General features: G+C 47.9%; 1 protein-coding gene and 1 long non-coding RNA gene across 2 annotated transcripts in view; one reads left to right on the forward strand and one right to left on the reverse strand.

Moving 5' to 3' along the window:
- LOC125955365 (basic proline-rich protein-like) overlaps nucleotides 1-9,350 on the reverse strand; it is a gene marked incomplete at its 3' end in the record, with an annotated part of 10,783 nt that extends 1,433 nt beyond the window's left edge. The window contains exons 1-2 of the mRNA XM_049686499.1: nucleotides 8,846-9,350; nucleotides 8,116-8,769 (exon numbers count right to left, since the gene is read on the reverse strand). Coding sequence (XP_049542456.1) covers nucleotides 8,116-8,769; nucleotides 8,846-9,350 — 1,159 coding nt within the window. The remainder of the gene's footprint in view (nucleotides 1-8,115; nucleotides 8,770-8,845) is intronic.
- An 11,041-nt stretch (nucleotides 9,351-20,391) lies between these two features.
- On the forward strand, nucleotides 20,392-45,583 carry LOC125954367 (uncharacterized). The gene is made up of 3 exons (XR_007469031.1): nucleotides 20,392-20,647; nucleotides 21,835-22,370; nucleotides 45,422-45,583. It is a non-coding gene; the product is annotated as an uncharacterized LOC125954367 (long non-coding RNA).
- Nucleotides 45,584-52,500: the final 6,917 nt, after the last annotated feature.

Below are 52,500 nucleotides of genomic sequence, written 5' to 3' on the forward strand. Positions count from 1 at the left end.
AATTATCGACGAACCTCAAAAAATCGTTGAACGCGACTGAGGCGTCAAGTAACGCCTGACGGGAATAGGCACCTCAATCTCATCAGTTGTTGACAGCAAAGAGTATATTCAATCGTTTGGCCAGGCTAGGGAAGCTCGTAATGGTTCCATAATTCCTTTCCAATTCCACCAAACACAGAGCATAATCTTTTTCGGAATCAATCCTGATTTTGGCCATGATCTTTTTCGCACATTATTGTCGTATTCAATCCACTTTTCGACTCCTGTTACCATTTGCTGCATGAATGGTTCGATTTCGTTTCGTTTCAGTGAAAAATTGCAGAGGTTAATTCGAACCAATAAAATTTTCGCAGACAATTCATGTGATATCCATACATCGAACTTCTTTTTGTACTCAGCCATTTATTAACGGCCCAAAGCTGGTTGATGATGAATGTTTAGTTTCTTAGCTATGTCATGGCCGCTTATGTGACGTTCCTGGTCAATCTTCTCTAAAATTTCATCAACTTTTGCAACGATAGGTCGACCAGATCGGAGTGCATGTTTCACATCGAAATTTCCAGAGCCAAGACGAGTGAACTATTGTTGTGCTTTACGAACTGATTGCTATACTATAATGGTATATAACGGTATAATGGTATGGATTGCTATACTATAATTGGTGGCTTGCGGGACATTCTTCTCTTTTTTATAAAAGAATTTTAAAAATGTAGCGGATTTCTTCATTGCTTTTATACATTTTTTAACAGCTATAACATTTCTCCAACTTTGGAGAAGTTGTTAATTAAGTTTTGTTTTGACTAAATGACACTTAAAACGTCATATGAGATAATGTGATAAACAGCGGTGGAGGTAGATGACTTCATAGACACCTATTGCCAAAATATGAAAAGACTTTTCGACCACCCAAAATTAGGTTCTTGAATTAATTCCTGCGATTGCGGTATCAGGTACTGTGGCGTATATGAATAGTAATGCAACCGTATGTGTGAGTTGGGTAGTGAGAGCTCAGTAAATTGATGAAAATAGACGAGCACGGTTGTGCTCGAGAGCAGAACACTACGGATTTGTTATTATAGTGAAGCATCAGGATATCAACAGGTACCTGTTTTTTTTTTATTTTCCAAACCAAAAGAATAATTGCATTAATATATCTTTTAGCAGAATCACAAGAACTAATTCAAGTACCTAATATAAAGACGAGTGATGATGATGATAATGTTCGTCGATGTCGATGTTATTCGATCACGCATTGTTATCCGGTTTGTTATCGATCGAGCATGAAGGGGTGTATCGCTTCAGCATTCGGGTGCACCGATGAAGATTGAAACGATTATAACTGCACATAACAACATGAAAGTTTTGGGATGAATTAGGAAAAAATCGCCTAATACCCCTGCGATTCTCCAAATGAAATCGAGACTCTACGTACGGCTTACAGTTCAACGGAGCTATTCCGGTGCTTTCGCAAGTATGACCGCGTACCGGTTGCCGTGTGACGGTAGGACAGGCAGCGCACAATGGCCAGTAGTGGCCGTGATGTGCCAGATTGAGATATTGGGTGGCCGAATGATGTACCTGTTTTGATTTCTCCATTGCAATGACGTTCTGGTATGTGATTAGTTCTTCTTCGAACCTACCTCGAATGAAAATTGGAGCACCATCAGTGGCTGTACCTGTGTGCTACCAATCTACACGATGGCTGCCACGATACTTTATCACGGATCACAGTAGATCATCTCCTTGCAAATTTCAATCTAGAGCGTCGAATCAACATAGTCGGTTGCATCTGTTCCGCAGACCACTTTCGATGATCTGTATGAGCCTATGACTAACTACACTATCAAGAGTACTAACTCAAGAGACTAACAACACTATTATGTTGCATCTTGCTCTAAACATATTTCCCGGTAACGAACAACGATCAAATGCTGATTCCTTTTCCAAGGTTTCACTTGGCATGATGATCTTTAACCCTTGTACCACCGGATGGGTCTGGCCATACCTTTTTCATTGTCATTTGTTAACTACAAATGGTGTTATTATTTGTAGAGGTTTGGCCTTTCAGGTAGCTTCTAAAATTTCATTGGCTTTCAATCGACAGCTCTATTGTTTAAAAACATGTCCTTGGAATACGTGAAAACATGCTCCCGCGCACGCGCTGCAGGGCACAAGTAGAATCTAGTATCGCACGCGCGGTGCACACAGAAATCATGCAATAAACATCTACAGCGAGAAAGTCCACACCACTTCTCCATCACGAATTAAAAAGAGAAACCTCTCAACATCCGAACGGTTTCTACACAGTTAAACTGATCTTTCAGCTGCTTTATATATTTTCCAGTATAGCAACCAAAGTGAACTAAGATTCAACAATGATATACAACACTACTCACGAGGCTTCCGTACAGCACGACCGTATCTGGTATAGTATGTGTCTCCTTCTTGATGTTCAACACGAGTATTTTCTAGTGGAGGTGTATAAAAAAGCTCCCCCTCAGTAGACACAATTCCAGTTGCCTGCTCATCCTCAATGAAATCCATCAGATATTTTATAAGTTGATGGCTCCTTCGCTTAATAATAACCAACTCAGTATTACACTCGTACAACACTATTTCTAAACGTTTCATTATCGTGGCTTTCATCCATGCTGTCGTGTTAGGATTTCGATAATCTCTCGCAAAAACTACTTCGCCAGCTTCGAAAACCAAACTGTGTTCCTGGGATTGATTGTTTAAAACTTGCAATCGCTTAGGACCTGTTTTAAGGGTGTCAAATCTAATTACAATTTCCGTTTTGAACATTAGTTTGAACTGGCTTTCATTTGTTGTCGCATGTCTTGAAGATACATTTCCGGAAAATTCCATAAATTAAGATGAACGCTTTTTCCTTGATTAGCTGGATCCATAGCTGATTTCGACAATGCCGTTTTGACTGTTTATACAGTATTTTCTGCAGCACCATTTGAAAACGGACTATATAGCGCTGTTGTTAAATGCTTAAGTCCTCTTTCGACACAAACACTTTAGAACTCCTCCGAAGTAAACGCAGTACCGTCGGAAACGAATGTCGAAATAAATCCAAACCAATAATTCTTGGCAGTAATACACCTTGGCCTAATGTCCTTTTTTTCGCAAATTTTGCAAACGTAATTTTTATATTGGCATTTTCGAAAATCGTGGTTTCCTTTTCCATAACTAACACGTTTTAGTTCTTCTTTCTATGGCCTTTCGATCTTGAAAATTTCGTTTGAATTCGAAAACCTGCACCACGTTGCAAAAGAGTTGCTTCCTTTTTCATTGCCAATTTCACCAATTGGTCGTAGATTGCTGTGATTTCTTCTTCCAAATTCGATCAAAAACTGGACCACCGGCGTAATCCCACTACGAACAATCATGTCATTTAAATGGCCCTCAAGCTCACAACTGCTCGACAGCTTTTTCAATCGAGTAGTCCATTCCACGATAGTTTCGGTGTCGCCTTGACGCGCTTCAAAGAAAATTGAGCGTTCCCGAAAAACAATCACTGTTGGCATAAAGCGTTGCCGTAAAACACCACAGACTTCATCAAACGTTTTTTTCTTCCGGTTTACTCGGAAAACACAGGTCACGCACGATTTGGTATACTTCGACCGAAACCGAAGTATAACGGCCAGGAATCTTCAATGTTGAATTCTGGTGGCTTAATATTCATTTTTCGCTCGTTCCCAATGTAACGTATTGGTTTATTCTCAACAATAAAGTTAAACTGATCTTTTCAGCTGGTTGCTCTGTTTTATACATTTCCCAGCATAGCAACCAAAGTGAACTGAGATTCAACAACGATATACACCACTGGGATTTCAGGAAGGAAATCACAGAAAGGAAAAGACACAACGTAGATAGTGTTAGAATAGTATGGAAGAGCATGTGTGTTTGTTAGGTGAAAAAATAATAATAATAATTTGGCTTTCGCGCGTAGCCCTGTAACCGCGCGGCTTAGCTAGTATCAGTACAAACAATAGCTCACATCTCACAGTTGAATCGATGTTTTACTTACATATTCGTGTCGTGGCAGTTTCTGGTGGCACTTCACATTTTTTATTGATAAACACCAACTGTATGGTAGTGTTTGTGCAATAATCGTAGGCCAATGGGCAGGTTACAGCAAGTGCTGAGCCATCGTTATTGCACACGTAGAAGTTCTGCGGCGCAAGTCCTGTATTGTCAAATACACTCTGACAACAGCGACATTTGTCGACAAATTGAATACACGGTGGTTGCCGGTAGCAGAGTTTGAAGTCCGATTGACAGATATTCGACGACAGATCAAAGTACAAATTATGGGGACATTGGAACTCGATGGCTTTTCCATCGACGCACTTGTAGTATCGCGTGCAGTAACACTCGTGTTCTAGATAAACTTCCAAAAGCGAATTTGATGGACACTTATAGTCTGGAGGACCAGTAATACAAGCACACCGCTCGGTTTTGTGCTCGGAATTGACAGTATACTGGATCGAAATGGCCAGGATGCACAGCAATAAGCCATGCTTAACCTGCTGCATCGTGACTCAAAGAGTTGCTGTCGGGCAGCTCTTCAACTGACAACTGTCTGGAAAAGCGTACATTCGACGGGGTTTATAAAGCGGAAGAATAACTGCCGTTTTTCGTCTAAGCTCCTATATTACTGTAGCAGCAATCAAACACCTTCGTATCTAGAGAACTTCGTCAAAGCATGTGCTTCTAGCAAGGCGAATGTAAATTTATCATAGAACGTGCTCATTTATAATATGATAAATGCATTCAAGACACTGGCAACACCAGTCTGGAACACACCTTTCAGTTCAGTTTTTGTGGCATCGTTGCTATTATTTTAAACCAGCTGAATTGCCTGTTTGATGTTAACTATCATTAGTTTCTTTTCATTAGTACGCCTTTCTTATCGTTTTTTTTAGCAAGGATGGTAAAAAACCAAAAATCTGTAATCTATATATTTAAAAATGGATTTATGTACGTCCGGATGTCCCTTATAGACTCCGAAACTAACGGTCCATTAGTTTACTCTAAATTTTATATGGGAGAGTTTTAGGGGCCGGTAGGAGCTATAGGCTTGGTTGGAAACCCCCCGCTCCCTTCTTTTCTTCCCATCCCTAAGTTATGATCTGAATTTCATAGAAACTTGCGCAATTGTTGATCGTCACCTGAGAAACCATATGACAAATGTTGGCTCTTATCGAACCAAAGGAAGGTAATGGGTGGGGGGGGGGGGGGGGGGGGTGGCTTCTAAGAACCCTTATCCTTTCCTGTTTCCTAGATTTTGATGGTCGATCCAAATCGATTGGATTCTCTTAAAATCCTCTTCCTTGCTTCTTCCGTTTATTATCGCCCGCCATTCTATCCAACTTGAAGTAGTATCATAGGGGTGGGGCAACTGCATAAAATTGCGTTTAATTTTTGAAAAATTACTTCAAACAATAATAAAAACATATTCGGTTATTAAGTATTTGTATTGATTAAGCATCGTATCAATTTGATCTATCGATGATAGATTTACGTTCCTCTTAGTAGGTTAGTAATAATGCAAGTAATAATGCTGCACCGAGTCATCGATCGGCTCCACAAACGTCGTCGTCGTCATGTGGCCTAATTGTTCGTATTCATTTATGAACTGAGTGTACGCTTCTCTCATTTCAGGATAACCTTTCAAACGACGTTCCACTGTTAGTAGCCCGCTGTCCGCGGTCTGTTTGAAAGCTCCTCAAACGACACACGAATGTGTGATACATAGCGCAGCAGCAACTTTTGCCGTTCGAGATTCTTCATTTCGCCCGGAATCTGGAATGAGGCTTCCTCACTAAAAGCGTCATTACACTGTTATAACACCTTCAAGTTCTCCAAAGAAATTCAAATCCTTTTCATTGAGCGACCTTCACTTTAAGAAACACGTGTACTGACGCATGACCGAGTTAGTGGTCCGAGTTTCACTTGTTCGCGACAAAGCACCATTTCGGTTCCGGTTTACTTGTCAACAAAACTTTTACCAGTACTGATTGATAACTTAAATCTACCTTTTAAAACCCCACCACCTTTTGAAATTCTCACAATAGATAGCGCATAGTATTTAGGTATTGCTCGTTGGATATATTAAAATAACGATGGATCCGTTATACTTGAAGTCGTTAGAATGATTAGCACACCTTTCGCCATGTATCTCTGCTATGGCATCGTACCCGTACTGTAGCTCGAGCTGCCCAGCGATCCAGGAAGCCAAATGTCACGTTTTCCGTCTGCGATGATAGTGCACCTGGGGTTCTATCTATTTTGGACGCATATCCAAAAGCATATCCAAATTCACAAACAGTTCCGGTCAGAACCGTTGAGTACGTGCCGCCAGAGAAAGGTACCATGGAATGCAGTGATACACGTGCCACGCACTGCGCAGTGTTGCTACATGTACTTATGGTCATCATGACGTCTAGCATAGTTCCTTAACTGATTAATCCAGTTTGCTAACTGCTCTGAGTGTTTTGTTGTATGGCATCCCACTACTTATGTAGACGTTGGGGAAGGAAGACGGAAGCGCCTCATTAGATTGGAAAATATTTTGCCGGCAAGTTTTAGGCCTATTCCAGTGGCAGGCCATCGTCGTGACCTTGAAGAAGGTGGGCTTTTAAAAAGAAATGTACTGCATCCAACTTATCTGTGGTACTACTTGTTAACAATCAAGTCAAGTCAAGTAAAACGATGTTGCTATTGTGCTTCTCAATAAATCCCTTAGGGACAAGATAACGGCCTTGCTTTATTTTGATTTGTATGCTCTAGCCCATGTAACAAATCCCAAATGAAGGGTTTACCAACTCTGAGGGAGCGATGTTCTAGAAGCCAAGTAAAAGTTAGTGACTGCAAACTTGTAAGAAAAAGAATGTTACAAATCATTGACACATAAAATAATGATGCAACAAACTAAGCAACCAGCATTTTCACAGTTCTGTTCAAAACGGCTCCGCATCAAAACTTTGCATCAAAAATTTTGTTCAGCATAATCTTAAAATCCTTCCCTTAGGTGGGTATAGTGCGTAAAACGTCATCTACACGATGACGAATGTTGGAGAACTTCTCGACGAGAACCTAAATTAAACGTCATCCCATACAAATCCGTCGAGAAGTTATCGCGATAACTGAAATGCACGTGTAGCGAGCGAGCAAGTGAAAACGAGCTTGCCACCCCTTTTGGAGCTTTCAAATCGTATGTAAACAGTAGGGCGAGAAAGTTATCGCGATAACTTTGTTGCTCGTCTGGACGAAGTTTAACACATAAATAGTATCATAAGAAATATGAATAATGTACAATATTTGTATACACAATCATAAAATTCGTTTTGTTATTAAGTTGCAGCTTGACTACCAGGACGTGGATTTGCACCAGGGTTTTGACTGGAACTAGATTGACTAGCCGTGGCCACACGGGGCGAAAACTCTAGCGCAAACGAAAAAATTAATGCCAAAACGGTTTCGCTTAACCCTTACACGCTGTCAAACTTTTATACGTCCGCGGACTTTTTCGCTGAACCCTTGACGCTATCGAACGCTTTATTTACGAAAATGTAGGTTCTTTTCGTATTGTTTTTGCATTTTTAATATAAATATAACAGCAACAGCAACAAAATCGTTAAAAACTGCAAAATTTATTCGGAAATCAACTTCAGCGGCCAAAACACAGATGAAAACAATACGTTTGACATTTCGGCATAAATTTTCGGGTTTTTACCCCACACGAAGCGAAAACATTTTGGCATTAATGTGCAAATTTGCGCGCAAATTTTCGCCCCGTGTGGCCACGGCTACTAGGTTAACTTGGTAGACCTCCCAGTTTATCTCCTCCAAGTTTATCTCCTCCAAGTTTATCTCCTACCAGTTTATCTCCTGGTTTATCTCCTGATTGATCTCCCAGTTTATCTCCTCCCAGTTTATCTCCTCCTGGTTTATCTCCTCCTGGTTTATCTCCTCCCGGTTTACCTCCTCCTGGTTGATCTCCTCCCGGTTTACCTCCTCCTGGTTGACCTCCTCCCGGTTTATCTCCTCCTGGTTGATCTCCTGGTTTATCTCCTCCCGGTTTATCTTCTCCCGGTTGGCCAGGTGGACCTGGTGGAGCAGGTGGCGGTGGCGGTGGCGGTGGCGGTGGCGGTGGCGGTGGTGGCGGTGGCGGAGGAGGTGGTGGTGGAGGAGGTGGTGGTGGTGGCGGCGGTGGTGGTGGAGGAGGTGGTGGTGGTGGCGGTGGTGGCGGTGGTGGCGGTGGTGGAGGACTAGGAAGAGATGGACCTGGCGGACCAGGTGGACCAGGTGGACCAGGTGGTCCTGATGGACATGATTGTGGACATGGCGGTGGCGGTGGCGGTGGCGGTGGTGGCGGTGGCGGAGGAGGTGGTGGTGGAGGAGGTGGTGGCGGTGGCGGTGGTGGTGGTGGTGGAGGAGGTGGAGGAGGTGGTGGTGGTGGCGGTGGTGGCGGTGGTGGCGGTGGTGGCGGTGGTGGAGGACTAGGAAGAGATGGACCTGGCGGACCAGGTGGACCAGGTGGACCAGGTGGTCCTGATGGACATGATTGTGGACATGGCGGTGGCGGTGGTGGCGGCGGCGGTGGTGGCGGCGGCAGTGGTGGCGGTGGTGGAGGAGGTGGTGGTGGTGGTGGTGGAGAAGGTGTAGGAGGTGGAGGAGGTGGAGGAGGTGGAGGCGCTATCCATCTGCCATGTTCATCCACATCGTATCCAGACGAGATCTTCAGATCGTGATCTGTTGGAAAAGAAAAGACACAATATCAGTACAAACAGTAGCTCACATCTCACAGTTGAATCGATGTTTTACTTACATATTGATGCCGTGGCTTCTGGTGGCACTTCACATTTTTGATTGATAAACACCAACTGTATGGTAGTGTTTGTGCAACGATCATAGGCCAATGGGCAGGTTACAGCAAGTGCTGAGCCATCGTTATTGCACACGTAGAAGTTCTGCGGCGCAAGTCCTGTATTGTCAAATACACTCTGACAACAGCGACATTTGTCGACAAATTGAATACACGGTGGTTGCCGGTAGCAGAGTTTGAAGTCCGTTTGACAGATTTTCGACGACAGATCAAAGTACAAATTATGGGAACATTGGAACTCGATGGCTTTTCCATCGACGCACTTGTAGTATCGCGTGCAGTAACACTCGTGTTCTAGATAAACTTCCAAAAGCGAATTTGATGGGCACTTATAGTCTGGAGGACCAGTAATACAAGCACACCGCTCGGTTTTGTACTCGGTATTGACAGTATACTGGAACGAAATGGCCAGGATGCACAGCAATAAGCCATGCTTAACCTGCTGCATCCTGGCTCAAAGAGTTGGTGTCGGGCAGCTCTTCAACTGACAACTGTCTGGAAAAGCGTACATTCGACGGGGTTTATAAAGCGGAAGAATAACTGCCTTTTTTCGTCTAAGCTCCTGTATTACTGTAGCAGCACTCAAAGACCTTCGTATCTAGAGTACTTCGCCACAACATGTGCTTCTAGCAAGGCGAATGTAAATTTATCATAGTACGTGCTCATTTATAATGTGATAAATGCATTCAAGACAATGGCAACACCAGTCTGGAACACACCTTTCAGCTCAGTTTTTGTGGCATCGTTGCTTTTATTTTAAATTGCAGAACAGTTCCGTCTTCCTGTTAACAAGGCACGAGCTTTGGATGAGTGAAATGCTTTCTTACATTGAGCCTAAACACACTAAACATTTGCACTAAAAGCCGAATGCATGCGGAACAGATAAATAGATAAACGCTTCTTTTATCGTGTTTGTTTAGTCGAATATCCTATAAAAACACTGGAATTCCAAATTTGAGCAGAACGGTTGCAGTATTTCTTTTATTTAAGCTACTTAATGCTTTAGGTAACCTTATATAAGCTCTTAAATATATTTTATCGGATAGCGGACATCTTGAGTGATTATAGTTTGCTTTTGAATCCAAATATAAGAAAATGGTCCACGCCTGAGGTTGGTCAGAATTGTCCACGCCTGAGGTTGGTTTATTAAATCCTCCAATATTAATAATTAGTATAGTCTTTTAGTATAGTACTCGACTCTCAGAGCGATTAAAAAATCTCCAACTGCCTTGGTCGCGGGCCAGTTGAGAACTCCCTAATCGCTCTGCTCTATCCTGCCGGTCAGCAAGTTCATGAGATAATTTATGGCACCGGTGGAGGGGTACCTTCTATAAATCCCACAGTATCAGTTTACACTAGTTGAGCTAGTTTTCGACCGCTTCGGTGATACTGCTTGGTGGAAGCAACAATGAAAGAATTAAGCGCTGCAAGGTATGCAATGTGCGAATTAGTACAATTAGTGTGTGATTAGTACAGAGCCAGAGCGCTTAATTAGCAGTTCTGGGTTCAAAACGTCGAAGGACGGAGACAGGTTGAAGTTAGTTAAGGCTTGAAAAATAATATACAAATAAAAGAGATCACGAGTCCTGCGCAGAACCTTTTTATGCTAAGCTTTTAGCGTGTGTGAAGATGGTATTAAGTTACACGTGAACCAGAAACTTCGTCTTTTCTATTCGCCTAATTGTTTTATTTCGTCCGCTATACTCGTCAGAGTTCTTTGACAAACTTAGTTGTGTTAGTGGTTCCAGCTGCTAGTGTATTCAGCCATCTTGGCAAGAGGTTTGAGTGTAGATGAGTGAGAATTACTACTGTGTCCAAAAAATTAGGTAACATTAGATATATTTTTAAAATGCCTTAATTTTTCTTCCAAAACAATTTTTTTGCATCAAAGTAATCCCTCCCAGACACAATGCACTTATGCCGACGAATTTTCCAGTTTTCGAGACACGTGAAAAAGTCATCTTTAGGAATGGCCTTCGGTACCTTTTTCGCAGTGGCTTGGATCTGCTCTATCTTGTCAAAAAAGTGTCCCCGGAACGAAACTTAAGGCTTGTCTAATAGCCAGAAGCCAAATGTAACCAAATCAGGCGCATATGGTTTTATTGGAACGATATGAGTGAAAATGTTGGCAAAAAAGTCACAGAAAACCAACGAAGTGTGAGATGGTGCATTATCGTCATCGACGCTAACGCGCTGGGGATGAAAAGCATCCTTCCAAATGTAATTAACGGATATGTTTGATATGCCAATATCATCAGCAAAGTCTCTTATTGTTGATCGGCGGTTTTCCAACACCAAATCTTTAAATTTTTGGACGTGAACTGCATCGATTGTCATTGGTGGTCGTCTAGAGCGTTCTTCCTCTTCAAAACGTTCCCGACCCTCCTGGAAGCCTTTGCACCACTTGTAAAATTTTTTTTTATATAGTATTGTCATCAAAGACTTTCTGTACCATTGAGATTGGTGAATTCGCAGCAGAAAAAATATTTTTAATGCAAATTCTTTGCTAAAAAATTTGCGACATGGCGAAAAACGAAGAATGCACTTTTAGCAGTTCACAAAATAATTCGCATCTCAAACACTAGTGAATATTTTGACGTGAAACTTGTCATGGTTATCAATAACAGTGCTGACAACCTACCAAAATTACAAAATTAAAGAAATCCATTTACGCGGGCAATTTGACGGCCGTGTCACCTTACTTTTTGGACACAGTAGTAAATTATCCTTTACGATTTGTTTGCGGTAATCTCAAATCTCAATTGGTTGACACACGATTGCGTTGGGGCTTTCAGGTATATGCAATCATCGCGAAAATCACCTAATAAGTTGTGAATTAACAAAATGAGCACAGATTGTAAAAAAAAATATATTGACTTAATTTAGTTTTCGTGAACAAAATCCATGCTATGAGTATTTACGTCCTAAAAGTTAACAAATGATTTAGTAAATATAAAAAGAAGGAACTAACCCCATACATGAATGAGCCATCATACATGAGTGAGTAAACTAAATTATTCGTTTAAATAAATGTTCCGCATACAAAAAAAGGAATAATTCAATGCTGTACCGCCGCTCCTCTTACTAAACCTTGGGCCGACTCTTCCGCCCTGGATGATTTGACCGAACATGGACGAGGAATGTTCCGAGGGAAGAAAGGATCCTATAGTAAGTGTGAATCACCATTAATCATACCTTTAGCTTTGGTCTCCGCTACGCAACGTTACGTATACAAATACAACGATACTGTTCGTTGCATTACTGTATTCGTTTCGACCCGACGAAATACTGAGCAAAACGGGAGATACGAACAAGATTAACATGCACCACGGATCCGAATTTCATTTGATGCATATTCAGACCAATGGCCGCAATTACCAGCGACACGCATCGACCGCTCCTTGGACGATCAGGTACGCGAGGGCCCATCTAACTGACACAACCGAATGCATTTGATTATGTCGAGTCTAACCGTCTAACCTACCCTTCGCTTCAGCGATGACAAGAAGCGACCAATTTTCAACCCACACCCACACACATCGTGCGTCAGGCGACCCCAAGTCGTCTCACCAATCCAAACGCCGTTGCCTAGAAAGTGCAGCGCATAATTATCGTTGATTAGCGTGTTGAAATGTGATTATTATTGTGTTTCATAATCGTTCACCCTCTCTGAAGGCACAATTCCAATTTTCATTTGCTTTTCTTTCCAGAATCAATTAATGCAGTGTGTTGCTGCTGCTGCTGCTTCTTACGGTGCGATTAGCTTAGCCATACCATGCAGACATGACTAGAGGGATCGAGACCTACCAACCGGTGTGAACGTTGACAGGTGCAGGATCCAGCATTCTTCCAAGTCTGAACTGCATCTCATTAACATATGAAAATGCACGTTTGGCAGTATTGGTAGTAGGTATAATTGTTGAAATTCATAGTAAATCATATGTTCTTACATTGCCTTTCTCACGATATTGTCAATTCATCGGGATGCCACCGAATCGAACACATGACACAGAATATTCTACTCACAATCGGGTGGTGTAAGAGTGACTAACCGAAACGAATGTAAGCAGTAATCAATTTACGTAATTTTGCGAAAGTTTTGGCTCATCACAAACCGGAATTGCGCTGACGACCGTGCATTACCCCGCTCTAGAATGATAAATAATTGCATCAAAACAAAGAAAAAAAACAAACCAGGGGGGAAAATCATTATTGTGGTGCAGTTTTAATTTCGCTACCGCTTTTGATTCCGGAATGCGTTTCTGGGACGATGATTTATAACGAACTACGTTTCGCGCGGGCCACGAAGATGAATGTTTTTCGCTGGATCGTTTCCAAATTTTTCGTTTCGCAATTGTACGCTCGTTGCATTTAGTGCTGGGGAGGTAAGTGATTTTCGTGTCCGCGCTGAGAATCATACTAAAACGTTGAGTATTTAGATTTTGTTTGACGCCACCGAGAAAATCCTTCGCGCTTGCTTCGTGGCAAGAAGCGATCAATCACCTTTTATGATCATTGTGGATTGAATTATATCAAACAAACCACAAGCATTCTCAACGCAAGTTTTGTTTATTTTCTTTTCGAAACGATCGACAGCAGAAAACGACTGTTCCAATACCCTCCACCAGGGCCACAGTGGATTCAAATAAACAAAACCATTAATAGACGAAAAAAATAAGGTTTAAAAAATGGTGGGCTCGAACGTCATACGGTAGCCCTTATCGTGTACAACTGACAGCCAGTAGAGAAATCATATCGTAACACACAACACAAATAAACCATTCCGTTTTATGATCTCTTGACGTGTAGTCCAACCGTACCCTCTCACTTGGCACATGGCCGGAACCCGGAAGCGAACAATGATGCTCCGGATCGTAGCCTCGTAGCCGCGCAGAGAAGCCGATCGCTGCTCATCCATCTCATCACACACTGTCTAGCGGCAGCTGACAGCAATCAATCCACCGTCCCATATGAGAGGTTGATCTGTTCTGTTGTCTTTCCCGTTGTAGGAGGAATGGATATTAAAAAAAAAACAACGCTAAGGGATCTCTACAAGATTCTGCGGGCTGTCGGAGTCACTTGCACAACCCGGACAATTAGCGCATCACGAACACACCGACAGCGGTCGGATGGCCAGCATCTGGCCACTGCGTGTGCCTTTGCAGGAACGGGGAAATGGAGGAAGGACGTAGCTAAAAAAATGCTGATAAAATGTGCGGATCCCGCATGCATCGATCAGTGTGTGTCTGGGTGAATCCCCCGACAGTGTGTATCATATCGCCTGCATTTAACCGATGCCGCTGGTTTGGCTTTTGATTAACGCGATGATCTGGGCACGATATCCCGGCCCCCGGGAACCGCGTCCTTTGTTCGCCAAAGAGCCAAATCGTAGTCCCTGATCGGTCGCTATTTGCTTTCTACTTCCATATTCCAAAACCCCCGGTGTTTGCTGGCGCAGAGAGCTGTGGTATTAGTCGGTTTTACAGCGGTGATGAACGCCAGTGCGAGGGACATAGGGAACGGGAAAGCCCAAAAAGAGGAAATGGATTTAAGGAATGGGAGGAAGACGACGAAAACAAAAAAAAGACACGACGAAAAAGGACCGCCAACCGGCAAGCGTAAACCCCGTGGATCCGCGTGCAAGTGTTTTAATGCAGCCGCAGAAGCAGGAGCAGGAGCAGCAGCAGGGTCCACACAACCCGGTCGTCTCTTAATGCACCCTTAATCGGCACCCCGTAAAGCCCACAACCACCAGCACGGACTTGTTAACGATAATCGGCCGAACCCCGCCGCCGAGAGGGATTTCCTTTCGGGGAAGAGAATTATGATTGGAATCCATGGCGTCAGTGCCGCTGTCGCAGTCGCCGCCGTGACAGGGGTCCTTTCCGTTAGGCGGCCGGAATGTACACGCACGATAGGGTACGCTGGCGGGATTTTCCACCTTTTTCCCTGTGTCTGTGTGTGTTTTGTTATCATTACTTTTTGGTTGCGGAATTAAACCACGGGACGTCCCCTCTTTGGTAGTGTCACGCTTTGCACTGCTGATGATGCTAGTGGCAGTAGCGGCAGTGTTTTGGTTTTATTGTCGAAGGAGAAATCGTGTTTAAAAAACGGAACGGTAAATAGAAAACAGAAATGGTAGATTCGAATTTTCTAAACGATTGTCATGTTTCATTCACGGATAAAAGGAAAAACAATATACATATTATACAATATATAGAATACGTAAAAATGTAAAAACAAACAAAGAATGAGAAGTGGTTAAAGATGCAGAGAAGAATAAAGTAAACAATGTTTTACGAGCATGCGAGAAGTTGTACAACTTAAGAGAAAGTTACTGAATACACAAAGGACTGGAGAATCAATTTTCGAAAAACGGAATAAACCCGATATCATTCCAACACCATTGTTTAGCTCGTAAATTTATCACATTTCTTATCCAGATCCAGAAACCATTAAAGGCAGCCGACAGCACAGCTGCCATGAATCATCTCTCTCTCTATCTCTCTCTCCCTCTCTTTCTTCCATTCTCTTGCTGCTCCGTGTGTTTATTGTTTTCTTCTGCGAAGGCCGCACGTTCTGCTGCATTGCATCATTTATGGGCACACCCCTGTCCATAGCCCCGTTTCCCGATAACCCAACGCCACCGCCAAAGCCCATGTCAACGTCCTCATATGACGCCGTATGACGTCACGGTGCTCGCACTTCCAGTGGAGGGACGCGCGACGCAACCTTCAAGGGACCCAGTTTTGGGCGGAAGTGCCGATTGCAATCTCGCCGTCCTGCTGGCTAGAGAAAGAGAGAGAGAGAAAAGGAGAGAGGTAAATTATGATTTTCAATCAAACGTTAAAAAGGGCTCTTAGCCCTGTCGAAAGAGCTCCGTATGCTGATTGAGTAAGTAAATGCGTGCGAGACCCTTTGGAGAGGGGGGAGAGGAGGAAGGGGCAAACATCTTCGGAGGGTGGCTGACGGTGTGTTCGAGTTTTACATGTTCACTTTCGCTTCCGGCCGCAACGGCGCACCGGACGTCTTAAGCAGCAACCGTCCAGCCGTTTATTGGCTGATGAGGTACGTAGGGCATTATGCGGCTCTAGCGGGCATGCCCTGGAGGACCCTAGTGTGTGTAAAAAACGGAGGAGAAAAAGGATTCACGATTCGAAGTACACACACACTTGGTGCTCTTTAGGTTTTAGGGGGGAATATTCCTGCAAAAGGGACATTCCTCGACGACCATTTGCCGAGGGGTTTCAGGGATTAAGAGGTTTTCCTTCCTTCATTCGGTCAGCAATCCCGGTACCTCAATCAACAGTTATTTTGGGTTTTCGAGTTGCACGTGGCTTTGCGTGCATCGCGCGCGAATTGCTCGACCATTTCAGGGACCGGTTTTGAAAGACATTTTCACCGAAGACGTAAATAAAGTCACTCTCCGTAATGATGAAACATTGCCCATAAGTAACAGTCCAATCATTGACAATCAGCCTAGTGTGTAATGAGAGGTTGGGTAAGTTGGGTAAAGGATATCGGTTGTCGGTCCCGCGATCGCGTCCCCACGAATCGCCATTTCCGCCAATTTGTTGACCCAACGCACCGATGCCCAACGGATGTAGTCTAAAGACTAGTGCTGTAGAGCAACCAAATTCCCACTAGCTTGTCTGTATGTGTGTTTTTGCTTCTCTTCTACTCCCCCAGAAACCCTTCTAAGTAGAACCGATCTGCTTTTGCGTAGTCTGCACGCCTCTCCGTCTACGCCTTAACCACAATGAAAGAAGAACTTTTTCTCCCGAAAAAACATAATTTCACTCCGGCCCGGTGTCCGATGGTTTGACTAGCAAAGAATGAGATAATTACATTGCGTTTGTCGTTGTTGTTCTCTGCTCTGGTTGCCCAGCTGGTTGTTGCTCCAACTGCTGGGCCACGCGTACGGAATACGAAAGCAAGTCACTCAGGCTGGGAGTTGGAGCTGAACAAAAACGGGGCGCGATAGATTTGAAGCGGCAAAGTTCCGGGACGTCCGGGACAAACTGGAATCTGCGCTGCGCTAATTATTCATCCGCGAAAGAGCGAGCTGTTTGCTGTTCGCTCCGAGGTCTAGTTGTAGCCGATTGTTTTTGGTGTTGTTGTTGCGATTTCCTGTGTTTCCATTTCGTTTGCTTTGTTGAAGATGGCGGTTTGATGGTCCCAAGGATTGGTCTGGTCTTTTTGTTGGAACAGAAGAAACATCTAAGCCAAGATACCGACGGACTAGCGAGGAATCGATCAACAACTTTGCCATCCTCCAGATGGTCGCTAAGCTGCTCGATGATATCGTTCCTTATCAAAGCCGGCTATGAACGATGCGTCACGCAACGCGGCTTCGCCACTGGACCGCAACCAAGTCGAACACACGCCAGAAGGGGGAATCATCCGCTGGGGGCAAGGACCGAATGGCCGCGGCAGGACGGCGGCCATTTTCCCGGGTCCCGGATACAGTCATGCATAATTTGCGGCGATTGGATTCGATTCCGTTGCGGATTCGGTTGAGTTATGTTGCCGATTTTTATGATTGTCAGCAAACACCGGCGGCCACAGGACCCGTATGCTGCGTGTTTCCATTTCAATCATCAATTCCGGCCGGCGGTCCGGCCGGCTGGGTGTTATTGTTTGAGACCGAACCGGCATCACGGAGCGAACGGAACGCCACTGTGGACGGTGCAGAGCCAAGGCCAGTCCAGACCAGGAACCGGAACATCCCAGGCCCCGGTTTGTTTGTGTTATGCTGCGGTATAGCGTTGCGTTGAGAATTCGGACACGTGTTCCCTCGGTTCCGTTGCAGTGCAAACAAACAAATAAATGTCATCAGTGGGCGTATACGGTTGGCGTACGGTTTGGCGTGCAACCTTAGCAGCCGTTGCAGAAGATGCGCCTAACGAATGTCTGTGTGTGCGTGTGTGTGTGTGGGCTACCTTTTTGGAGCCTGGAGAGTAACCTTCATCCCATGGGATCGGACAAAGAAATGCGGGAATGCATTCCCCGACCCACAAGGCCCGTCGTCGATTTACATCGTCATTCGTCGGCCCATCATTAGAGAGGAATGGACGGAATGTTAACTAGTTGAGCAGGTAGGGTAGTGTTTTTTTGGGGCTTGTGAGGCGCCCCACAACAGTTGCAGTGGCTGACTAAATTAAAACAAACATCAAGAGCGCGAGTAGCTACTGGGAGCTTTGTCCCCGGGGGGGCCCAGGAAAAGTGTGATTCTTTCGTGACTTTCGTGATGCGTCCAGCAGCGTCCCGGGGTATACATTATTCAGAGCGAACGGCAGAAGGAGATTGTGTATGCAGCCGGCCTGGGTTTTGGTATTAAGCTGCCTAGAGACTTTAGAATTTTCTATTTTCTATTCATGAAAGAAAAGTGAATTTAACGCTCACTTGAATTGTAAATAAACTATTTGGGTGTTTCTACGAGAAAACTTATTAAAAACGAAACGAAAAGAATAACGAGGTATGTAGTAACTGCAATGCAATCCAATGCATGATAATGAGTTCGTGCTAGGTAATCAGCTGTTTTGGGTAATTTTATACAGTATTACCATTGTATTTATCAGGTGCTGTAGCTAACGAGCGATCTTTGCTTAACGAGAAGAAGATAGCTGCTATCCTTTGTGGTTTTAGAGAGTCTAGCGAGTCGTGTCCATTTGAATAGAGTTTCGTCGTTTTTCGGATGCAGTGTTGCTCTCAGAGGCGTATGTGAGCATTGCTTATGTTTCCAGATTCTCCTCAGATCAATGTGCAATTTCTTTATCATTTCTTATCCGATTGGGCTACTTTTGATAGGATTATAAGCAACAATTAAAACGCAACTAATAAGCTGAAAACGGTTCAATTTAAGCCTTTGGGCCTTTGGGCATACCATAAACCGTATGCACTAATTTTTTAAATTAAAAATCGACAGATTAAGTTGATACAGTATACTGTTGAAATGTCACACAATATTAAAAAATATATGCAGTTAAATTAACAGGACAGTTTTTGTTAAAATTGTATTTTACTTTAGTGAAACCTATTAAGACGCACTCTGTGTATAAAATTTCCAGTGTCTTTGATCCTTTTGCAACTTATTAACATAAAAGTGTACACATAAGGGAAGTTAAGGTATTTAATTTTGTTTATTCATATTTTTCAGCAATTTTTCGTGTATGCTGATCCTTTCAAGAGTATTGTGTGAAATTTTTGCATAGATCAAAGAACAGACAACGATATTGATTTTTGGAAAACCGCATTCCATACATGGTTCAATGCATCTCGCTACATTGCAGCAGTTTTCCCAAAACTTACGTTACATCATTGCATAAAAACTTCTGAACCGATACGTTTTGACATTTTGAACACTTAATCTGTACACTATTTGCCTGGTAACCCCGTCTAGTTTTTATAAAAATTGTTGATACTAATTTTTTAAACGTGAAAACTTGGATTTTACACGAAATCGTTAAAAGCATGTGTTTCTCAAATTCCGCAAGCTACCAAAAAATTGAAAATTTCACGAAAACTCGCCGAAGCTTCCCGGATAAACTTATAATCTAACAGAAGAATGTTCATTTGTATAATTCAGATGACCCGGTACGTTGCTACGGTGGGCACCGAAAAAAGTACATTTTTGCAGACTTTCTTTTCTAGATTGGATGCCATGAACGTAGTTATTTACAAATCTTGCAACAAAATACAACCAAATATTCTTGAAAAGTTGTAGTTCAATATAAAAATTTGAATAAAAAATAACGTTCAATGATTTCTTCGCATAACATCTTTAAAAATCGACCTTTCTGAGCCCCTTATTAATCTTAGCGAGTAAAATAAATTGTTCTCTGCCTTTTGGACCCGGTATCCGATGATTTCCAGTTAGATATTGCTCAACCTTCTGCACTCTAATCGAAGAGTCACTGACCCTTCCTGATCCTTACTTTCGTGCATTTTGAGGACTTTTCCTTCCCCAGGAGGTGACCGGATCGGTTCGAGTAGTTCCCCTTTTCGCTGGTGGCATTATAAGTTGCTCCCGCGAAGGAGAGTTTGAAATGCTTCTCGTGTGAATTTTTCCCCCTGCAAAAAAAGGGGAAATAATCGGCAGGAAAATTTCGTTAAGTTTTCCCTGTTCGTGCTCCATTCACTCGCCTCGCGCTCGCGTGGCCTTCCGTCGCGAGTCAACATCATCTCATTACGGCAACGACCAGAGGTGAGAGACAAATGGAATGAACACGCCGCTCTCCTCCGATGACGGTTCGATTCGATGCTGTTGGTTGTTCGCAATCGCCGAGCGCATCCTCGTCGTCACGTTCCATTCAAAACGTACCATACCTCTGGCCGTTCATTTCTCTCGATCGAAAACCGGCTTCGGCGTCGGTGGCCTCACCGATGAATGAATGGAGCGTGCGTGCGTGAAACCGTTCCCGAGAATCGCTCCCCTTGCTCACGCTCACTGCGTTCTCTCTCTCGCCAGTTTTCAAGCGATCATCATCGAGGACGGAGGTCCGTCGTGTGTCTCCCGTTTGTTTGTTCCGCTGCTGGTTATTCTCCGGCAAAGGCGCGCGCGCGCGTGTGTTACGACGAAACCGTGTTTCGAAAGGGCGTCCGGAGGTGTTGTGTTTTGTTTTGGGACAGCAGCGAAGGTTGCGAAGGTGCGAAAAACGCAAGGGGAGGAATCGCAAGGCACCAAAAAACCAGCCGCATGTGCACCCCATAATTTTGCATAAGTAGGTTCGTCGCCAGAAGAAGGTACAAGAAGTCGCAAGTTATGAAAAACAAAAAAAAAACAAAGCCGAGTGTGTTTTTCATTCAAACGGTACGTTACAAGTTCCGCAGTGTTCTCGTTTGTGTGTGTGTGTGTAGTGGTGCCGGTGGACAGCGCAAAAAGGTCCAGCCGGTCTTGACGACAAGTCGTCCACAAGTGATTGCAGCAACCATCCCCTACCCCGCCAAACCCCACAGCTTTTGTTTTGATTTTGCTTGCTTGGTGTTTATCATTTCGTTTCCGATAACCAAATACGAACGTAGTAGTAGTAGTGGTAGTAGCCATCGCCAACAGGAGCGAGTGCAAAACAAAACAAAAAACCGCTGCTGGTGGAAACTGACAACCGACGATCGATCGCAGTAAACATATACTACGTTGTTGCTCGTCCATTCATCGGTTTCGGTGCAGCTCTTGTCTGCCTGCGCCCGCTCGTTGCCATGACCACTCGTATATTACGCGAAATTAATCCATTGTTTCAAATATCGTCCAAACGTGCCATCGGTCATGTGCCAAGTGCTTAGCGGCGCCCGGAACTGTGGTAGTGGTGGTGATGGTGATGGTGCCGCTTTGAGGTCTGGTCTGGAGAAAACAATTATCGGTGGCCATAAATCGAATGTTGCTGGCAAAGGCAAGGTGGCGCTTCTGGCGCACACACACACGACCGCACACACACACACACAGAGGGCGCGTGGAACGAAAGTGAATGTGCAAAACACCACCGGCCACGATGCCAATGCTAATGGCGATCGTCATTGTTGTCCCTTCCTTCCGTTTGACAGCAGAAATCTCGGTAGCGTTTCCATCCGGCGCGTTTGTGGTCGGTGTATGTGCGTGTGTGTGTGTGTGTGTGTGTGTGTGATTGGGGGAGGTCGTGCGTGTCACAGGCCGGTTACCCGATTTGGGAGCAGAACAACACGCGCCCGCAACCGGCCTGTACCCGATTGATTGATCGTTCGAGCGCGCGTGTCTTCATCTGAAGACCGAGAGGTCGCTCCTCCTCCAATCCAACCAGCCACCCACCCAACCACCCAACCACCCTGGCAGCCAGCGACCAGATCAAAGATTGGGAGCTCGAAGAAAAATCGTCTCCTGTCGATTTGCCGGCGAAGAATTGGCGATTGCGAAGGAATTCATCTTTCCTTTCTCACTCTCTCTCTGTCTCTCCATCCAGCATGCTGTGAAAATTGTGTATTCGTACGTGCGCATGTGTGTGCAAGTGTGTGTGTGTGTATACACGGTGAAAATGCCGGGCTTTTCCGTTGCGTGAAAAAGTGAAAGTGTAATGCTCGTGTAGCGAGAAAGAGAGTGAGGTAAAAGAAGGCAGAAAGGTCGGAAGCAACAACGGAAATACATATCCTTCCGCATTTAAGGATACCGCCCGCCGGTGCCCGGTGTGCCAAGTGGTTGATCGTCACCACTCGAGAGCAATTCGTTTCCAGTGAATTTGTGTACGTAAAATTCTGACGAGAAAATCGTACGTGCGCGTGTGTGTGTGTGTGTGTGTGTTTGTGCACCGTGTAGAAGGCAGAAGTGAAAATTGAATAGAAAAAGAAGGAAATCTTTGATTGGCTAAACCCAAAATTGGATACAGCTCGCGGTGATAGTCAGCTGGCGGCAGTTCGAACGCAACGACGTCGAGACGACTCACAGTGAGTGTCTGTGTGTGTGTATGTGTGTGTGCCTCGAGCAATTGACCCCGCATTTAAGGTATGTGTAGAACCTAGGAGTAAATCACATTTCACACACCTTTTTTTAAAGCCTAGTATTGCTCTAAGGTTGGGTTTAAAGCGTTCTTGGGGAGGGTTCGTTTTGAGGGACCTCCATATTGACGTTCCATATTGTCCATCCCTCTTCCGTGTCCATGGCCTGCTGCGTTCTACGTGTTGCTGCTGTTCTGTATGCCAAAAAAAAACCGAACACCACAGAACAGCAGCGGCAGTATCCAGTATCTCGACATCTAAAGTTCTAAAGCAGTAGCCTTTGGAAGCAGGTCTACTTGGATCTGCTGCTGACACCGACACCGACGGTGGAGACGTTCGGGGTAGTGTTTGTTTGGCAAGTATCCCACGATTTTACTTCTCGAGTTCGTGTGCGGGTGTAGAAGTTAATCGTTTCGGTTAGCATTCGACCGGACACACCAGTTTGGCCAGTGCCAGATCCTCATCAACCACTTTGTGCTCAGCCACACACACACACACACACTGTCACGGGCTTCGGACCACCGGTTGGGTTGGGCTGTTTTTGTGGGCAGATTGAATTTCGACTCTCGGTCGATCGCTGTGGGCGTTTAGGAAGGTAGTCGATAAAATATGATGTCCAATTTATTTGGACATCGCCAAAGCACAGGTGGTAGGCAGGTGATGCGGGAGAGGCGTTGATCCGCCTGTTGACGAATGACCTCTGCCCTGAACGGGGGCCACTACTAGTCCGTTTGTCTTTGAATTGATTTAGAAATTATACGTTCGATTGATCTCGACTGGGGTTAAGGGGATAGCAGTTATAGTTGATGTGCCTCGTTTATCCAGATCCAGTACCAGATATGGAGGAGTGTCCATTTCTGCCCCATAAATGCTTGAAGCGGTCATCGAAAGGCATGAAGCTCGTAGCACAGTTTAAAGCTTATTTTCCATCCACTGCACGAGAATAGCGCCAGTGGTCTCTATGTACCAGAACTTTGGAACATGACAGTTCAAAGGCACCCTGACACTGACACTAGGCGGGACAAGGGGGCAACGAAGCCCGATCCGATGGACGACGCTCCAGCATCGTCTATACCACACGTTGATTAGTTTTCTCGGTGGTTGTGGGAATGTTGCTCCGGCTCCGGCTGTTGCTCCTAGATAGTAGTACTCCAGAGCTCCTCGTAGACTATTCGTCTATTCCCCTCCCAAAAGGAGCTAATTGGCAACGAAGTGGCCCGGGGGGGAGTGGTGCCTGTGCGACTGTCAGAAGAAGAAGTTTTGCGTCCGAAGATACGGGTGCTCGCCGAATGTGTCGGTTTCGATGGAGTGTGCAACCTTTAAGAGGTTAGCTGGCGGACCCGGACGTTGCGTGTGGCCAGTAGTACCGTAAACTTTTCCCCCGGGGGGGCTTCCGGGTACAGACTACTAAGTATATGCATGGATATCCTGTCCTGTCAGACGTTAGGCCGCCGCCGCCGCTTTCAAAGCGATTCGACCATCGCCCGAGTGCATCATGGCGAAACGACTTCCGGAGGTTGCATTTCGATCGGTTGCCCGTTCGATGTCAACCGTGTTGTCGCCACGATTAACCTGTCGATTCCGAGATGTCGGTCGCGCGCCGTACGGGTTTGGCCTGAACCTTCGAAGTAACGTGACTCTACGGTCGTACCCTTTCGCCAGTTCCCAGTTCGTGGCGTTCTGTGGTTTCTTTGGAAAGTAAAACCGACAAACACCAACCGCTCATCCGCTGGTCATGCTCATGCTGCTGCTGCTGCTGCAGCTGCTGTTCGTTGTGTGTGGTTTTGCATTCAACATGCGCCTGGCCGGGGCTCGGGCTGTCCGCTAGCCACTCCGGAAGCTGCTTCTACCTCGTTGGTGAACGTTAATTCGATCCGATTGTAATGTGAGATCGTTCCACGGGATCCCCGGGGGTCAGCAGGAGGGGAACCTGTCAGCGAACAGGGCTAAGTAATAGTTGTGCCACGATAACATACAGAGGTCCGACCTCCTCCTCCGGGGAGCGATTGGAACAGTCAGAGCAAAAAACAAAAACCAAACGGGAATGTAAAAACGGGAGAGAAGCAGCAGAAACTCACGATAGCGACGATAGTATTAAACGAGGAGTTGACAGATGAAATTTGTAGTCGCTCTCGGTCAGAGAGAAAGAAATAGAGGAAGAGGAGCGAGTATAAGTTGATAAGGATGCACCTCTGGCAATCCCGCCCAAGGGGGCGCTCCAGCGCGCTTTACGTAAGTGCAATCGTAAACAAACCGTTTTCAAGTCCCAACCGTTTCGTTGCTCCATGGGGTTACCATTTTTTGTTGTTGTCTTGTGGCAAGATGTTTCATATTCCCGAGGCAGAAAAAAACAACGGGGGAAACAGATGGGTTAAAGTGAAGGAAAAAACACTATCCGAAGGGAATGTTTCAGACAGGCCCCCGGGCCACAGTAGTGGCCGACGTAACAAATGGTATATCGGGCTTAATTACTGCCGTGGCCGCTCACCCAGGGGAGAAGAAGAAGAAGAAGGGCGACGCGCACTGTAGCACGGAGCGTCGCTCGAGCGCGTCTTCAACGCCCGGCGCCCTTCGGCGTCCTCAAGAAGTCCTATCTGTTTTAAAGATTTTTAATGACCTTTTACCCCGACAATTGGGTGAAGCATCGCAGGAGCCGCACTGGCTGGTGCTGGTGCTGGTGCTGGTGTGGTGGCGGCCTATCGGCTTATCACACGTTCAACGTGTGTCTTCCTTCTGCTGCTGTTGAGTTCAATTCTGTCTCATCTCGTGGCTCCGGTCCGTTCCTTCTTTGCACGATTCTCTGGCGCTCACCAAGGGGATGATGATGATGATGATGATGGTGTCGATCGCGATGATGGTGATACGACGCCACAAGGAGTCAATTTCTTTAAAAGGTCGCATCTGTTTAGCTCGGCGCTCGGCGGTTTTTTGTGGTGACGCGGGTTCCGAGGCGCGCTTCGGCTCATTTCTTGCTCTGTGGCCGCGGTCGTTCCTCGTCCCCGTGGTTGTCTCCGTCTTCGTCATCTGCTGCTGCTGCTGCCGCTTCGTCGCCTTATGTCACTCGCGGTTTGCTCACATTCCACGTTCGTTCAAGGGGATGTAGATGATTGAAAAAGAAAAATGTGAGTTTTTTTTTTTTGCGCTCACTGACTGACTGGCTTGCTGGCTGCCGCTTTCTTAATCATCGCGGACCACGGATCCGTGGATGGTGGGGCTGGCGCAGCTTATAGCTGTCTTGTTGCGGTGGAAGATTTATTTGAGAATTTCATCTTCTTATCGCACTCGCGGGCGCGCGCTCGGTGTACTCGGTGCGGTGCACTGGTCCCGGCCGTGGCGACTTTATTGGCCATAAAGTTGCGCTCGGGAGTGACAGCAGCGGGGAGCATCAGGCCTGGTCACAGCGGTGCTTCGTACGTGCTGCGGTCTATCGACCGGCTTGAACATTTCATTACCAACTGTGTCATCTGAGCGCCGCGCGTTGTCCCGTCAAATAATTGCTCGCAGCTTCCGCCTTCCGAGGGTCACTCGAGGGGCCTCGGGGCCAGTTTTTACAATATTCACGAGTCTGCGTGGAAGAGCACGATAGGGCGGGGGGGAGTCACTTAACAAGATAAGTGAAGGACGTTATCCATGTAACCACAAAACTTTAAACGATGAACCGATCCCGGGCTTCATGTGAAAGTCGATTGTAGAGATAATGAAATTTATGCAACTCCCCGGTCCCATCAAACGGGGGCGGTTGGTCTGACAGATGGCTACGTACAGGCGGCAGTAGGTGTATTTATGTTGCATAAAAATTCAATCGATCCAAATCGACCGACCCTTGGGCAACAACCTATTCCTGTGCAAGTGATTCCAGGCCTTCAGACCTGGCAGAGGAAAGGGGTTTTTTTGTTGAAAAAACCACTCCCTACCTAGAACGACAGAAGCACAACCCAGAACACGCTCATGCATAGGAGCACACGGAGGTATTGAAGGAAAACACAGGGAGAAAGGTTAATTATTCATCAGTTTACGGGCGTTACGTAACCCTAACGTCAAGGCAGCTCCTTCGGTCCTATGCTCTTGGCAGAGGCAAGCGACTACAGTGCTACTGGCATAACCGGGCAAGCGAGCAAGGAAGGATGCGTATATCCCCTTCTACGAGTCTCGACTTCTAGAGGCCTGGAACCATTTGCTGCCCGGTGGCCAATCTCAAACGGATTGGCCCCTTTGCTGGTTGGTGCGTTTGGTTTTTGGTTTGCTTTGCTTTGGATTGTAGACCGGTAGAGCCCGAAGCGTAGTTGGTCTAGGTTCGGCGAGGAGCGCTCCTTAGGAGCCTGAAATGGCCGGGAGCTGGGGTTTAGCTCTGGTAAATATTTGAAATCACCCGACTGCCTGCTGCCCGGTGGCCATTGACTTACCACGGAGGCGAGCATAGACGGGGGTAGGACTCCTCATCCCGACACACCTCGCTATTCCCCAGGAGAAACGCTGTCCTATTGATTATTACATGCATCGTGATTAAAGCCCTGGGCTCCTCAGCAGCTCCTCCAGGCAAGCGTGACTAAACCTAAGACCCAGCATTGGTTACGCAACACACAAAGACTATCATCCGGTTCCGGTGCTGATGCACTTTTGGCAATGATTGTCTACCTGGTTGCGCCCACCAGGAACGTCCGAGTTGGTCCACTGCTGCCCAAGGGAAATCATACCGCTCCACACATTCGTTCCGCTCAGCTTTCGGTGAGATTATGGATTGATTCTTCTTGAACTCCAAGCGTGTTATCTAACGAAGTACAGAATGTAGACTTGGAAAGGAACAAAAAAAAACTCAACAACAAGAAACATTTAAGTACTCCCTGGTGTTCCCTGTTTGCAACCTGCCTTGCTCGGGAGAGTCCACTTACCGGAGGATTTTACTTGGCCTATTATTGAATGCACTTAGCAGATCTTGTAATAGCTGATGATTACGAGATAAGCTCTCGGAGGAGTTGTACCACGTTGTCGGAGCTTATACCCTATCGGTGGGGCGAAGGTACAGTCGGTACGTACTGCTGCACCCTTTGGGCAGCATGCCAATCGTTGCTCCCGTAATCGATATCCTGGAGCTTCTGTCGGGACGTTCAGTTACGTTTTTGGACGATGATTTGGATTCGATTTTCAGTAAGTCTTAGTCTTGGAGTAGTTGGAACTGGATAATCTAGCGTAATGGTAGGGCACAAGAAGCGGCCAGCTTTTATTTACCCAAAAAAGTCCAATCAGTTCTCTATGATTCCTTCTTATCCCTTTCTGTTCACCAAGTCGGACCTCAGTTGGCTCGTCAATGTCTTGACGACAGTTTTTAAAATGCAAACAAACAAAACAGGATCAAACATTGATCTAGATAAAGTCGATATAGCGAACGCTTACAAACTGGAATTAATAGGAGGGCACAACGACGTACAGGTTCCCTGCTCCGGGGAGTCTCACGCGGTGTAACTGGATAGGTTTGTTGACAGATTCGGTTGCGTGAAGACAGACCGTGGCCTGTCTTCATTGCCTTCCTATTTGATTTGAGACCGCCAAGTCCGGCGAGTCCACCAACTCTAACCCGGGCAGCTTCCGGAGAGATCTGTAAAGAAGTGATCCAATACCAACCCCCTGACTTCAAGTCCATTCGCTTGCTGAGTTGCGCACTGATTGACACCGCGTAACAATTGACCGCGCTTTATAACAACGAAAAAAAAAACCCCTATTGCTTTCCCTGCGGACCGGCGTTCCGGAATCTGGTGTTCCTTCTTGACCTCCCGCAGGTTTCGGTTCGTTCAGTTCGAGAGATGGATGGACGGACAGGCAGTGACAGGCAGTGGCTGTGGCCAACAACATCTCACGCCCGTCATCGATTTTTACTTGTTTTGTTTTGGTTTTTTCCTCTCTTCCTCTCCCTCTCTCTCTCTCTCTCTCTGTTTTTCTCGCTTCTTTTTATTGTTTCTCGCGCAACTCGAGTGCTCCAATTCCGTCGCTCCCTTTGCGTTTTTTTCTCGTCGTCGTCGTCGTCGTTGTTGTTGGTGTCGGCGCCCAGGGTGTTGGGTTGTATGTCCGCAGTTCGCGTGGCAGCCATGGGGAGTTTCATTCGCTCCCCGTTCCGTGGACGTGGAGCACGAAGATATCATTAATCAAAATTAAATTGTTTCTCCTACTGCTCCGTGATCCGTGGGTATCCGAATTGCTCCGACGAGGATGGCCGTCGTGGTGGTGGTGGTGGTGACGTCCGCCGCGTTATGAGATGCGGGTCAACAGCAGCATCCATCGATCGGCACAAGCAGCACCGGGGAAAGAGAAGAGAAGGGGCCCTACTTCTTCTTGATTTTGTTTCGATCATGCAAGGGAAAGGGACTGTGGACTCGTTGCACGATTTTGTTGTGGCGAGCAGCTCACTGGAACTCGAGTAACCATAACCTCAAAAACAAAAAAGACACATTCGGAATCTTGGCGGAACCAGCAGATTGGTTCGGTGAAAGTGTTTCGGGAGGTTCTTTCGATGCCGGGACCCCGGGATTCCCATCGCTCTAGATCAATCAATTCTGGATCACTTCTACTTGTGTCACGGCTGGAATCCTGGTCTCGTCTCGTCTCGCTCGACATTGCGTGCTACGTCGTGGTGTTCGATTGGCGATGAACTGAAAGCCATAGCCGTACGGAGGATATTGGAGGATTTTCCTATTTTGTTCTTCACTTACCGTTCTGATGCTGGTGCTTCTCGTTGGTATCCAGCAAAACAATATGGCGGCGCACAGTACCGGCCAGTAGACCCCTCAAGTCAGCCTCAACTACTGACGGAGATGATGATGAAGGAATTAAATGGAATCGCTTGCTGCTCCTCTTCTACTCCAGCTCGATCAACATTCTTCTCATCCGGAATTTTGTACGGTCCGGAACTTTGTGTGTGTGTGTGTTTGTCAGTGACATGATACACTTCCGTTTGTTATTGTTTTGCAGGGGAGGAGGGGTGCCCGCATTGTTCGATCATCAGAGAGCCGGCGTGTTTGTTGGTTGTGGCAAGGTGGGTTTATATGTTGCGGACGAGTCCATTTGTCAAATTCACGCATCGACGGTGGAATGGTCGTCGGTTCAATTGACTAGCCCAGATACTGGGATCTGTTGGCCACCTAGTAAGTGGCCATTTGTCTCGATTTCCATTTGATACGAGAAGGAGCTGGATCAGCAGAACTTGGTTTGGACTGGTGTTGTTGAGAAGTTTTCATCATTTCCAAACCGAGAGTATTTCATGAGCTACGCAGCAACCTCTTCTACGAAAGATGGCCAGTTGCCTCCGTTGCTTCTGCATAATGGAGCCAAACCTCCTTGGGGTTTTGGACCTGTTGGTCGTCTGCTCCCGGTTATCACTCCACAAATTGTTGTTTCCTTCATATCTTCATCATTCTTGGAAGTATTTTCTTCAAAAGAGACGCATATACGCGAAGCGGCCGATCATGCCAACGAGGTATTCCAACGAGACGCAAACGCGTCCTTCTTGCGACGTTCCATCCTAATTTCGAGGCCCCGGATTCGTGGCCTTGTAAATACAAAAAAAAAAGATAACGGAAAAGCACGAAACAAGCTCCAAGAAGTGATGGCGGTGCCGGGCTCTTTGAAAATCAAAGAAAATTCTTCCCCCTCTGCCGAAAAATTCCTGCACTTTTCCACTCCTCTGTCTGGTTCCTCTGAGCCCCCGGGCACCCGGGGATTGATCGATCGACCTCTAGCGACCGACTGCGAATCAATAGGAGCTATAACACGCCTAACACGTGACCAATGTGTTCCGCTCGTTCGCCGCTTGTTTTGCGGGCCTGTGGAATCCAGCATAGTTCCGTTCATTCTTTGTTCAATCTACGTCTAGGGGTCCGCTCACCAGCAGCTCACCTTTATAGAGAGAACGCGCCTGCACGCGTTGGCGTCGGTTGGCCTCGTTGATATCTAATTTAATTTGATTTGATTTGATCCGTAGCCGTGTTGTTGTCATTGTTCAGCGCGGGGCGCGGGGCGCGGGGGACCTTTCGGTTTTTCGTGGCCCTCTCGTCCGGACGGCATTTTTTGGGGGTTCACTGTCAGAAGGGCACGAACGCGTCCGAGACGATGATACCGAGATACCGGGCACCGGGCTTCACTCCAAAAAGGGTGGTTTTATTGAGCTTTCTCGATGTCTCTCAAATCTTCCTGCGGATTCCTCCGGTGGTTCCTCAGTGGTCAGTGCCGTTTGTGGTGAGAAAGACACGGAGACAGAGAGAGAGAGAGAGAGAGAGAGAGAGAGAGAGAGAGAGACAAGAAGAGGTCGGGGAAACCATGGTCCAATATTATCGCATAAAGATTGCCGTGAACATAGGCGGTTTGATTGGCTCAAGATCCCGAGCTGACCGCGAGCGCGCGCAGACAGCAAGACAGACCGACAGACAGACTCTAACGGCAAAGGGGGGGGAGCGATGGCGATGAAATGGACGAAAGATGCCGGAGATAAATCATTTGGAAACGGTTCAGCGTCCTCCGTGGAGGTTCACCATCACCACCACCACCACCACCACCACCACAAGATAACGTCTACCGTTGACATGAGATCCGTCCGGTTAAAGGGAAGGACCCCTCGCCAGATGAGAAGGATGATGATGATGATGATGTTGATGCTGCGCGAGTGCTGCAGCGCCGTGTGATGATGTGGAGACGACCGCGGACATTGGAGGATCGAGTGAGCATTGCGACCGCGCGGCCGATCGACGCCAAACGATCCAGTGTATGGGGTCCGGCGGCCTATCACCATCACCGCGCGTCCGCGAAGAGAACTCCGGGTTAATCGATGAAGTGTCAGAGATTGTGGCCGCGGGCAACATTTCAAAAAACTGATCCGAAAGCCCCGCAATAAGAGAGGGGAAAGGGGGAAGAGAGGAACGAGGAGAGGGATGCCCAGATTCCTCTCCATCCTCTTCCAGCCCCAGCCATCCTCTGCCCGTGAGTCAACAGATTTTCGCCTTGGTTTCGCTTCACCTCGTCAGCTCCCCTGTCCCTTGATCTGCCGCCACTTCTCGTCGGTTTGTCATCGGTTTGGGGCCAATAGCGGGGCCAATAGGAGGGGGGGCCAATCACCACGTCCACGTCCCTTCCCCGGTTTATGTATATCGCGAGCATCGCAAACCAAAGAACCCGTCTTTTGGTGGACCCTACGCCGAGTATGATCGCGATGTTGAGCGTTGACCAACTTGTAGGAAGGGGAGAGCATCATAATCACCAAGAAGAAGGCCGGATGAGGGCGGTGAAGGAAATGAGGTTTTTGCGCGCGCGCTCGCCCGCTTTTAGCCGAGAATTTGAAGCCGAAAATCGATCTCCTCTGGTTAGTTGACTCTGGGTCCTGGGGTCCATTATACGAAGGGGATCCCGGGGAGAACCATCAAACCTACAGCAATGGACCCAGAAGTCTTTCGATCGCTTTCGGGCTTTCGCGCCCACTTTACCGCTAGATACTCTGCAAAGGATTCCGCTCCGCTCCGCTGGATTAAGGACCGGGGGTTACGTCTATAGTCTCCATTTGGAGCCGACTCGTCAGGCACCGCGGTGTAAACAATGCGAAATGAATTAACATATCATCGTCAGGGTCGTCGGTTATATACTGCTGCTGCTGCTGCTGCTGGTCGGTAGTTGAAGGCTATCCAATCAATCCAACAGCTAATACTCGTAGAGGCGATCGACGAAGCCTTCTATAGTACCGCCACTGGTCCACAAACCTGCTCTGTGTCCGAGCCACAAGCAACAAGCTTGGCATTAATGAAGCATAAAATAAGGAGCCATCGGGGGCTGTGTGCGTATTGAGGCCCGATAATTATCGATTAGCGATTGTTTGGGATCATGAGCACGGCTCCGGTGGGGTTGGGTTCAGGTTGTGTGATTAGCTCATCGCTCCAGAGGACCTTATGTATCTCGTTGGTCCCCAAGCGGTACACAGCGATGATGTACACAATATTGGTGTTGCCGTGGAGGTCTTAACGCTTAGCGGCGTTAACCAGTGTGCTGCCCGGACCGAACGATTATCGATTGATGATTGTCGGTGTCTACCGATTAGAGAGACCGCGCGTCGAATGTCGAGATTGCGTCTCCTGGACCTGGGTTGCGTAGGACTAGGTTTAGGTCGGCTCGTAACATAACTTCAGATAAGCTGAGTTACAACTACGCTCACCGCGTATGTTATGGGAGGATTATTAGCTCCGGAATGCCCTTCCCCCTGGCGAGACTTTGTCCGCTTCAACACCACCCGAACCAGAACATGGGAGTTTTGTCGTATCGTTAAACCTGAATCACACCCACCTAAACTCCTGCCTCTCCCGGAGGTGTCGTTAAGGTGTTCGAGAGCAGCAACCATCTAATGGTTAATGGGTTTTCCAGTTAATGATCCTTCCCTGCAGGTGAAGCACCTCGACACCTCGAGTCGGAGAGTCTCCTCCCGGTGGGTTGGATTTTGGGGCAATAAAAACCTTATTAATTACAAATCGCGCCCAGCCGGCTATAACCATAACCACCGACCGTGTGTTGCAACGTTGTGGTCGTCGTAAATCGCAATCGCAACAAACAGTATTGCTCCTTCCGCAGAAGCTGCGTAGCAAGAAGAAGGAGAAGGAGAGTCTCCAGGGTAAAAACGATTTCAATCATACGGTCCACGGAACACCTTCGGAGGACTGCCACAGCCCATGGAGACGCGCGTGTCGTAGAGGTAGAGCCTGTAATGGGTCCGCTTAACCACGCTTTACACGCTCGCCATCCACCATCCCGGTGTTCAGCTTTCATCTTTTGAAGTCAGAGTTAAAGTCAAAGTTAGTGCTACACCGAGCAACAGTAGGAGCTATAGAGGCAGCGCAGCTGCCAGCTTCCAGCATCCGAGCAATCCGAGGAGGAGTAGCAGGCCCAAAGGCGCTATAAATAATTTATCGTAATTGTTGAAAATTAATTCGAATCAATATTTCATCATTAGATCGCCGTTTGTTGTTTGTGCGCGAGTAGCAGCAGCGGCAGCAGCGGCAGCAGCCCAAGAGCCGAGCACTCGTCTTTGGCGTCGATCCGGTTCCCGATGATGGTCTCTAGTGGAGTTGAAGAGACGAGGCCACGGCCGAGGTCCGCTTCTGTTCGCTTCTGTTTCGCTGTTCTGGTTTCGCGGTTCTGGTTTCTGGCGTTATCTTCAATCCTTCAAACCACAGCGGCGGCCGCGCTGCTCGGTGCTCGGGCGCTTTTACGATTACGCTTCGGCTTCAATCTCGTTGCCGCTTAATTGAATGACGGATTGAAATGGGTTTTTACGCGCCGCGGAAATCTGAGTCTGGCAGAGAAGACGGTGGTACCACCGCCGTGGAGCTGGTGTTGGTGGTCTGCTGGAAATGAAGCAATTGTCTGACAGCGCACCGGAGCACCGGAGCAGCAGCGAGAGACCCAAATCATAGCCAATCATCATTAGGCGTACGCCGCGCGTCTTCTGGTGGCGTTCTGAGTGGACTTCTTGGGCAGTTGGTGGTGGTGGTGCGTAATGTGTGCGCACACTAGCCAGGCCGTAACTATACGCATGACGATTAGATGACCGTCTGAACCGTTACAAGTACAACGTCTTCTTGGTGGTCCATCTGTTGTTCAACAACGCGAGAGAACGAAGGAGAACAGAAAGCATCAGTGCAGGTGGTATACAGTGGAGCACCTCACAAATTTGTACGCGGAATCAGTATGACAACGGCACCATATCGTGGTGCGGTATTTGGACTTCTTCAATACCCCTATCGAAGAGGAGAAGTATGTGATGATAAACTGATTAATCAATTGCAGCATCATCATCAGCAGCAGCAGCAATTGAAACAAAGAACACACCCTACCCAAAACGAATGATCCATCCCGGGGGCGTGTTCTCCAAGGGTCCGGGTATAATTGGGTTCCGACATGAAGATGTAATCCAGCACTTCAATGCCGAAGGAGGAGTGATGGAGTGAGTCGATTATTAAGACATTCTGGCGGCCCCATTCCGAGTCCGGTGGGGGAAAGGGTTTCCGATACTCTGCAGCCGCTGGCTGGAGATCGAACGGAAAAGTGCAATCTCATCGCGTAAAAGTGGTGAGCACCTCGAGGAAAGAGGAGAATAAGCAGAGAGCGTCCTTCGAATACGTCCGGTATCCGGTAGCCGATTTACGTTCGCTTTCGATTCGAACCCGGGCGGAGTGTGGAGTACATTCAAATTCGGGCGCCAGTATGACGGTAGCGCGAGCCCTCTCATTAGACCACCACGCGCATGATGAGCATAAATTCGAAGAGATGGATTCGTATGATGGATTTCTGAATCTGGAGTCCCTCTATGGCCATGATTCCAGTTAAGTCACGCGTAATGTTCCACTCTAAAGGGAGGAGGAGAGGTCTACAGACTGGACACTGTGTCGCCAGATACACTGGACTCACCTGACCTGCTTCTGATCTTGTGGAACTTGACTCGACTATTCGCTCGACTCGACTGGTTCGCTATTCGTTTCAGGTGCATGGAACGCTTGTGTATGATGACATCATACCTAGACATACATACGCCACACACACACACACACACACGCACCTGGTTTCAATTATTTTCTACATTTCAATTATTTCAATTTATCGATCTGGTTCTGCGCCTCGCGGTCATAACTCGCCGCGTACTCATCGACGTCCGGGACGTCCTGCGCCAATTTATCCACTGGCACACGGGGAGGAGGCTGACCAGACCGGACCGGTTGGTTGGCCGGTCGGCCGACCGGCAAGTTAAAGGCAATCAAACAAGTGCCATTAGCAGAGTGCTTTGCGCTCAATAACCCACAGGACAGGAACCTCCCCGGGAACGAGAATTTTGCTCGATCTACGGCGCCACCCGTCGACGTGTGGACCCGTCGCAGTGCTGGTGGTTGTAAATCATCACTCGCTGGTTTGTGGTGTGTGTATAGTAATGATTAGGTTTCCGCACTGCGAGAAGGGTTTGTGGGGTTTGAAAATTATACAATTCACTCTCCATTATGAGCGATTGTTGCGTGCAGATTAGTAAAGTTAGAGGAGACATACAAACAGACACACACATACACTGGCACGGTTTGGCTAGGATATATTTTTCAAGTAATTACTGCCACCCGGTTTGCTGGTGGTTGTGGTGCTGCTAAAAGCAAATAAATTACTAACCAACCAACCAACGAAACCCAGAGACCAACCTCCAAGTGAGTGTCGTCCGTTGTCCGGGGGTAATGTTGAATGTAGAACATGCCATTTAAATTTTCGTGAGTGAATAATGGGGCACGGGCGGGTAACGCTGCGCCATGCCACGCCACGCCACAACTCATGTTCTACAACAAGAATGCGATAATGATTGGGCATAATGTTCGGTGTGTGTGTGTGTGTGAGTACGCGATGTGGAGGTCCAGGACCACCTAATTGAGTTTGAATTTGTTCCTTTTGTACCACGGCGTTCTTCCCCCCCTCCCGGGGAGTTCTAAACCTCTCGGTTTGACCGACCGTAACATAACCTCCAATGTGTAACCCCCGCGGTCTACAAAAGCCCTCCACCTCCGGGCCGTGATGTGGATGTAACACTCGAAATGCCCGGTCCGGTGTGGAATGTGCGCCAGTCGCGTGTAATTGAAATCGATTATGGTAGCAGCAATGCTAGGGCTGGCCAAAGCAAAGTTTTGTGCGCCTGTGGACTGTGGAGAACTGTGTGTCTCCGTTTTCGGGACGACTTCCAGGAATTCGTGCCAGGAAGGTCGTGCCAGGGGAGCCTGGTCTGGCCTGTCAAGTAGATTAATGAATAATTAGCAAAAAAGTGTACATCGGGTGCGGAGCGAAGGGTATCGGAAAAAGGATATGCCGTCGGCAGACGTGCCATGTCGGAGCCTCGAACAGCCCCGAACACTAATTACTGGTTCGCCGGAATGTCGGGTTTTGGACTCTCCGGACTCGGGTTTTTAGGGTGTGTGGTGAGCACCGGTGTGGGGGGCAATAGTTGTCATTGCGAATGAATTAATCATCGCAAAAGTACGCGAAAGGACCTCAACGTGAGGGTAATGTAACAGCATAATTCTCTTCCACCACACAGTTCAAGTACATTATTCGCACAGGAGCGAGTAGCAGTAGTAGTAAGTGCTTCGCTTTGTGCTACCGATGCCTATGCCGATACTGATACTGGTCACATCATAAGCTGGATTCTGGTTTGCAAACTGGACCGGATACTTGACATGGCGAATGCGTGACTGCGGTACATGCCAGCAGCGAGCTAGGGTTGCAGAGTGGCAGTGGAAGTGGTGTTGTTGGTCGAAAGAGAGAGAGAGAGAGGTAGAGGGGAAGCCACTAATCAATTCTCTGTCGTTGTCGACGCACCTTTTAATTTACTGACCGACCACGGGGCGACCACGGGGTGACCACAACGTACGGTTTGGTCTGGAGTGCGCCGGGCCGAGTAAGTAATTACACGTCCGATCAGCTCTACCGCATGATTAACTCGAGCAGCAGGTATAGAGGCCTCAGGAGCCCCTACTACAGCCTATAGACACCTGTGATGTGTTGTGTGCAAGGCGAACGTAGACGTGAGGCCAACAACAACAACAAGCTAGTTCTACGAGTACGAGAGCCATTTCCAACATGTACTGGAGAAGAAGTAGAAGACGGTAGAAGTAGAAGAAATCGCAGAAGGCAGGCTTCTAAAGTAAAAGAGTCACAAGCTGTTGTCATGGGCAACGGGACGGGGTGGGGACTCTACAGCATTCCACCTGGTCCATGGCTTGATTTGCCATTTTTTTTTCTCTCCTTTTTCTCTTCTCCTCCGTTCCTTCTGTGACTTCGTTCCAGTTCTTCCGCAGCCACCGTCGTCGTCGTCGTCGTCGTCGACGTCGTCCCTTGTTGTTCAGAGGCACGCAGAAGGTCCGTTGCTGATGGGATCGGGCTATGTACTGCGATATTAAATGAAGCGTTGAAATTATAATGATCCCAACACCGACGACCGCCTGGAGTGCGCCCAAGGGGACCGCCACGACAGAGGGTCTGGCAGCGGTGGCGACGGCGCCGCAGCGCAGAGGTCGAGCAGAAGAGTTAGAAACGAGTTTTCCCGGTCCTGGAACACGTTATTCTGCCCCGGACTGCGTGGCGTTGTGTGTTGTGGACGCGACTTTTTGCGACATTCCCCCCCCCCCGGAGTCGACGGTCGTGGCCATGGCTGAATGCATTCAGCGCCTCACTAATGACGCTCCTAGAGCGCGCACTCTGGACTGGGGTCTGGTCGGTCGGTCGAACCGCGCCTTTCCTTAGCCCCGGGAGTGTAGTTGGTGGTTCCTGTGGACCCTCTCTCTAATATCAACATCCCTGCAGCCGTTCAGATGAGATGAGATTGGAGAACAAGCTCGTGGCGCGCGGAATTAAAAGAAGGAGAAAAGCGAAAAAATATTTGGTGACGGTTTCGGTTGCCGCGTCGCAGAACGGTGGAGAATGTCGCTCCGTGGAAGTTCGTGACAAAGTTTTCGACGACGAGGAGCGGGCGAAGGTCGCAGTCCCTAGTCCGGAAGGTCCGAAAGCAGCAGGCCATGGCCTGGCTGCTCAAGTCTATACATCGCCAGAATTGCCCGAGGAGGTTGGAATGTTGGTCTGGTGGACCTTTCTGGCCATGGGCCTGGGTTCAGCACATTGTAGTCCCGCCCAATTTAACCTCAACGTGGAAGCTGGAGCCTTGAAGGCCGTCCTTAAAAAAAGAAAAAGAAGGTATCAAGGAACAGGGAACACAGTCTCCAGACCATGTATTCAATGTCCGCAGGATTCCCAGGACCCGCTGGGGCATACCGGAGCGTTGGAATCCGAATTAATGTCAATCAATGTGTTACGATCGCACCAAGTCCAAGAAGCTATTCAGTAAGCGTGTGGAAGGCGTAAGGATGTGAAGGAATGACCACCTGACCTGGTTGACGCTCGGTTACATCTTCGATCGATTGACGATTCATCTAAATCCACTTCACTCACTCAAACATCCGGTGGACATCTCGCCACGGGGCTTGTACCAAGGCGCCTTCTTTTGTAGTTCTCTCTCTCCCGTTGTTTGTCTCTTGATATCCACTTAGTAGAAACAAGCTACAAACGAGGGAACTATTACACACCCGAAAGCAGAATCGAATCCTTCCAAGAAGCTCTACAGAAAAGACACACACGGATACACATTCGCCATCTTATATATCGCTTATCTTGGCGACATTCTTGGCGGTCTCCTCGGAAGCCACCGAAGCCCCCTTTGGTCTTGCTGCCGCCATGAGGCAGCCGTGTGTGTGTGTGTGTGATATCTACCGCCTCTCACCCTCCGGTCGGTCTTCGTATCACCGGTGTGGTGTAGAGAGCAAGCAAGCATCTTTAAACTTGGCTGCCCTTCATTGGCTTCCTTCGCGCGCCCGCACTGGCTCGCTGGCTTTGAGTGGTTTGAGATTTTGCAATTTTATCTCCCTTGTCCCTTGACTTCTTTCGCTTCTCGGCATCATCGCCCAGACGGTGGCTCTTGTGCAGATTGCACGTTTGCACCACCGTTTCTTGTTTGTAGTGTTGCGGCTTTCGGCAGTGCTCTTCTTTTGCTTCGGAGGGTTGTGCGTTGTCGTGCCTTTGCTACAGTTTTTTACTTATACCTCTTTAACCGTTTCATGCATGCGGTTTTCATTTCATGCGCCTGGATCTCTTGTTTTATTATACTGTGTTGCATGGTTTAACTTTCTGCTACTTCTTCTATCGCTACCTTTTCACAATCTTTTTGGCTTCTTTCTTCTACCTTTTTCGTTCTCTTTTTATTTCATTCTCTCTCTCTCCTGTGAGGTGGCGATTGCATATCGTGTTCATTATGTATCGTTCGATAGCATTCTTTTCCAGTTTCAGGTTCCTGTTTTTAATTTTATAGTTTCTTTTTTCGTGTTCTGCTCTTCTATCCAGTTTCATTAAAGTTTCATGTTTTCTGCTAAAGTTTTCTTTCACATTTCCATTCTAATGTTTCCCCGATACACGCTTCTACCACGATGAATCAATTTAATGGCGTTGCCTAATGCCAATATTTCATTCCGAATAATGCAGAGCGCTACTCTGCCAACTTCACACCAAACACCAGAAAAAGCTACATCTTGCTTCGGGTGTTTTTTTGCGTGTGTTGTGCTTCTTGTTCCTTCTGCCCGGGGTGTATAACATAACACTCTTCCTGCCTTGCCGGGCGCTACCTTCCACATTCTCGCCCGCAAACTCTGGTGCATTGGTTGTGTTCCGATTTCAGTTTTTGCCCTCACTGCTGCTGCTGCTGCTGCTGCTCTTGGCTTGGCTTTTCGCGGGCGCGCGCGAGTGTAAATTCTCATGACGGATGGTCTGCTTTTTGACAAACAACTCCATAAAGCAAGGCATAAATTTTACACTCCTGGGTCCGCTGTCAGGAGCCTCCAGTGTGAGTCGCCACTGCCGTCGCGGTTTTTTCGGGGAGAGAGAGAAAGAGAGAGAGAGAGAGAGAGAGCCTAGTCGACCGTGAAGGTGTTCATCGTCTTTAGGAAAAGGGTCCATCGGACTCCGCGATCCTCTCATGGGCGTGTGTGTGTGGAGCATCTCTCGAGAGGCATCTCGGTGGCAGGGATGTTATGCCTCTTCCCCCCGAGGGAAGGATGTTCCACCACCGTTGTAGACTCCCATAGCATCTCGCACCCGTCTTCCTCTCAGTGGAACTGTGGGTTTGGCTTTTACCAGAGAGACAAAACAGAAAAAAATAAGAAAACAAAACAGGAAAAAAGTGGCAAAACCACTGCTCCTCGTATAAAGCGCTTCAGGAGGTGCGGAGGAATCTCTTCTCGCCGTCTCTGAGCGCCCTATGTCTGGTAGGGAAGTTTGTTTTAGGGTCCGGTTCGTCTGCACAAGTCCGAGATTCCGCCCAGAGCCCAGACCTTCCCTGCGGTCGAGTACGTGGTGTACGTACGAGCACACGCCCTCTCGTACGCTGCGAGTTGTTTTTACTGCTAATATGTTAATTAATTCTTATTTCTACCTCATCGCGATCGCATCGTTGTCGTCGTCGGTTTAGTCGGTTCGTCGCGTTTGCAGTTCGAAGGCACTCTTGGTGGTGAATGCGAAGAGACGAGAAGGAAGTAGCTCTATATCGCGCACACCTTATCTCTTGCAACGGTGCCGTCGAGCGGCAACGAATGAAGGCTGTTTGTAGCTTCTGCTTCTCGCTCCGTTCTTCTGTTTCGTTCTCTTTTCCCTCCAAACAGCTCGAGCTGATCGTTTGCCAGCTTTTCGACCGGGCGCAATAGAGCGAATCCACCATTGCTTGCCGCCTTGGCTCCGGGGAAGCCCGGCCGGGGACGAATTCATTATTTGTTTTCGCCCATCGTCGTTCCATCCGGAGGGATGCACCTATGCACCTTTTGCGCAGTATGTTATCATGCCTTGCTTCCCCATCCCCCTTTGGGCATTCCTTCGATTGTAGCAACCGTAGCAGCAGCAGCAGCACTGCACTGGACTGGCCGGGGAGTGTGCAGGAAATCGTGCTGCAGAACGAAATTAAAATCCGGCGTGCCGAAGTGCCAAGAAGCCAACAGTGTGTCCAAACTCACTAGCCAGCCCGGTCATTAGGGGAAGCCAAGAACGGGGGAGAATCGCAAAAACAAAACCAAACAGAAAAGAAAAACAGATACGGAAAAATCCAAAATACACCGGGCACCGGCACCGGCACCGGCTCCTCGGCTCGGTGGTGCGCGATGCAGTGATTATCATCTTGTTGCAATGTTGTCGGGCTCGGGAGGAATTTGCACGGCGGATGGGGCGGCTGCAGAAACGACGCACCATCGAGTCCGAGTCACAGGAGGACGGACTACGTATCCTGTGTGTAGTGTTCGCATCTTGTGCGCATGTTTAATGTATTCGCCACTTTTTTTCTCTCGGGGTGTGTGTTTGTGCACGTCAATAGCTTCTACCTCTGCTGTGTGTGTGTGTGTCTGGTGCCACGGGCGGCCACGAATTCTCGATGCAGCGATACCACCAGCAGCTCGAAAGAGAGTAGCAGATAACGAAGGAACAAGTCACGTCAGCGTATCAAGATAAGGCGCAGGCCGTGTCCGGTGTTCACGTTCGTGTATGCAGGTGGCTGTAGGGCCTTGGTGGTGATCCTTGATTAGCCCGGGCTTTTTCAGGGCCTCTGGATTATTTGAGTCTTTCGAATGGTTTAGCTGTACACCTAAACGGTATAATGAAGGAGTGATGTCGGAGAGTATTTGAGGGTTTCAAATGGATGCCATTGATATCAAGCTTGATTGTAGAGGTTGGTGGAGCAACCGCACTTATAGCTGACTTGAGGAGTGGTCTTGAATTCCTGAAGAAGATACGGCCACTATTAGTGTCTTCGTTCCTGTGTTCGTCAGTCTAATACTTTTGGAAGCAATGTCGATACTTTAGTTCCGTCTCTAAATGGGTCTACGACGACCTTTTCTGTCTATGCGGAAGGATTTAGAAGTCTTAAGCGTCCTTAGGAAGTCCAGCAGCAATCATTTTTGCGCATACTTCTCACTCATATACCGTTATTTATAGCCCCTCAAATAATAGACATTCGATTAATAAACAAGTGTCATGAATGTCTTTCAAACAGTCAAACAGCACCATACCGGGTACTGTACGTCACGAGAACATTACGGCAAAGAGTTGCCCCTGAAGTCAATTGATTGCCCTTTCGAGATTGAGTTGTTTGGGATTTGATTGAAGGAACGGATCACTCTGTCCGCTGTCTCCGGAAGAGGTGAGGAGGATTGCGACATTTGGCCACAATATCATTGTCAAATTGATGACTCAAGGAGAACCACTTCACCTGACCTCACATGGTCCATGGAAGTCACTCTCTGATGGTACGTTGTTCGCGGATGTTCAGGGAAGAGCCGATTGAAGCCAAGTGCCGCTCGGCCTCGGTATGTTCTTCCCTTGTTCTATCATCGTTGTCGGTTCGACAGGTCGTCGTCGTCGTCACCGTCACTACTCACGTCGATTCCGAAAAATCATCTTGAACCGAGCCTCTACCCCCGCCCATGTGTCACTTCGCCGTTTTGTCCGTTCGCGAGGAAGTTCCTCGATTCGTCGTCGTCGTCGTCGTCGGTCGACTCACTCAATCCAATCCACCTCACGGTGCCGCCAAAGGCAATCGTGAAATTGATGCTTTGAAGTGGGTTCCACCTTTTTTTTCCACATATCTTTTGCGGCTCTTGAAATCGGTCGGTTTGAAGGCGCACTGGACGGCACTGGAATTGAATCACATCACGAGCGCTTCGTCCATGCATAATACGCGGCGAGTTCGGTGCTCTGGTGTCTCGTCGATGCAGATGCGCGCCGGACACACGAGATGAGCTCAAGGACCTTTAGCAGACCTCAAGCCGACTTCGATTTCGAGTTGGGGTTGGGTTGTTTTTTCAAAAATACAAAATCATACACGGAACGAACAGACAGACAGACGGACAGTGGGAGAGCATCTCAACAAGCTCAACCCTTCCCTTCGGAACTCAAGAGTGTGTTGTCCACTTTGCAGTCGTTGGCGGCCGCAGACCAGGCTTACGAGTCGCTGTACAACTCGCGTTCGGTCTCTCTCGTGCGGTCTTTGCGGCAACATTGAAACCCGCTTCAAGTCGATGGACTTTCCGAATGCTCATCGTTCGGTTCGACATGTGGCGATGGCACTCGATGATGATGCCGCCAACAACATTCCGACCGGTCCGGAATGATGTCTGGATGGTTGAGTTTCTTCGCTACGCAAATTGTCTCGCGATGGATTCGATTCGATCGATCATTTCCATTGATTGTGGTGGTACCGCAACCTTCCCTCCTTCCGTTGGGCGAACATAAATAAATTAATCCGGATTCCCTCCCCAAAACAAATGAATCGCCCAATGCATCGCCTGGCTGGCTGGTGAATAAGTGATGTGGACCCAGGGATTGGATTAAAGTTGTCCACTATCGTTCCACGATGCCCATGAAGGCCGCACCTTACTCTCATTCTTCTTTATTTTCCCCCTTCCCTTCCGATTCTCCGATTTTCCGCCGCTTTTTTTTCGGATTTTGGACTGTCTCGCTCGAGGGCTCTCACTCCAATTCCGAAAAAAAAAATCCGATGAAAGCCGATGAATTGAGGGAAAAAACCACGAATAAATGATGCGACAGCTGGGTGCGGTGCGGTCCGGTGTGACGGTGATGATGGTGGTGCGGGGTCCCTACTAAACCCTTCCACCCGTGACGCACTTCAACCCGCACTGCTGCATTCGTACATAATTGATGCGTGTGTGTATGTGTCTCTGCAGGCGGTGTGTGACGTGTGGCGGTCGTGGTCGATTTACTTAAATTGTCCGGTTTCGCTGAGGGCGCCACGGTACCAGCTGACGTGCTTCGGGGGTCCGAGGTGCGCGACATACCATATTACATTTTTGGGGACCTACAACAATAAGGGGGAGCAATGAAGTGTACACCTGATCTGACGAGTTATCGGAACTTCATTTCCATCCAATCCATCCAACCTCTACTCAACTCTTGCGTTGCGTCTGTCTCTGTGTGTGTCGAGGAGCACTCCTCAATGCCGCAAAGTCCTTCCCTTCAAACGCCAGAGGACAGACGAAGTAAATAATTGATAGCCGAAACAGTTTCGTGTCACGCGATTTATGTTTAATTATGCAGACCATGGCCGGGGCCATTCGTTTTCCTCGTGTCTGCCACTCGCTTATGGCGTAAGGTGATGAGCGATCATCGACGATGAGGGTCGGTAATATGAAAATTGAACGTTTCTTTCTCTCTCTCTCTTTCTCTCTTTTGTTCTACCGCCGGAGGTCTAAAGGTTTAGTTTTGGACAGAGGAATAGTTTTTGGGACAAGAACTTCCTCCTAACCCGAGCGGTTTAATCGTTTTGAGCAAAGTAAACACACCGCAACGGGCACGGGAACAGGCCAATTCTTGATAGACGAGTCTCCTGAGACCCCACGATTAAGACCATAACTCTTTCCGACCCTCCCCCTCGAAATGATGTACCACGTAGCTGTCGTTCTATTCTGTCTCTCTCTCTCGTTATCTCACTATCTCTCCCTCTCTCGATAATCACGGTTAGTCACGCACCTTCGCCGGATGGATTCGTCGCATCCTTGTCTGAGTTGAACAAAGTTGCGGTACGCCGAGGATCCCGAGTTCCTTCCAACGTTTTACGATCGTAATCCATCGACGATAAAAACGAAACTTAATCAAATGTGCCATCACCGCAACCCGTCCATTCGTCTGTCCGTCAATGAGACCACTTCTCTTGGTGGGGAGCACTTCGAGACGAACGTCATGAACGCCAAAACGTGCGTGCGTGCCCGGTGACCATTACCCCGTGTACCTGTAGGACTGCGTATCCTCCAAGGAATGCCCTAAGCGGAGGACACTTATCCTCAAAAAACCCCCGAAAAAAAACCAGAGAAGAATACACGGACGGACACACACCACGATTCATGGGGGCAAATTTGTAATCCTAATTGCGCTGACGCACAGGTGAGGTGATGAAGTTTCGAGCAAAAGCAAATCCTCCCCCTGAGGACAGCCACCTGAGGGGTGTAGTCATAATGTTGTGTAAAATTAATAATAAATGTTATGCTAATGTGATGCACAGACACAGACCACTGCCATGAATCTGTCCCTGGGTACCTGTGGCGCCTTGGTGTGTTTGATTTGAGTATTCTCCACAAAATCGAGATCAACCTCGACGAAGGTTCAATTCGATCGCATCCGGGGATATGTTGAACCGACTTATTAACTCCTCCCCTCCGAGAAGTTTAGACGACAAAGGCGACGGTCTTGGTGGTGAAGAAGGAGAGGGTATTAGCTCGACAGAATTCGAGTTCAGGGTTCCAGTAGCAGCAGCAGCAGCAGCAGCAGGTCACGGTTGATTAGCGCACGGGTGCTAGGTGCGTGTTTGCCGACATAATTAGCCGTACTTAGCATGTAAAGCTGCACGCTCGCAGCAAGCAAACCGCGGAGGTTTCGTAACATTCTACTAACGTCGCGTCGCGTTCTTGCTTCTTTTTTTCGTTACAGATAAGGTACGGCGACGAGTCAGCAACCTTCTGACAGTAACGGCACCGCTCCTCTTGTTAGCATAAGCAACGGCAACGCCACGAACTCGGACTTGAGATTTGGACTTGGGAAACGGTAAAACGATATGTTTCACTTGCACACGGACGGGGCTGCGATAAACGCAAACGCAGCAAAAGCAACAGCAACAGCAACCATAGCCCGTACCCCAGGAACGGTAAAAAGAGGTTTATTAGGTTTTGACGTGAAGATGCCAATTGGCGATATCATCACGCCAGATGATCTGAAGGAGAGCGATCGCCGTTTTATGCTCGTGCTGTGAAGCATAAAACCAGCGCTCAAATGACAATTGTGTGTGTGTGGCTCCGCCCGTCAGCTCCACTTTTTAGACAGATTTTTAGGCCAACGACAGTCACCAGCTTGTTCTAGTGGCGACTACAACAGCGACAGCTACAGCTTCGAAAGTCGCCGCTCGATGTCATCGTGATTCGTCGTCGTCGTCATGCAGCGCGTCGCCATAAAACCGTCGCCGTTGATGACAAATCTGCAAATACCACGGAGACGGAGAGGAACAAAGCCAATGGTCATAAAAGCAAACAGTTACCTCACCTTCGGCCCTCCTTGTACCGTACCGTGCTGTTGAAGGCAGAATTTTAAGAAATGTGACCACCACCGGGGATTGCCCAGATTACCGCGTTGGTGACATCACTTGCCTTGGTACTTGCCTGGCACCACCGCCAGGCGGTGTGTTTGCCCTCCAGTACTCCAGTTCAAAGTCAACACATTAAACACGTGAAGCGGATTGGGTTTTCACGACCATTAACCCCGCGACCCGGACCGACCGACCGACCAGCCGGTCGCTATACTGCTGTTGCAGTCCGGTAACGCGCGCGATAATGCACTTCCATGTCTGCTCGTTGTCGTCTTCTGGAGCTAGAAAGTAGGAAGAAGAAAAAGGAAAAAAATCAATATTTGATTGTTACATATTGACCGATTCGTGTGTGTGTTTGTGGAAATCATTGATCTGCCTGGGGTGGCAAGTGCTCCGGAGGCCGCCACCACCTTTCTCTGTTGGATTTCAAAACTCAAAACACTCGCTTGAGGATACGACTTATCGGGTGTTATTACAATGCAAAATGGACACTCTCGGGTACATATTTGTGGGGAAAAATTGATAAATTTTATTGACACACAAGGTCATAAATTTTGACACACAAGGTCATATTGACACACAAGGTCATAAAGGCCCGGCATGGTGCAGATATATGCAGCTATCAAGGGTTCGCTAATCGATTTAAGCGTACGCCGAAAGCGTGCCAAACGCAGTAAATCTCTTCCCTTTTCCCTGTTCATTTGTTGACAGAGTATCTGTTCCTGCTGATAACGTGTGTGTGTGTATGTGTGTGTGTGAGTGCTGAGTGCTTTGAAAGGTGTTAAATCAATTCATCGATTCATCGATGAATTCTTATGTGCATGATCTTGCATATCTTTTTGGGTGAATTTGTGTTATTGTAAATTTATTTAAATACTTTATTACATTTTCTCGCGCCACGTAATGTGTGCCCGTTTGTGTGTGCGTACAATGACACATCAATGGCACCTTGGAAGGAACGGACAACACAGCAACAGCAGCTGCGACATTCACTTCCCACGAAGATGAAGATTCCGGCTTCTAATCAGCGGAACCGTGATGCTCCGCGTGGCAATCAATCACGCCATAGTCTTGCCTTTCTCCAATGCGCGAATGCGCGCATTCGCATTATCACTAATTGACAATTAGCTCGATTTGCAAAACCGAACGACCCAACGACGGGCTCGTTGCAATTTCCACTCTGCAGCAAGTGCATCATCGCGTAACTATTCACGCGCGCGCGACACACACACGTACGCGCACTGACAGTGTCTCGGTCGCATCATTAAAACCGCAACCATATAAAGGTCTCACGACGAGCCGACGAGGCCACGCGAGTGTGTGCCACGTTCCTTCCCTTGCCTTTGCGCAGCAGCATGCAACACTTTCTTCCCTCGACGGACGGAAACAAATGTAAAACGAATTCCCTTGAGGCCCTTTGGACTGGGACCGACTGTGTTAAAATGCAACGGTCCGCAACGGCATTCATCACTTACCGTGATCATGCAACGCGTGACCGAACTCCCCGCTACACGCACCGCACCGCCCCCTTCGCGGTGGTGACAATGTGCATTCCGCCGAAGCCGATGCCGATGCCGAGCCGAGGAGCTCGTCAGCTTCTCTAGTGCCCTCGACGATGAATGCTCCCGTGGTGGTCTGGTGTAGTGTGTGCGCCGGCCAATCTCGTGGTCCCGTGTTCGCGACGATGCGTAGCGTTTGCGATTTGCGCAAATCCAGACAAACAGATTAATCATTCGGCGGTGGCGTCGGCGGCGACGGCGGTGATAGTGTTGTATGGTGACGATCCTCACACGACGATGCCTTGAAGTTGATCGTTCTCTAGAGCGTAGCAGTGTCAGCGGATTAGAGAAGGAGGAGATGAGAGGTTAGCCTTTGGCTTTGGCAGCCTGATGCCACTTACTAGGGAATGGCATTTGACATGGCATGGCGGTGGCGTTGAGTAAGTCTTTGCAACCATTGCCGCAGTATTACATTCCGCGATTGCCAAGTGGTGTTAGTATCGGTTTGCGAACGCACCACGTATCACTTAGCAAGTCTGTGCTGGAGAGTACAGGAGGAATGCAGCAAGTAAGAGGTCTTCCCCCTAAATGAAAGTCAATTATAGTATAGTGTCGCTGGATCCAAGGAAGTTTCTTGGAAAGTGAAATCTGTATTGTACTCAAGCCGATTGCCGATTTCAAATAACTTTCAACAGGACTTCTTGAAACGCCTTTGCTGGGCAATAAATTCAAATCCTCACCTGCCTGCCGTGGCTACCAACAAATCAGCAAATCGGCAAATTCCATTTCCTCCTCCACAGAAACACTTAACCGTAAACAGCGTACAGCCGCGACATTGTTCAATTGTGTGGAATCGAAGGTGTTAAATGGCGGTACCAGTTGCCAATGCAGCGATGGGCAAAGGAGACGAATGAGGTCGCCGACGATGATCGTTATCTTTCAACGTCGTCGTCGTCGTCGTCGTCGAGGGCGCACCTGGTGGAAGCGGTGGTGACGACAACGACGACGACGATGGCGATGATGATGATGTAATCACATTTCACGCGAACAACACCATCTGTTTGCCAAGTGTTCCGCACGGCGGTAGTACATTATTCATCAAGAATAGCCGTTCTCTCGGCACACCCTCGGCTGTGACACATTGGCAAGATCTTATCACGAAGTAATGTACCGTAACTGATCGTTCGTTCCCGGTGAGGGTACGGTTGACGAATTGTGCACATGACTAACATCCACCGTGTCTGACGGACGCCAGCTGCAAGATAAGCGATTAGACACACATTACAATCGAGCCAATCGAGTGGCACTAAGCCGCACATGAGTCAAGTGCAGCGCAAGCAAGCAAGCAAGGAAGTCAGCAGCAATAGACCCCCTGTGTGTGCCCTGTGTTCGGTGACCTGAAAGTGAAAGAAATTTCGGGTGGCGCGGGCAACTCCAGCCACTGACAGCGAGCTATCAAATTTGCTCAACATCATCGCCACCGCCACACCTCGCGGCACTTTAGTACCGACAAGCGACTAAGCTACTAAGCTGTGAACTGCCCCTGGCCCCTAGCCCCCTGACACAAGAGATCTGCGGTACTTATGCAAAGATATTCACGAAATTTAAATTTTCGATGCAGCTTATTTCGGGTTCGTCAGCAAGCAAAGTGCTCCTTGGGGGGGGACGGGACATTGGACCGACCTGTTTGCGACATGACATCTTCTGCTTCTGGTGGTTCCCCCGGCGCGTGCCATGCTCGATTGCAAATGATTTGTCTGTTTATCACATCATCAAGGCTAACCAGCTGTGTGCTGGTTGGTGGTTGTGACACTGTGTTCTAGCTGTTACGCATTACTCGTCTGTGCGTAGCGCCTGTGGTGATGTCACGGTGGAAGTGTCTCAATCGAATTACTCCCGTTCGCTCGCAGGGAGAACAACAAAGCAAAAACATAGGCCCCAAGGAGCATCAAAACTAAATCATCATCTCCTGCACAAAACGGTGACGCGAACGCGAGTGAAAGCAGAGAGCAAAGATACTCCATAAATAATGCAGACACCTCGACCCGGTTTGGACGGAAGTTGCCGCTACCTAGTCCGCATACTAGACCGAATTCGGCAGCCACATCGACACCACCACGAACACTAATCAGCTCTGAAATATGACGAAAAATTATTCTTCCGTCCGGTCGCGCCTCTGTGATGTGGCTCCCACTCGCTCGCCCGGATTGCGGAACTTCGTGCAGCGACTCCCTAATGAATAGATAAAAACCTATTTTTGCGTCAAATCAGCGAAATGTACAGAGCAAGGAGATGCGGTGTAGGTGTTTTCATTTACAATTCAAACACATTCGTGTTGGGCGTCACTAGAGGGAGAGTGTCTTAATTCGGCGAAGAAAAAAACGTGAAGTTCGTTCATTATCACCACTGAGAGGCTCTCGCAGGCTCACGGTCTTAGTCGTGAGGACAAAGTTCTGGAACTTCATACAGTAGTCCGGAGCTTGGAAAGGTGCCCAGGCCCTGGCCTGTACCGAGGAGGCAGCAACACTTTTTTCTGCTCAGTCACGTCGACGTTTGTCTATTCTATTCCAGGATGCGACCTCCATCCTCCTCGCGTGATGTGCGTTATCTCGAGCCTCGCTTGCTTTGCTTTGCGAGCTCGAGTGCTTCCGGGAGCAACTTATTTACGGGAAAAAGTCTAGTAGAGTGTGAGAGAGAGAGAGAGAGCGCATGGCGTGGAGAGATAGAGAAGGTGGTAAAATTTATTCATTAAAAAGTTAAATGATTTTCATCGATCCTACGCTTTCGTCCGCTTCTTCTGGTGTTCTGCAGAATATCTCCAGTATTCTGCAGACCTGATGCCTAGCTCCTAGAGCCACTGTGTGCGTGTTCTATGCTGGCATCCGAAGTTCAAGCACGAAAAGCTTTTGGAGCCTCGAAGGAAATGCGCGAACCACGCGAACTATTATTAGTGTACACAATGGCCGCTTCCGAGGAGAATATTTTAATTTTTCCCAACTCCTGCCAGCCAGCCAGGGCCTGGGTTGTTATCAGTGCCTGTCTCGCGCGCTCGCTATTGAAAAGCTCTGCTTCCTGCCCGCAACCACCACCACCACCACTCTACGTAGGCGAAATTCCTCCGATTGCCCGCGGAATGAAAAATTGCATATTCCAAATTTAATTTATAACTCCGGCCCGGGTAACTTGGTTCGAGCAGTCGAGTGTCGTGGATATCGCGAGGGAAGAGAGTCTGCTACAAATTAACGCCGTAAGCTTGGAACCGATTTGTGCCGAGGGCCGATGGTGGTGGCAGCATTTCCGGTCGGTTGAACCGTAACCAAATTGAGCGGCTTTCCTTCGCCTGTGGAACGACAATATTCTCGTATGTCACCATCGTCTCGGCTCAGATGTGTAATGTGTAATGTGCTCCAATCTGTGTACTATCTCTCTCTCCTCGGTGACACTCTTCTTCTGCAAAGGGCTGGTTGCTGGTGCTTTGGTGGTGAGTGGGTTTCGGTAATGTAATCAAAATATTTTCCGCTTTCTACCGCCCATAATTTATGGTGAGAAAAATGAAAAGGGCCAAACAGTTCGTCGTCGTCGTCGTCGTCGTAGTCGGCTGTGCGCACGTCTCGCACGTCACCCTTACCGCAGCCTCCTGCGATCTCTCCCCAATTGGAAATGGTTTCCCAAACAGAGAAAGAAGGCAAAAGGGCGCTGCTTTTGTATGCGTCGTCTGCCTTTATGGGGGAGCTCCCCGCCAAGTTTGTCGGCCGAACGGGCGGTGGTACGGTACCGAAGGGTGGAGAGACATACTGTTTTAATGTGTTTTTAATATTCTATGGTAAAATGATTCCGATGCCGAACGAAAGCGCGCCTCTTGGCTGAATGCGTCTTGGGCCATGGAGAAGTATTTATTATGCTTGTGGTTTTCGGGTGGCTTTTTTGCGGTGGTAGAAGGAGGCGGGAGGAGAGAGTTTGGAGTTGGTTCCATTCGGTTTTCGGAGACCGGGTTGGAAAATAGACCGAAAGATCGACAAAGGCAGATAAGTTTCCGGTTGGCCAAAGCGCTAGCCGACGAGGAGGGGAGAGTAGTAGCGGTAGAATGGAGCGAGCGATTTCTTCCGTTCCCCTTCCCTCCCTCTTCCGACGCTTTTCTTTATTTGATTATTGTTAACGAAGAATAAATTATGCTGCCGGGAAATGGGGTGAGGGGGAGAGCTGGGTGCTATGCAAGCTTTTTGGCTTTGACTCTGGAGAGGTTGAAGCGCGAGAGCTTTGGAACTGCTGCTGCTGCTGCTGCTGCTGGTTAGCTGCTCGGTTTGACTCCGTGTGGTCAATGCGCCCGCGGATACGTGTATGTGTATTGTATGTGTTGTGCACGATGTAGCGCACATGCTGACTGACAGGTCCCCCGTCCCTCCGTTTCGTTGATCTGGTGGAAAAGCGTGGAAAAGCCACAGCCAACGAGAGCTCGAGAAGTGTTATGTAACGATGCGGCGCGGTCGCGACCAAAGCAGAGAGACCCCGCGTGTGGGAAGTCATCTCGTCCGCGTGCTCTAGCTTCCAAAAGGAGAATTTGGTTTTATGTAAATGTGGCCTTTAGGCGACGAAGCAGCAGCAGCAGAAGCAGGGCAGGTGCCGTTGGTTTGTGTGTTTTGTGCATTTTTAGCATTTGAATAGCGTGGGGCAGTTCCTAGATTGCTTATGATATGCAGCGAACCAGGCCCTTATTATAGATTGACTCTCTGGCCGACGGCAACCTGCCCTGGTATCGGTGTCGTGGAGACCGAAGTCATTACAGCAGCGAGCGGCTATCATCTTTAAGTCAATGTTAAAGCGATACAATGAGAATCGAATCTCAGTATAGTGCAGTTGGTTGGGTCATCTGCTAATGATCATGAGAGCAATGGTTCGATTCTCTCGTCGAGAGAAGAGTAATCTGTTCTCGT

This window comes from Anopheles darlingi, chromosome 3 (genome assembly GCF_943734745.1).
Source record: "Anopheles darlingi chromosome 3, idAnoDarlMG_H_01, whole genome shotgun sequence".
Taxonomy (NCBI): Eukaryota; Metazoa; Arthropoda; class Insecta; order Diptera; family Culicidae; genus Anopheles; species Anopheles darlingi.